The 72,089-nt window shown below is 44.3% G+C and overlaps 1 protein-coding gene across 1 annotated transcript; it reads left to right on the top strand.

Annotated features, from left to right (window-relative positions):
* Positions 1 to 42,532: 42,532 nt before the first annotated feature.
* ZNF366 (zinc finger protein 366) lies at positions 42,533 to 64,403 on the top strand. Its single transcript, XM_079917332.1, has 4 exons — positions 42,533 to 43,890; positions 47,042 to 47,233; positions 57,011 to 57,185; positions 60,158 to 64,403. Exons 1-4 carry the CDS (start codon positions 42,547 to 42,549, stop codon positions 60,682 to 60,684), a joined length of 2,238 nt encoding a protein of 745 aa, XP_079773458.1. The 5' UTR covers positions 42,533 to 42,546; the 3' UTR covers positions 60,685 to 64,403.
* Positions 64,404 to 72,089: the final 7,686 nt, after the last annotated feature.

Raw genomic sequence — 72,089 nt, 5'->3', positions numbered from 1 at the left:
TCTTTTCTTTAAAAGAAAAAAGTATGTATTCAGTATTTCCATTTGAGTCGTTAAGTCATTGCCATGAGAATATTTGTTGGATACTGGGGGGGAAAATCAGCTCCCTAAAGAAGAAAGCCGTTGACTCGTTTAGGCTACTTGCTACCAATCTGTCTTCACTCAACTCCAAGGAGTGAGTTGGCATTTGTGGAAACTTCCAGTGTGTGATTCTTCTTTGGGGTCATCAGAGGCTCTTCTGTGATAACATTAGGGGAACTCCAGCTTGGAATGAGCCATAATTTGACACACAGAGGTTGTGTTAATTAATTTGTGCCAAACTGTACATATAACTAAATTATAAATTTGTCACATAAATGTTAAATTATGTTAGGATGTGTCCTATAGGTCTGTGTGCTGGGACGTGAATCAAATGAGAGCAAGCAGAACATCAAAAGCACAGGCCTTGTTGTTATACAAATCTGGGTTTGAATTCTAGCTTTTTGTTGCTTACTGTGTGACACTTACTTCGGCCAGGTAATTAACCTCTCTAAGCCTCAGTTTCCCCTAATGTAAAATTGCATCTACGTTATAATAGAGTTGTTGTGAGGATTAAATAAGATTATTTATGTAACACGATTAACACAAAGCATGGCAAGTAATAGGAGTCAACCAATGTCAGTTGTAATTTTTTTATGTTAATACTTAGGGGTACTGTCTCTTTGGAATGTAGAGAGTAGACTATATCCCCATAATTTGTGACATTATCCTTGATCAATACTGTACCAAGGGTCTGTCAGAACAAAAATCATGCCTCATAGCTTTGGAGTTGGGCACACATTGAGTGAAGCTCAATTCTTTTAAAACAAAGGAAAGCAGAGCTTAATATTTTGATGTTCATCTTCACTAATGGCAGAAACGCCAGATTTAGCCTCATTAAAATGCCAGCTGTGTTCAATAGAGGGGCGAGTAGGGAAGAGTTCGTCTTGGGATAAAAGTCTTGAACTTAGATGAATGTTTGAAGAGACTACATGATATTGTAGATGTTTCATTCTCCCTTTCACCCACTTCCCCAAGCTCTCGAGCTCTGTGCTCTTGGTGACCTTTTCCCTAGCAGTGGAGGGCTGGAGGCTTTCTTTTTGGAGACCATGGTGGCAGTGACTCAGCCAAAGAGAGGAGGACTTGAAGTGACATGTTCTCCCCACAGTGAAGGCTAACAGATCCCTCTCCTCAAATATTTTAGCAGTAAGCCACTTACTTTATCACTGATGAATAGAATACCAGTATCACCACTTGTGTGTGTGTGTGTGTGTGTGTGTGAGATCCAACTGCTATTTTTCTCTCACTCTAACCTTTAAAACCTACATCCTGGTTAGTCTGTTAAGTAATAATGATACTTTAACTTAGGTCTTAGTTAAACTTCCCTCTCCATCTTCCAAAAGCAAAACACACAACCAGAGCAACAACCAAAATCTACCACCAATAACCCAAAACTTTGAGGTTCTTTTGTTAGAATAAGAGGCTCTGATACAATAGAGACTTGTTTGGACAACTTAACCCTCAGAGAGCAAAGTGAAGCTGGGGTTTTCTACCCTAATGTGCAAAAAATGTGTCTTCTAAGGTGGCTTAGAGCAGGGGAACAAAGACCAGTTTGGGAGGGAGAACACTTCTGCTCTGTTTTGTCCAACCTCTGCTGCCCCCTATACGTGTGACCTGATAGGTTTCTTCACTTGCTTGGACCTCAGTTTTCTCTGTAAAATGATGAGGTTGGACCAAATCAGTGACTCTCAAAGTGGCCTGTGTGAGTGCGTATCAGAATTCACCTGGGCCTTGTTTACACTCTTCTCCCCTGCCCACTGCACTAGACGATCTATGAGATTCTTATGCTGACATCCTGTGATTCTCTAAAACAGATGGTCACTGTCTTGCTCTGTCTTCTTCAGGATTGCATTGACATTAAACTAAAACGTGTGTTTTAAGGGCCATACTTTTAAGCATAATTCCTATTCGGCATTTGATGTTCTCTCCAGAAATTAGTTTGGACGTATCAATTGTTATTCTAGAAGCTGTTAGCATTATGGAGTAAGGAATATGCAACCAATCGGATGAGATTGATGAATGTTCTATAACAATATATGTATCATAAAGGAGCAATTACTTAGAATTATAAATATTGTAATTCTGTATGAATAGCACTCTTCGATTTATGCATTTATATATTATTTGCATCTTACATTAAGATACAAATGCATTCTTTCTTTAATCAAGGAAAACACAGATACTATTTTTTTCTGTTCACTTTAAAAAAATATTTGTAGATTCAATCTCATAAGTTTTTTGGTTTTGTTTTTACCTGTTTACAATGTGTGTTGTGCTGAGCCTATTTTAGAAGTTAGATCCTTGTCCCTAAGTTAATACTGACATGGAAAGGCAAAAGATTGATAATGGTGTTTGAAAAACTGGCACCCACAAGTCCTGTTAAATCTGCTTTAATCATAAGAAAAATCTGTAGCTTAGAGAAAAATTTCTGATTTCCCTAATTTCATTTCTACCCAAATCTCTTGAATATTTTTCTCACATGTTTATATGGCTAATAAGTAGAGCAGCAGTGGACATAGGTCTCCACCTGACAGAAGCAGAGAGGCAGCAAATATTTTGATGTGCACTCACAGAAACAGCTAGCCTAATGATGGCTGTTCTTTTTAACCATTCAAATATCAAATACATTTAGATAAAACAATGACATATAGATAAAAGAATAAGAACATGTCTTCATCAGAAGTTATGTGTAATACATAAACTCACTAGACAGTAAGCACCATGAGGACAGGGCCTTTGTTCGTTCACTGCTATACGCCTAGGGCCTAGAATAGTGCATGGCATAAGATAGATGCACAATAAATATTTGTGGACTAGATGACAATAAATAAGTGGGCTGTAGAGTGAAATATGCTATCTTAATATAATGCTAAATACAGCAGTTAGTAAGTTGAAAATTAGTCAAAGTTTCTGGGGTTCTGGACAGTGCCAAACTGCCAGCTTGACATGTTTATTCCCACCTGAATTGACTGGAGTTATGGCTTGTTCCACCATGACATGCATGGGGCTGTTACATGTATATTAATGTGTCATCTTGGCAAGGAACCCACCCACTTGCTTCTGGGAGATAAACATATATCAGATACACAGCAAAGACTTTGGTTGCATTTCATTTTCCATTCGTTTTCTGGGCAGATGATGGGTTAGCACATTGTTTTTGGCGAGAGAGAGAGACAGAGAGAGAGTGGTCATTTGTTTCTCCTTGACTAAAAGAGTTGTGAGCCAGGATTTAGCCTTGTAGGAAATGCTCAGTGCTCTCAGGTTTTTTATAGGCAGGGCTGTAAATCCAAGTTAAAGGGATGCCACTGAGTTTACACAAACACGAAGGAGTGAATTCAGGGAGGGAAATGTGATATCCTTGTGGCACACAATACCTTTTCCTTTATATAATTAGGCACTGGAGACAGCCAAAATGAACAAATCCTGGATTGAGGCAGTTTCACACTTATTAGTGGTAAATTTAAAGTGGTAAATATAAGTATGAATATAACAACATTGGGGTCTTAGGTTTCCATTATCCATAGTAGGAACGGAGAAACCTCTCTTTGTTCACATTGATAAAGCCTGTCTCTTTAGTGCCAAATACCAGGGCCACACAAAGGAATTCTGACCCCTTCTCCAATTTTCCTATGATCTGCTACGGCCCCGCTTTGACCTCATTCTGTGACGGCCACTGGTATTAATGGGAGAATGAGATAACCACAGGATCACCACCACTCGCAACATTTATGGAGGAGTCATGACGAAGTTTGGGGACCGCCAAGAACTTTACATACATTATTTCACTTAACCCTCCCATTCTAAGAAATAGGTGCTTTATTCTCCCCATTTCAGAGATGAGGAAAGGCAACCACCTTGTTTAACAGATAGGCTAGAAAAAGTTAAGTGATTTACTCAAGGTCACTGAATTGATGTTCCTTGTTTTCAGGTTTCTCATTAAGGAGGAAGCAGCTAATAATTATTATTTTTTAATTAAGTATCCCTTAAGGCAGTGTTCCTCAAGTGTAGTCCAAGAACCAACAGCATGGCATCACCTGGGGGTCTGTTAGAAAAGCGGAATCTCAGGCTGCACCCCAGACCCCCTGAATCAGAATCAACATTTTAACATAATCTCCGTATGATTCAGGAGCACATTCAAGTTTGAGCAACACTGCCTTAGGGTTTGGATCTGTTGTATACACAGATTGATTTCAGAATGTAGGTCCCTGTTCTACAGAGTCCTTTTGTAAACTTTGAACTTGTCCAGGACAACATAACTCCCTCTTGGATAATGGTGTTACTGGACAAGCCTCTGAGCAGCATTAGGCATGATTTTTGTGGTCTCACCTAGCAAGTTAAGGCGGTACCAAGGTACCCTAATAATCTCAGAGAGTAAAGGTCTGGGGTATTGTTCTTCAAGTGTCTTTTGAGAACCAAACATCAGAATCACCTGGGGCCGATTACTAGGCCTTTCCCAGCTCTAACGTATCTGGGGAGGGGCCTAAGGCTCTGACTGTCCCACAGGCTACTGGCTCAAGGTAAGGAAGACCCAGCAGGGGCAGTGACAAGTTTTGGGAACATCATTCCAAAAAGGTGTCCAGCTTTTTCAGCGGTTTGAAAAAATATTTAAAAGCAACAGTATGAGAGAGTATCTCAGAGCCCTTCTGGGAAGAAGAGGTACGCTGCCAGCTTCTCCCTTTGAATGCTAGAGAATGGGGACAAGAAACCCTGCTACCTGCCTCTGGGAGAAGGTTGGGGGGCGGGTCCCCAGCATCACCGCCAAGGAGCAGATGCCAGTACACACCCCTCACTCTTCCCAGTTCGAAAGAATCCTTAGAGCTTCCTTTGCACTGGGGACTCACCGTTCTCACTTAGAACAGAAATCAAGAGGGGCTATTGTTGGAGGGGTGGGGGAAAGGAAGCAGGGCCGGAAGAGAGTGAGGGAGAGGACCGGAATAACCTCTGGTTTGCTTCAGCCTGGACACAAGGCCTTTGCCTGGATGGAGACGGTGGCTTCTCCCCCTTAATGGAGGCCCTCTGGCCTTCCTCACGGGAAGTGCAGGGAGAGAAAGAACTCTGTGTTTTCAACGTTGTTTTATGGAACACCCACCACAAAAGCCACTGCTTGTCTCTTACTGTTTTTCTAATTCAGGCAGTTTTCTTCCCCACAGCATAGTGGAGCTCCCTCCCCTCCCCTCCACCCCAGATAGCTTTTTCAGTTAAAAAAATGTACGAAAGGGGATCTTTCAGCATTATCCTGAAAAATGTATACATTGAAGACTTTTAAGGTGCGAAGGAGCACCGTACCTAATCCACCAAGGTGGGGTTCCTGAACTACTAGAACTTGAAATCTTAGGGTGAAGAATATGCAAAAAGCTCTACAAGGTTACTCCTAGGTATATCCAGAATCCTGCCTCCCACCGGATTTTTTAAGAGTTGTGGGGAATACCCTGGCGGTCCAGTGGTTAGGACTCTGCGCGCTCATGCAGCACAGCCAGAAAAAAAAAAAAGAGAGAGTTGGGCAAGCACCATCTTTCTTAACACTCAGGAGATACTCAGTATGCAATGCAACAAGCAAGTCTGCGTCTCCTCCAACATCATCCAGAGCTCTCCTGCATCCCAGTCACATCAGCACCAACCCCTGTCTCTGGATCCCCAGGGATGGAGAGTTCTTATCTCCTAGCTGTAGCCTGAGTCGTGAGTCTTAAAGAGGATGTTGGAGAAGGAGTGGAGAGCCTAGTGTTTGGAAAAGAAGGTGCAGCTCAATATTACATCATTTTGGTTTGTCTTTACAACCTTTAAGTGCTCAGACATACCATACTTTACCCTGGCTCCTTGGGCTCTTTCTGAGCCTCCTAGGAGAGGGATTTTGGCATCACATATTCGGTACCTGCAGTGAGGAAGGACAATCTGCTGTGAGCAGATCCTATCCCAGAAGGATTAGGACACAAAGTGCTAAATTTATTTGCTTTTCAACCACTATGGATTTGGGGGGAGGGGGAGTTGGTTTACTTAATAAAGTGCTATCTCTCCTGTACATGGCACATGTGCCTTACACACGTGTGTATAAGCACACACACACACAGACTATCCAAAATCATTGGCTCTTATGGAAGGAAACTGTGGATTAGCCCCAAACTGTTTATTTGACTCAAGAATGTAGTACCTGATTCTTAGTCCCCTATACTTTCAAACAGATTTACTATCGTAATTATATTTTTCTTAGATATAATAAAAAAGCTTGAATTTTGTTAGCTAGTGGCAGTAGGGGAGAAGGAGAGAGGACTTAAGTGTTACTGCAAAAAATTCGTAAAGGGTTCCATTCACTTATTGTGTGTTGTTTTGAAAATATAAGTAATGCAGAAGAGAAGGCTAAACTTGGAGTCAGAGATAGAGGCTTGAGTGTGCTCGCTGACACATGAATAGAAGGCAAGTCAGTGAACCCAAAAGCATATGGAAATTTAGTATATGACAAAAATAGCATTGCATATCAGAGAGGAAAGTTGGATTATGTAGTTAATGGTGTTGGCATACCTAGGTAGCTATTTGGGAAAAACAAACATATCTCTTCCTTATTTCTTAAGTTAAAATTCCGGATAGATCAAAGATTTAAAATGTTAAAAATAAAAGCATAAAAATAATAGGAAAATGGCAGATTTATTTTGTTTGAATCTCAGGGTAGGAAAAGTCTTTCTAGTTTTATCTAGAAGCCTTAACATTTATTATACATTAAAATTAAAAAGCTTCTGTAGGGCCCAAACTCAATAAGCAAGGTGAAAAAGGCAAACAAAAAGCTGGGGGAAACATTTTAAACATGTATCACAAAGAACTTAATATGACCAGAAAATGGACAAATGACGTGAAACACATTTCACATAAAATGAAATATATTTGGTTCTTAAACATGTAAAAAATACTCAACCTACTTCATAAAAATGGATGCAAATTAAAACTATGAGATACCATTTTTTACCTACTTGATGAAACAAAAGATAAAACATTTATTAACACATTTGTTTCTGGGGATCTGGAGAGTACTGTCATATATTGATGGTAGAATAGTGAATTAGTAAAACTTTACTATAGAGAGCAATTTGTGAGTGTCTATCAAAATGTAAAAGTGACTCCTCTTGGAAATTATATTACAAATATACCTGTAAGATGTAAAAAGACATACCTACAATGCAAGACAAGAAAAAAGAAAAAACAGATTAGGTATAGCATAATTGTCCAATAAGGGATTGGCTCAATTAAGTACAGTACATATATATAATGAAAATGCTTCTGATTTTATGTTCCATGCTCTGATAATTTCTTTAAGGATGATCATTTCACATCCATCTACATTCCTCTTGTCCTTTCCCTGCCCGCATGTCACTAAATGCCACATACAAAGTCACAACCAAAAGCTCTGTTCCTCCTCCTTCAGTTGACTCTCAAATCGTAGGGTCCCCATTCCCTTGGCAACGTGTAAAATATGGGTGTCAACCAGGGTGAGAAAGCAGCCCAGAAAGCCGAGTTTGAGAGGGGAGTGGCAAGGCAGTATAGAGGAGTGGTTACAACCCATGTTCTGGGGACAGCTGCTTGAGATCAAGTCCCCGCGCACCTGCTTGCCAGCGGTGTGCTCATGAGTAGTTTAATTTCTTCATCTGCATGACAGGTATAAAAGAGCACCATCCTCTTAGGGTTTGTTGTGAGGATTAAGAGTGATAATGCATGCAACTGCTTAGCACAGTGCCTGCCTTATAGTCATATTCAATAAATATTAGCCCTTTTAGTTATTTATCTGAAGTCTCCCTGCTCATGGGATCTGGAGCTTTCCTGGGGAAGTGGGGAAGAGCATCTAAGTCATCAAGCTGTGTACTCATTAGCACCATGAACTGAGAGTCCTGGGGTGATTCAAAGGCTTTTTTTTTCCCCAATCCAACAACACAAAGGGAGAGACTGGAGTAATTTCTGCTGCCCCCAAGCTAGTATCATTCAGGGAAACTACTTCCACAATTCTATCCCCTGGAGTCAATTATATCCTGAAAACGTGATAAAGGCAGGCTGGAAAATTGCAAGATTGTGACATTATGCGGGGGATTGTGCCAGTTAAGTTAAGCAGCAAGTTTCCATTTGCATGAAAAATGTTCCTTAAATCACATTTGGATCAAAATATCATTAAATATTAATATTAGGGCCATTGTATAACTTCCTCCCCATGGTAGTCATTTAATAAATATGAGTTGCAGCTTCAAACCAAACCAAACCAGACCAAAAGCCTTCCATCACCATGACGTGCATATGCCCGTGTTTCCCAGCTTCAGTCTCAGTGCAGCCCAGCAAGGGATGTATCTGTGCGCCCCTGTAACTTCAAGTGTCTCAGCCATGGATAGCAGCCCTCCAGCAAAAACAATAAAAAATATTTGACAGCTTTTAAGTGAACTGAATTTTCCTTCTGTGTGTAAGGTGATAGTGAACCCTCTTTGCATACACTTAAATATTATCAGATCACATTCTAGAACTAGATTCCAGAAGGCATAGTTTAGCTTAGTGGGTTGCCCTGCCTACTAATTCTTTCACGTGTGTCTGTTCTCCCTAACTACATTGGAACTGTATTTGTCAGAGGCTGTTTTTAACTATTTTTATACTCTCTCAGACAAGAGCCCTCCAAATTCTTGTTGGTCTCACATTAAAGCTCTTATTATCCCCACTTTAGAGATGAGTAAACCGAGACTCAGAGAAGATAGGCGATTCGGCAGAAGTCATAAGTTCTGTGAATCTCCAGGGCCTGTGGAGTTATTGCAAGGAGTCAAGGGGTCTGTATTTGGATGTCAAGTACCTACTGTTTGCACACTGACTAAATAATGTTTTGAAAGTACACGTTCCTCTGCTTTCAAATCTTGTTATATAGTGGTAATTAATAAAATATAAATTAATTTCAAATGTTGCTGAATTAAAAATAGCTTTTGGTTATTTTGTATTTTTTCAAACTTTCTGGGGATTTGCAAAATGTGTTTATTTATGAAATTTACAAAGGGCATCATGCTGAAAAACCTGGAAACCACTGTCTGTAGAGCAAAGCTGGTGTTCACTAATAAATTACAGGGCGGTATTTTGAATAATCTAGGTCTTCTGGTGGCAGTGAGATTTTCTACTCTTAAACTGCTACCTATACCTATATTTGATAGAAAGTGTCTGGAAGTAGTCATCATTATTGTTTAATTTCTTCCTTCGTCTAACAGCTGTCTCCCTAAAGATTCCCTTCTGACCTGTGTGACATTGGGCAATCTGCTTCACCTATTTGCGTACTAGTTTCCTTATTGGCAAAATGGGGAAAAGGGTAGAGCCTACCTCATAGGGTGCTGTGACGGTCACGTGAGTGAATGCACGTGATGCCTTAACACATTCTTGTCACATAGGAAAGAACAAATGTGCTCTTGTTGTGTTAGGCACCACTTGCTGCACCACTTTTTGTCACATAGTTGGAACTTGATAGACATTTGGGGGATAAATTTATGAATAAGTGAAAATGTGGAATAGGAAGAAAGGGCAATTCTAGATATGTAATTCCTCATCTACGTTTCCTTAGTCACAGGCAGGCAGTTAGGACAGCGGCTTTTATGAAGATACTGTGTTTGGGAGTATTTGCTTCAATGAGCTCGAGCTAGAGAGACGATGATGTTTCTATATATTCTGGTCCAGTAGCTGTTACAAATCTATCAACTTTATGTCATCAAAATATGCATCTATAGATCAGGCAGGAAGAGTTTGGGCTTGGAGCAGATGTCAAGGCTTTATTCCTCCTTAGAAACCATGAGAGGAAACAAGACCAATAAACCATCTAGATAGGAGGAGAGAAGCAATGCTTTCTTGCCACAAACCAAAATGCTGAGGATCACAGTTATGAGAGGGTCAAAGGAAGTCAGAATGACCTTTCACAGCAGGCTCAATGTTTATGTAGCTTAAAATTTCACTTCCAGATCATCCCATGATAGTTATTTAGCTTTATGCCATGAACAACCTTTGAGCCCGACAGAAACTTTTTTTTTTTCAGTGTTTGCAAAGTGAGTTGTTTAAGGTAGAAAAAAAGAACCTGTTGCTAGACTTTTAAAAATGGGCTGCCCTGAGTGTCACTACTGCCTGACATAATTGTTTCTAACAAAGGTCTCAGGCTGATGGGCCGATGAAGAGATAATCAGCTTCTCCAAACTGGCTGCTTTTCCCAAGACCAGGCAGTAATAATCGTAGCAGCTACTCATCGTTGGCTGTACCACGTGGGCAAGGCTCTGTGCTGGTGCTGTGGGCACTACATGAATAAAACCCAGTTCGAGCTTTCCAGAAGTTTCCAGTAAATTAATGGTTATACTGAATGGAGGTGAATATGCTTCCCTGTCACCTCCATCCATTGACACTGTTTCTACTCACTGGGACCACACAGAACAAATCCAGTCCTTGCAAGTATCGGCCCTTTGAAGTATTCATGTACAAGCTATCAAATCCCCAGACCTCCAACACGCCTCCTTCTTAACACTCCAGGTTCCGTCAGCCATCTCAGTAAGGTGTGGTTTTGCATCTCCTCACCAGCAGGTTGCACTCCTCTGTGTGCTCTCCAGTGTGTCCCTGTCCGTAAGTTTTGATCCAGAATGCCCCCCCCCCACCCCGCATCCCAATGGTTTGGCCAGTGCACAGTAGAGAGAGGGGCTCTCTGAGGCCCATTTTCAGAGCTGCAGCAATTGCTGAGATTTTCCCTCAAAAGGTCCAGATGAAAAGGCCTGCAGTAACAAACTAGGAACTTGGAATGAGCATTATTGATTTGTCTTGTTATTTTTCTAGATCTCTAGCCCTAATCTTGTTTCAGGTCTTCCTCCTTCCTCTTTACAACCACGAGAATCTCTTCTTACTAGTATTGTTAGGAAGCCAAAAATACTAGTATAGTTATATTTATTGAGGGCTTTTTTTTCTGTCAAGTGTTTTGTATACCTTATTTTATGAAGTCTCATAATTAACCCCGTGAGGTGGTTTTCTTTTTTTTGTTTGTTTCAAGATGAGGAACCTGAGGCTCGGAGATTAAGTAGCTGGTCACAGTTGGTAGGTGAGAGACCTACAATTTAAACCCTGGGCTGCCTAACTTCTCAGCTTATGCTCCTTCTACCTCACTCAGCCTCTCTGTGATATAGCACATTGGAACATTTCTAGTGCTTTATCTGACCATACTAGGCACTCAATAAATGTTAGTTTCCCTTTCTCTTATCAGCCTTTCTCGTCCTCCAACTAATGCAACCTAAAAATGAGGAAGAAGGTTGTGAGTTGCCAGAAGTATGTGCCAGGCCCCTGAGGTGGCCGTGCAACATCAGTGCCCACATGATGGGCCTTTAGCCCTCTAAGCTTCTTCCAAGGAGCTGTGGGCCAGCTCTAAAGGGCCCCTGTTAATCTACTAGCCAACTAGCTTACTATTGAGGGATGTCTAGCGGTTCTTGCTAACCAATCCGCACCCCTTATAGCTTCCTCCTCTTCAAATAATTCTATCCATTCCCGAAACTTCAAGGAAATTCAGAGTATCTTCAGAGCCACCAGCACCTCAAACCTAGTCCTGCCTCCTTTGGAACTTCGGATCTGTAAACCAGGGCAAGATGTAGAGAGCAAGTTTCATCTCAGGGTGAGCCTGTCTTTGGCTCCTCCTCTCACTGGGGTCCTTTATGCCCCTTTGAGAGCTCTCTAATGTAGCACCATCAACAACTATCATACTCAAGTTCAGTAGTTCTCAACTGGGGACAGTAGAGTCCGCCCCGGAGGCATTTGGAAACAGGGAGACTATCACAATGACCAGGGGGCACTATTGGCATCTAGTGGTTGGGGGTGGGCAGGGATGATAAAGTTCTGCCGTGAACCCACACAAAATAGCAATAGTGTCCTCTCCCCTTGAGAAAGTCAGGACCATGACTTTTCTCACCATTGTCCATCCATGCCCAGCACAGCACCTATCCTTCCACAGATGCTTAATACAAATCTCTTAATGAACGTTCTCCTTTGTCACCTTTCCTATTTTTCTGCATGTCTCGTCTCTCACTGGAGGCTCTGAAATAGAGCTGTCTTGCTTGCCTCTAATTTCTGGAAGTGACTGCAAAAGTGGAGGACTTATTAAGCTCTGTCTCATATATATTCCCTTCCTCTTTCCTTCTCTTATGCTTGAAATTTTCAACAGTTTAGAGAACAACAGCCCTAATGAATGCCTTCTAAATTGATCAACAAACATTTACCCTTTGAATGGGTCTCAAAGACATGGCTTTCTAGAGTAAATTTAGGTAGGAAATTTTTCCCTCCAACGTGGAGCTAAACACCCTAAAAAAGTATTAGGTTGATGGACTAATTCAATGAGTTGTTAATGATTAAGTCTAAGTGATTTGGCTAAAGCAGCAGCAGTGGCCCATCGGCTTCCCCTCTCAGACCCATGAAGCTACAGCCTGGATTGGGTAGAGGAACGGAGAGGCCTCTTAAGAAGCCAGTGAGGAAAAAGCTGAAAGTCTGAGGTCTGACCATCTTCATCATTCTTACTGAAATGTCGTAAAAGCAGGTACTAAGTAGATCAGGGACGCCACCTCCCTCCAGGACAGAGAGCCTGTTAAAGGAGAGTCAGAACCGGATCCCCATGAAAGGTCTGTGCTCCCAGCTCCATGATAGAGGCATGTTGCTGTAGGGTGGACCGTTCTCTGTGGTTGGAAATTTTCAGAGTTCACTGGTTTTACTTTCTGGCTGATTTCCTTGATAAGACACTTAGCTCCTTTCTCTTTTATAAATTTCAGAGAGGAGGTTCTCTTCCCATCATGGGAGTTTCCAGTCTGCTCCACTCAAGGGCTCTCTCATTTTCTTAAAGTGTATGAAGGAATACTTTAAAAAGTCTTAAAACAAAGATTTTCATTCTTCTCAAATTGAAAACAGCCATCTGAAGAGCAGCATAGCTCAGGGCTGATAAGGAAGGGCTGGGAAGGATCACAAAGCAGAGAAATTCAGTAATGGAGGAAAGAACTAGCATTTATTTAGCACTTGCTGTGCGCCATGCAGGTACATAGCAATAGTAACAACTATTAGGTATCTCGTTTTAATCTTTCCCCAGATCCATGAAGTAGTGTATTAGTCAGGATAGACTAGGTAACGTTTCAGTGACAAGCACACTCTAAATCCCCACGGCTTAAAAAAATAAAGAAAAAAGAAAGAAAACAAGGATTTATATCTCCCTCCCATTACATATCCATTTCGTAAATCAACAGTGGCTTTGACCCAGGTCACCTTAGCTTTAGGACCTAGGCTGACAGAACAGCTATACTGGAAATGTTTCAGGTTGCTATGGTAGAGGGAAAGAAAATTATGGTAACCATGGACTGATTCTCAAAGATTCCACAAGGAAATGACACGTCCCTTGTGCTCGCATTTTGTTGGCCAAAGCAAGTCACACAGCCATGCCTCCAAGTAAAGGGAATAGAGAAGTGCAATCTGACTATGTGCTCAGAAGAAGAGCTAGAAATATTTGATAAAGTGTTATTATCCTGTTATTACAGTTAAGGAAAGGGAGGCTTAGGAAAGTTAGTAGGTCGGGGAGCTGGGATTCTGACTCTGTGTCCTGAGCTCTTTGCTCTTCTATAACAAGTGCATTCTACAGGCATGTTACATGCATGGCGCTATACCTTATCTCCACATGCTGTGATGAGCTTAAGTATCCTTGGGGCTTGAGGTTATGTGCACCTCAGTGTGGACAGGTTAAAGCCAAATCCAAGTAATCGTGACTTAGCTTTTATTTCACATATTTCCATTCTCTTTAAAGGTCTTCAACACATTCAGTGTGAAATCAGTTTGTAACAGAAATTTCATCCTTGAACACATGCCAGATTTTTCTTTTTAATCATAGTCTCAGGTATGATAGGTTTCCTTGCGTATTTCTTTTATTTGTTGAATAATGAGAAAAAGGCCACTCTGCCCTCAGTTTGGTAAGGCTGCTGCCTGGTGGATGTTCAAGATCCAGAGGAAAGGATGCCCCAGCTTCCCTCCATTACCTTCAAGACAGTCCCCAGAAAAAGCATTCCTTGCTCAAAGGCACAATACAATAACAAGACTGATTCTACCAGCCCTTAGAAAATCAATCCTGATATTTCACCTCCATGGAGCTCAGAGGAAGTGCCATGTTATATCAGTTCTTCTCAGACTTTTCTAATCCAAGTACTGCTAATGGGAGAGAAAAATCTAGAAAAGAAATCCTAAGTCATCTGCTTAGGTAGAATTTCAGCCTTTAGCCTGTCCTAGTGTTTGCATTCTGCTCCATAACATATCCATATTTGTTTGCATTTAAAATGTTTTAAATTACTCACCACTAAAACTGATAAGCCAGGAAGATATTATACAACTTATTCTTTGGTTTTCTCCACCCTTTGGAACTTGACTTCAAGCCTTCGTAATCTATTAATGACAATATGCTTATCTCCTGAAAGTAGGTCCCAGAGAAACAGGGATAAGGGTAACTGTCAGGTTGGGGACATGGTGGGTTCCTCCTGGCAGCTAGAGTATCCCAGACCCAACAGAGAATAAAGATGAGGAAGAGGAGGAAGGGTAGGGGTTGGGGACAAAGAAGAAGAGGAACATGGAATTGTATCTGGAGACATGGAGGAGCTAGTACAGCCAAGAAAGAACTCCAAACAGGGCCTTAAAAAAACACACAGAACTCAAAACTAATTTACTGATCATGACAGTTGCTAAATAACTACAATTTGTATTAGTGATATTTTCCTTATCTATTAAAAAAGGCAAAGTACTTTGTCCAAAGCACAGCTAGTTGTGGCCTTAGGCAAGTTAACCTTGCTGGGTTCTCAGCCATAAAGCATGAACGCTGCTCAGCTTAATAGAGTGTAAAGTTTGCAAAACCCTTTGAAGGCAGAGAGTGCAATTTAAGTATTACGTATTATTAAATAAAATGCCTATTTAGGAAAGGAACTCTCTATTAGCGTTACCTTAACTAGTAGTCAACACCCAGGAGAGCTCCTTGTCAAAATTTTTATGACAGAAGGGATCCAGGTGTCCATCACTTAAAATGGAAAATCCAAGAACAAAGAAACAAGCCCAGACAGTAATGAATGGAATGCACCATTAAGGCATTGGCTTGGTTCAGAGATAGATTCCTGAGCTAAAGAAGGCCTCATTTACTGGAATGGAAAAATATAGGGCCAGGAAATTGCTCAGAGGTCTCCTGTCTTTTCCTGTGCACATGGAGATGCACTGTGTGTTGGCTACTGTTTTGGATCAGAATCTCAGTTTTAGAAATAGCCTGAGTTGTGTCCTTGGAAAGGGAGACGGTTGTGTGGTATATTTGTGTGTGGTGGGGATGGAGGAGGGAGAGGTGGGGAGGATGTTAGGGGGAGCCATTTAGATGCTCTCTGGAACCATATTTCTTCCTTGGCCTCACAGACAGTTACCAGAACTGAGCTAGGACATTGGGCAGCTGACCTGGGCTTAGAGAGCCTCCAAGTCTCCTGAACTAGCTCTGAGGTAGAGCCAAGCTGGCCCTGCTGACAACACAGGCCAGTTCTGCCTGGTCACGCTGGATGGCTGGTTGCAAGCCTGCCTGTTTTTCAGCAGACATTTATCCGGCAACAACCTCTTGATAGACAGTGTTTTAGGCACCTCTTGATAGACAGTGTTTTAGGCACTTTAGAGAGATCTGATAGATCTCTCTAAATGTAGAGATCTGAGAGGTATTTTGAAGGTAGAACTTGCTTTCAGATCGGCCATGAGTTAGGGGATATAACAGGAAACAGAAGACAAACATCCCTGTCCTCATGGAGCCTGCATTCTAGCAGAGGGAAGTGGACAATGAATAAAATAAATAAGTTATATAATATGTTAGAAGATATGGAGAAAAATAAAACAAGGGGGCTTCCCTGGTGGCGCAGTGGTTAAGAATCTGCCTGGCAATGCAGGGGACACGGGTTCGAGCCCTGGACCGGGAAGATCCCACATGCCGCGGAGCAACTAAGCCTGTGTGCCACAACTACTGAGCCTGTGCTCTAGAGCCCGTGCTCCACAAGAGAAGGCACTGCAATGAGAAGCCCATGCACCGCAACTAAGAGTAGCCCCTACTCTCCGCAACTAGAGAAAGCCTGCGTGCAGCAACGAAGACCCAACACAGCCAAAAAATAAATAAATTTTTAAAAAAGTAAATGAATAAAACAAGGAGGAGAAAGAATAGGGAGTGCGGGGGTGGGGAGCAGGGCGGGGTTAGGGTGGCCTCGTTGAAAAGGTGATATTGAACAAAAACTTAAAGGAGGCAAAGAGAGAATCATGTAGGTATCCAGAGGAAGGGCTGTCCAGGCAGAAAGGGCAGCAGGTGCAAAGGCCCTGAGGTGGGAGAAAGCCTGGTGTGTGTGAGAAAAACCAGAGGTCATTGGGATTGGAGTGGAGTAAGCCAGGGAGAGTGTGGTAGGGTATGAGGTCAGCGGGGTAACGACATCATGGAGATACTTGCAGACCACAGGGTGGACTCTGGCTGTACTCTAAAATAGAAGACTGTTGGAGAGTTTTAGGCAGGAGAGTAAGAAGATCTGACTTACACTTTAATATAGTCAGTTTGACAATTGTGTTGCGTAGGCTACAAGGAGCCAAATGTGGAAGTAAGGAGAAGAGTTAAGAGGCTATTAGAAAACAATTTTCCATTATTTCAGAGTAAAGGTCAAAGTTCCTAGAAGAAACCTGTGGCTTGGACCACGGTAGAGGCAGTGGAGGTGGTGAGAAGTGGCTGGATTATGGATAGACACTGACAATAGAGCCCATAGAATTTGCTAATCCATAACTGGGATACTCAGGTAGTCCGTCCAGGAATAAGTTAACGAGCTGTGAAGGAATGGTGATGAGGGCTGTTCCTCTCCACTCGAGAGTAGTAAAGAAAGAAGAGCCAGGATTCTTTTTTTTTTTTTTAATTTATTTATTTTTGGCTGTGTTGGGTCTTTGTTGCTATGCATGGGCTTTCTCTAGTTGCGGCGAGCAGGGGCTACCTTTCATTGTGGTGCACGGGCTTCTCATTGCAGTGACTTCTCTTGTTGTGGAGCACAGGCTCTAGGTGCACAGGCTTCGGTAGTTGCAGCACGCGGACTTCAGTAGTTGTGGCTCACGGGCTCTTGAGCACAGGCTCAGTAGTTATGGTGCATGGGCTTAGTTGCTTCACGGCATGTGGGATCTTCCTGGACCAGGGCTCGAACCCGTGTCCCCTACATTGGCAGGCGGCTTCTCAACCACTGAGCCACCCGGGAAGCCCAAGACAGGATTCTTGTTGGTACAACCACCTCGCCTTTCTTCCTTTGTCCTTCCCGTTAATTGAGGGCCTATTACGTGCCAGGAACTGTGCTGGGATACAATAGTGAATGTGAACTAATGAGCTCACTGCAATTATGGAGCAAACAATTTACAAAGGGAGTTAGACATTAAGTGAATAATCACACAGATAAGTGAAAATGACCACTCTGATCTGTGCTGAGTGTTGAAATTAGTATACCTGCTCTGGTCAGGAAGTGCTGAGGAAGGGATGCTTTGAGCTGGATCTGAATAAATATGTATTGATTAGACAGAGGTAGATGGAGGGAGGGGAAGAGTTTTCAGGCAATAGAAATGACATGTGTGGAGATTCTGAAAGGAGGAGCAGCACGGTATGGATAAGGAACTGAGAGAAGGCCAATATGAGTAAACTGCAGAGAGCTTGGGGAACGTGGTCAAGATGCAGCCGAAGAAATGGATCAGACCATACTGGGCTTGAAGGCCATGTTCAGATTTTGAATTTTATCCTGAAATAAATGGGGAGCTACTGGAGACCTTCAAGGAGGGGAATGACATGGTCATGTGTGCTCCCTGAGAAGCCACTGCCCTGCTTCGTGGAGAATGGATTACAAGAGTGGAGTAAGAATGGTGTGGAAGACTAATTATGAGACTAACGCCGCAGCTAAGGTGAGATCGTTGTTGCTTGGACCATGCAGTTGGTTGGGGAGGTCACGGCGAGGATAAATGTAGAGATCTGAGAGGTATTTTGAAAGTAGAACTTGCTTTTAGATTGGCCATGAGGGTTGATGGAGGGAGAGTTCAAGAATAATTCCTAGTGCTTTGTTTAAATTACTTGCACAAGTAGATGTATGACTCTCCTACTTGTAGAACTCACCTACTTATATTAGGCAAAGCCACGGGAAGTTAGAAGTCTTATTTTTCTACAAATATTTAAAAATAAGATTTACGGTAGGGTGGTTTAGTTAGTTTCCAGCCTTAGTGGTAAGAGACGGGTAGGATAGATGACCTCCCCCAGCCCTCTCCAGCCCCAAGGCCTGGTTGTGTAATGAGTTGATGGAATCCTGCCTGGATCAAAAACACAATCTCTAAACCAGCATTGTCCAACAGAAACATAATAGAATGTAAGACACAAATGTAATTTTATATTTTCTAGCAGCCATACTAAAAAAGTAAAAAGAAACAGGTGAACTTAATTTGAACAAATCTATTTTATTTAACCCAGTAACTCAAAAATGTTATTTTAACATTAATCAATAAAATAACAATTAATGAGATATTTTACCTTTCCTTTGCCAAATTTTTGAAATCCAGCATATATTTTACATGCATAGCATGTCTCAAATCAGATCAGTCATATTTCATGTGCTCATGAGCCACGTATAGCTGATTAGCACTGAGTAGGACAGCACAGCTCTAAACTGTCAAAGCAGCCACACAGACCTTAAATCCATGCACAAATCCCTGGAAATAGAGGTCCTTCTAAAACAACTTTAAAAACAAAATAAGTAGTATCTTAAATAGAGCCTCTTAAATTTTAAAATTGAATACTTTGTCGTTAATTCGCTGTGTGAATTTGAGGAAGTCAGTTTACTCCTCTGTGCCTCAGCTTACAACAAGGAAGTGTGGTGGAGCTGGATAATGTGTAACAACCTTTTCAGTCTCAACACTCATTGACATCAGGTTAAGGAAGTCCAAGTAGTTCTTCCTTCTCTTTATCTTCATTATCAGAGCTCCCCAAAGGAGCTTTCTTTTCAACCTTTCAAACTCTTCTATGATATCTGAAAGGTGGAAAACTGGCTAGTTTACTAGTAAACTGACACAATTCCAAGAATGTTTTTCATTCCAAGGGAAAAAATTGGATTTTCTAGTGAAATTTGAATACTGATTGGATATTTAATGATTAAGGAAACGACTGATTTATTTTAGATATTACATATAGTAGTGTAGCTATGTTTTAAGAAAAAAGTGCTTATGTTTAAGAGATACATTCTAAAAATAGGTATAGATGGAATAATAAGATGTCATGGATCTGCTTCAAAATCATCCTAGTTGGGAGGTAAGGGAGTGAATGGGTATAGGTGGAATAAGCTTGGTCATAATGGAAACTTGGAATGAGACATGGGGATTCATTATATTATTCTCTTTACTTTTATAGTTTGAATTTTTCCACAATAAAACTTTTTTTAAAAGATAGATTTCCAGACTTTCTTAGGTTCTACTACTGGTAGGATTTTCAAACGTTCCCCTTAAATACTGTATATCCTTTCCAGTACAGATGTAAAAGCCTGCTTCAGCTTTGAGAACACACCATTCTTATTTAATACTGCAGCAGAACGAAGCCCCGGGCACAAAATTCCCATCATAGTTCAAATATGTCTGGTGGTTTTAGGAGTAATGTGACCTTGCCCTCTTGTCCTTCCCTTTAGTATGGGTTTTGGATCAATATTTATAAGCAAAAGGCTGTGCCCCCTGTGTGTCAGGGAGAGCCCCAGACTCTGCCCAAGCCATAGAGGGGCCCAGGCAGCATAGTGATATAAATACATAGGCAAAGCACATTGCAAATCCAGAACAGTGCAGATGCTTGAACCATAGGCATAAAGATGTACTTCCTGTTGGCACCATGGAGGCCATATGCTGCAGAGGCAGGTAGGGGCAGAGGAGCAACTCAGAGGGAGTGTGACCTCAAAGGTCACAAGGCCCACCAGCTGGGACGCACAAGGGAATGTGTGAGTATAGGTCACTTGTTGCCCTGGGTTGCCAGAGCATTGTCTAAATTTCTGGTGTCGCCATGCCCTCTCTAAGTTCAGTGAAAGATTTCTGGGCTCCTCCTCTCCCCCTTGCCCTCTTGAACTTAATGATGGTGGATGAGTCTGCAGTCTACCTCCAAGTTTCTGCCAAGGCACTGTCTGGAGCTGAATAGTAAACTGAGAACACAGGACTATCTTACAGGGCCAATACCTTGAGGTTCCCTTGCCTTACAAGCTGGATCCCTGGCTTCCATGCCTTTGGGTGTTTGACCTCTCACCAAGAATTACAGAGCAGGCACTCATCATTTTCTCTCCCAAAGATAATTGCTAATGTCTACAGAAAACATTGTCTACAAAGAAAGAGAACAGCACTCAGTCTGAGAATGTTTTCCTTTTGCATTTTCATCAGCCAAAGTAGTATTGATTTTAGGGCACCAACATATGGCATGAATGTTAATTTTAAGGAAAATCTGGTACACTCAACGTGCTAAACCGTGCTACATTCTATACACACGATACTTGGCTTCCGTGGTGGCAATACAGCACCAGATTTTCTTAAATGTCAGGCATTTTAAGAAGTGGTTCCTCCGAATTTAAAATTACACACACACAAAATAAACGGAAATGCTACGGAGATGTTTTTAAATAAAATAAATTTGACCCCTGGGGGAAAACAAAGCAACAACTGACCAGAGACCATGATAGACCATTGGTTGGTCATCAAACATCAGCAGAGTGCTGTTTTAACTTCTATGCAGTATGTTGTAATCCACACTGATTTAGGCAGATGATAATCTGTAAAGAATGTCCAAATATTTGGGGTGGAAGGAGGCTTGATGTTTCCTCTTGAGGATTCTTCCTGTCTGTTGACAAAACTCACCTATGCTACTTAAATCACGTGAGCAGGTGAGAATTACTAGTGGAAACAATTCCCTCTGAGTCTCTGCATACTCCAGCTCTCAGCAGTCCTCATGGTCAGAACAGTACAGTACTAAAATAGGTTGAGCTTGGAGCTCTAAACTTGTTCTCACTAAGTTTCCCTTGCCCACTTTGGTTTATCAAGTTCACCCCAAGTTCAGACCTCTCTCAAGTCCATTGGCTCATTTTCATCTACATACTCTTGGGGATACTTTTCTAGGTCATCATCCACATCATAGATAAAGTGCTTGTTTCAAGTTTGCTCTGTCTCTGCTTATGAGTCTCAGTCCAGATTTCCAATTATTTGCATATCCCTATAATAAGGAGAGATCGAATGGTGTAGTTCCCAATGCATTGATAAAACAGTGCAGAAGGAGGAGGAAATTGGGAGTGCCACAAAGCCTTACATGGACCAGTATAAAGTCAAGGTCATCCAGTGGGAAGGTGATATATGAACTGAGATTCCAAACACTTAGGCTCTAGAACTTTAAAAGTCTCATATCCTCCCTGTGCATTTGTCAGATGGAAACATTAATAAAATCTGAACAAGATAATGCCTGAAACCCTCTCCCAAAGCTTAAAACATTCTCTAATTAATTCTATTCACCTCATGGGATTTTTTGTGGGGACTAAATGTAATAACGGGTATGAAAGTATTTGAGAAAGTTGAGAATTATCTCAGTATAAGTTACAACAAAATCACAAAATAGTTCTCTCAATAAACCTGGATTTGTTTTTTATTCCTATTACAATATTGAGCCAAGTTTAGGAGATTATTTAATTTCAAGGGGAAAATAAAAGGCTCCACAGAAGGTAAAAAGATGCATTTAAAGAAATGGATAATTTAAGAATAAGTTAGGTTGACCTTCCCAGAAATCAATTTAGTGATACGTGTTAAGACCTGAAAATTCATATCTTTTTTTTATTGGAATATAGTTGCTTTACAATGTTGTGTTAGTTTCTGCTGTACAACGAAGTGAATCAGCTATATGTATACATATATCCCCCAATCTTGGGCCTCCCTGCCCCCCATCCCATTCATCTAGGTCACCACAGAGCACTGAGCTGAACTCCCTGTGCTATACAGCAGGTTCCCGCTAGCTAGCTATTTTACACGTGGTAGTGTATATATGTCAATGCTACTCTCCCAATTCGTCCCACCCTCCCCTTCCCCCCGTGTCCACGTGTCCGAAATTCATATCTTTTGACTCCGTAATTCTATTTCTAGAGAATTTAATCTAAGGAAGTGACAGACACTCAACCAAGATTTACATACAAAGTTGTCTACTACAGAGTTAATTGTATATTGCATAGAGGTATATAGTAAATAATCGGTGTTGTAAAAGAAAATGTATTCATGCATAGTAAAAGACTTGAAAGAAACAAACCAAAATATTAACACAGTTACTCTTGGTGGTGGTATTATTGATTATTTTCATTTTCTTTTTTTTTTTTAAATTTATTTAGTTCTGGCTGCGTTGGGTCTTGCTGCGCGCGGGCTTTCTCTAGTTGCGGCGAGTGGACTTCTCATTGTGGTGGCTTCTCTTGTTTCGGGGCACCATGGGCTCTAGGCGCACAGGCTTAGTTGTGGCTCTCGGGCTGTAGAGCGCAGGCTCAGTAGCTGTGGCACACGGGCTTAGCTGCTCTGCGGCATGTGGGATCTTCCTGGAACAGGGAACGAACCCGTGTCCCCTGCATTGGCAGGCAGATTCTTAACCACTGCACCACCAGGGTTAAGAATTTAAACATTGCAGTATTAAATTTAAAAATGGTAATGAATTTATATTATTTAAAGGTCATTAAAAATAAAGTGTGTAGAGTTGCTCATCTTAATCTATTTCTGGTGCCAACTCATTTTGTCTTTTAATCCATCTTGATCAATAGCCAGTTTATCTCAACTGCTTTCATGACTTTCTTCCAGTTTTTCTGCTAACCACGACACCGTATGGGCTTTGTATTACGCCTGTCATTTGCCAGCAGCCTAGATAGTGCCAAGAGAGCTGAGTCACCTGTCAATTTTAAGGTGTCCACATATGGTGCTCACTCCTTCTTTGAATATCCCACACACTCTTCACATGAAGTTCAGAAAACATGAATTGGCCCAGGACTCGTTTCTTCTAGAATAAGATATACCAAGGGTCACTCTTACATTGTGGTTTGCTTGATTCTCCCTAAGAAGTTCTAAGGCAGGAATGTTCTCTCATGTTGAATTTCCTGTCAATCCTTACAGAATAGCTGAAACTCAAAGATTTTCAAAATATAGGCAATTCCCTAACCTCTAGATTGGATTTGTTCATATTTTTATCATTAAATGGACCCAAATGAGCTACCTCTTACCAGGTGAGACCCTCAGTAGAAAGGTGCTTACTTCTGTCTTAAGTTAGCCTCACCAGTTCTTCAACCAGGACAAATGAAGATGAACACTTTGAAAGGGGCCATTTCTCAAGCGCCCCATTAAATGATGTTATCAAATGCACTCTTTTTATAAGAAAGAGAAAGTTAATGATCTAATAGAATCAGCCTGTTATTGGAGGGGGCAAGGGGAGTCAGCCTGTTGGTGGTAATGGAGGGGGAGTGAGAGAGAGAGAGAGAGAGAGAGAGAGAGAGAATGAGAGAGAGCGATTGAGATCATCAAAACCAATCATTCCCAACCACTCAAAGTCAAAAAGCTCTAAAGGACAGAAAATAGGCTTTGGGAAAGCACTTAAAAGAACTCTTTCTTTTGCTAACCCTTCCAAGGAAACATCTTTACCCAGAATCTTCTAGATTCGGTCTTGTAGCATTCAGATTCTCTTGACAGGCCCATCAGTACCTTAACTGGCTTTTCCTCACCACCTCATCGATTTGTCACACAATTCTTATTCCATTTAGATCCAGCTATTTCTGCACACTTTTACATTGATTTAGAAAATGTCCTTCACACTAGTTTCAGTCTCTACTCATGAAATGTCATTTACATTAGGATGACTTAGCTTCATGAATGGATTTCTCTCCAGTGTGATTTTGCCTTAGATGGAGCCTCAGGCCTTATATACTTCATTCCAGACACTGTTGCAAAACAAGAGTTTATGAGGCTGCTTCCTCCCTAAACATATCTGCTTCTTTCTCCCTTTGTCAAAATTCTCAGAGTTGAAATCCTGTCTATGTTTGTATATGTGGTTTTCATAAGTTTTAAATCTGACATTCAGTCCAATCATCGTCTCCAATATCACTCTCTTCAGTCATCCAAATTGGCTCAGGCAGGTGTAGGTTTATACAGAGAGATTACACACACCCGTGTGAGTGCACACACACACACACACACACACACACAATTTAAATATGCCGGTGTTATCCTGTATGTTTTGTCTAAACGTTTCCTTTATTGATGCTTCCATAAGAATTGGATATCTGGTGTTACTTCAAACTAGGCAAAAAGTTTTTTTTAATTTGTCTTTAGAATTGGTCTTGTGCATTGCCTTTTGATGGCTTTTTCCCAGTTTTCCCACTTTAAGTAGTCGCTTTTGTGATTGATTCGTAGAAGATCTTAGATACCGAGTGATACTAGTTCTGTGTCCTGTGTTGCAAATATTTTTCCAGTTTGCCATTTCCTTTTGAATGTTATGTGCTTTTTGACATACAGACATTTTTTTCCTTATATAATCAAGCTATTCCACTTCTCTAGTTTCTAACTTTCAGCCAAGAGTTTTGAAACGTCACAGCTTTGAGGCAAAGACCCATGAAAGCCGTCTCACACCACGTTCCTTACCACATCGTTGAAACAACTGGGCAGAGGTTAGAGCTGGGAGAAAGGGTTGGATTTATATGTATCCTGAAGAGAAAGAGCCCTTTTTGAAACTAGAGGAATAGAAGTAGGAGGAGGGTCCCTTGGGAGGAAGGCGGTGTGGGGAGGGATGGTGATGACACTATGAGTGCCTTCGTAAGAGTCATTTATGTGAATAGAAATTGGATGACAATTCCATTACGTTTTCCAAGTTCCTGAGCTTTGGGCTGACTTCAGGGGATTCTAGGGGGCCAATTCCTCTCCAGACTTGGGCAATCTGAATGATTCAGTGGCCCAGGGTCCCCTGGGGGCAGGGGAACCCTTGCAGTAGCCAGCAGTGTGATGAGGGGGTGGAAGCTGCTGCCTCACGGCAACTCTGACCAGTTCTCTGGCACATGCCACCGTGGCACCTTGGCAGAGTTCCACACTTTGCAAGGATCTTTCACGGACTCTACCTCGCTTGACTATCTTAGCAACTATGTCAAGCGAGTAGGATACACCAAGGTTTCCTATCCTCGTTTTTACAGAGTGGAAGCAAACAGAATTTCAAATTGAACTGACTTTCCAAACTCATTCAGTGATTGAGTTATGAAGTAAGGTGAGGCGTGCAGTCCACTACAAAGGGGCATTGTAGCCAATCGGAAGGTGTACAGGCAAAGAAACTGGGCACGTCTGGGGTGAAATGCTCAGCCACTTACTCACTCTCTGACCTCAGGCAAGTAACTTCCCTTCTGAGCTTCTATTTCTCACCTATAAAATGGAATAATGGTGCCTGTCTTGCAGGATTGATGTGGGGATTAAATGATACAGTACTCCATCTTCTTCAGTTCTTTTATCTTGTTGGTGTTGTGTGTTTTTGAGGGCCTCCTTGAAGCCTGTATGGAAAGAGTGGTATATAGACATTCTGAGGACATGGAGAGCATGAAGAGCCTCTGCACAGGGCCTGGCACAGAGCGGATGCTGCAAAACCGAGCTCCTCTCCCACCGTGCCAGCTTACAAGCTCCTGAGAGCTAAGATGCACATGGAGGCTTTCCTCTGAAGAGTCCTGGTTGGCTTATAATCTCACTCATCCAGAAGCTCTTTCCTGTAACATTTAGAGTGCTGCTGGCATTAAAGAATGTGACTTATTAAAAAATCACAATTATTTGCTCAGTAGGTCATCGTGTAAGTAGGCTCAATGGCGCATACGTAAATGTAAAAGATCTTGAAAGAGGATTATTGAAATAAAAGAGTCCAGCAACAGACCTCAAAACAGAGCTTAGCATCTTGGCTAAAAGCAGGAGTTAGCAAACTACTGCCCCGGGGCCAAATCCAGCCCACCACCTGCTTATTTATTTATTCTTTTTTAACATCTTTACTGGAGTATAATTGCTTTACAATGGTGTGTTAGTTTCTGCTTTATAACAAAGTGAATCAGCTATACATATACATATATCCCCATATCTCCTCCCTCTTGCGTCTCCCTCCCACCCTACCTATCCCACCTCTCTAGGTGGTCACAAAGCACCGAGCTGATCTCCCTGTGCTATGCGACTGCTTCCCACTAGCTATCTATTTTACATTTGGTAGTGTATATATGTGCATGCCACTTTGTCCCAGCTTACCCTTCCCACTCCCCACGTCCTCAAGTCCATTCTCTACGTCTGCGTCGTTATTCCTGTCCTGCCCCTAGGTTCTTCAGAACCTTTTTTTTTAGGGTCCATATATATGTGTTAGCATATGGTATTTGTTTTTCTCTTTCTGACTTACTTCACTCTGTATCACAGACTCTAGGTCCATCCACCTCACTACAAATAGCTCAATTTCGTTTATGTTTATGGCTGAGTAATATTCCATTGTATATATGTGCCACATCTTCTTTATCTATTCATCTGTCGATGGACACTTAGGTTGCTTCCATGTCCTGGCTATTGTAAACAGAGCTGCAATGAACATTGTGGTACATGACTCTTTTTTTTAAAAATTTATTTATTTATTTTTGGCTGCATTGGGTTTTTGTTGCTGTGTGTGGGCTTTCTCTAGTTGCGGCGAGCGGGGGTTACTCTTCGTTGCAGTGCGTGGTCTTCTCATTACGGTGGCTTCTCTTATTGCAGAGCACGGGCTCTAGGCACACGGGCTTCAGTAGTTGTGGCTCACAGGCTTTAGTAGTTGTGACTCATGGGCTCTAGAGCGCACGCTCAGTAGTTGTGGCACATGGACTTAGTTGCTCCACGGCATGTGGGATCTTCCCGAACCAGGGCTCGAACCCATGTCCCTTGCGTTGGCAGGTGGATTCTTAACCACTGTGCCACCAGGGAAGTCCAACTCTTTTTGAATTACGGTTTTCTCAGGGTATATGCCCAGTAGTGGGATTGCTGGGTTGTATGGTAGTTCTATTTGTAGTTTTTTAAGGAACCTCCATACTGTTCTCCATAGTGGCTGTATCAATTTACATTCCCACCAACAGTGTATGAGGGTTCCCTTTTCTCCACACCCTCTCCAGCATTTATTGTTTGTAGATTTTTTGATGATGGCCATTCTGACTGGTGTGAGGTGATACCTCATTGTAGTTTTGATTTGCATTTCTCTAATGATTAGTGATGTTGAGCATCCTTTCATGCGTTTGTTGGCAATCTGTATATCTTCTTTGGAGAAATGTCTATTTAGGTCTTCTGCCCTATTTGGATTGGGTTGTTTGTTTTTTTTGATGTTGAGTTGCATGAGCTGCTTGTAAATTTTGGAGATTAATCCTTTGTCAGTTGCTTCATTTGCAAATATTTTCTCCCATTCTGAGGGTTGTCTTTTCATCTTGTTTATGTTTTCCTTTGCTATGCAAAAGCTTTTAAGTTTCACTAGGTCCCATTTGTTTATTTTTGTTTTATTTACATTTCTCTAGGAGGTGGGTCAAAAAGGATATTGCTGTGATTTATGTCATAGAGTGTTCTGCCTATGTTTTCCTCTAAGAGTTTTATAGTGTCTGGCCTTACATTTAGGTCTTTAATCTATTTTGAGTTTATTTTTGTATATGGTGTTAGGGAGTGTTCTAATTTCATTCTTTTACATGTAGCTGTCCAGTTTTCCCAGCACCACTTATTGAAGAGGCAGTCTTTTCTCCATTGTATATTCTTGCCTCCTTTATCAAAAATAAGGTGACCATATGTGCATGGGTTTATCTCTGGGCTTTCTATCCTGTTCCACTGATCTATATTTCTGTTTTTGTGCCAGTACCATACTGTTTTGATTACTGTAGCTTTGTAGTATAGTCTGAAGTCAGGGAGCCTGATTTCTCCAGCTCCGTTTTTCTCTCTCAAGATTGCCTTGGCTATCCAGGGTCTTTTTTGTTTTCATACAAATTGTGGAATTTTTTGTTCTAGTTCTGTGAAAAATGCCATTGGTAGTTTGATACGGATTGCACTGAATCTGTAGATTACTTTTGGTAGTATAGTCATTTTCACAATATTGATTCTTCCAATCCAAGAACATGGTATATCTCTCCATTTGTTTGTATCATCTTTAATTTCTTTTACCAGTGTCTTATAGTTTTCTGCATACAGGTCTTTTGTCTCCTTAAGTAGGTTTATTCCTAGGTATTTTATTCTTTTTGTTGCAGTGGTAAATGGGAGTGTTTTCTTAATTTCTCTTTCATATTTTTCATCATTAGTGTATAGGAATGCAAGAGATTTCTGTGCATTAATTTTGTATCCTGATACTTTACCAAATTCATTGATTAGCTCTAGTGATTTTCTGGTAGCATCTTTAGGAGTCTCTATGTATAGTATCTTGTCATCTGTAAACAGTGACAGCTTTAATTCTTCTTTTCCAATTTGGATTCCTTTTATTTCTTTTTCTTCTCTCATTGCTGTGGCTAAAACTTCCAAAACTATGTTGAATACTAGTGGTGAGAGTGGACATCCTTGTCTCGTTCCTGATCTTAGAGGAGATGGTTTCAGTTTTTCACCATTGAGAACGATGTAGGCTGCCACCACCTGCTTTTGTTTTAAAGGATTTTTTTCAAATATACAGTACAGTAGCCTTTAGAATTTAATTTCATAATTTTAAATTTATTTATTTTTTGAACTTTTCTTCCAGTTTTATTGAGATATAGTTCTCTCTCTCTCTCTCTCTCTCCCATTTATACACCTATCTCCAGTAAAGTTTTTTGGGTTTTTTTTTTGCAGTACGCAGGCCTCTCACTGTTGTGGCCTCTCCCGTTGTGGAGCACAGGCTCCAGATGCGCAGGCTCAGCGGCCATGGCTCACGGGCGCAGCCGTTCCACAACATGTGGGATCTTCCCAGACCGGGGCACGAACCCATGTCCCCTGCATCAGCAGGCAGACTCTCAACCACTGCACCACCAGGGAAGCCCTCCAGTAAAGTTTTACTGGAACACAGCCACTCCCATTTATTCACCTGGTGACTATAGCTGCTTTCGTTACAACAGCAGGGTTGAGTAGTTGCAATGGAGTCTGTAGGCTTCACAAAGCCAAAAAAGTTTACTCTTTGACCCTTTACAGTAAAAGTGTGCCAACCCCTGGCTATGAGCTACTACTTCCAGGCTATGTGACCTTAGACAAATTATTTATACTCATTATGCCTCAAATTCCTTATCTATAAAATAGGGATAATTATAGTAGTGATTGAACAAGATAATCTATGTAAAAGCCTTGCATACAGTGAGTCCTCAGTTAACAATACCTATCATTATTAATACTTAAACCATTGATTTACAGCAAAGCTCCTTGGGTAAAACACTCACTCAGACTCAGGAACAAAAAGCTGTGTGTTTACCCTAGTTTCAAAGGTTCCCCATGCAGATATCAACAGCAGCTAAAATAGTCACCCTTTCTTGCCACAAGCATGTTTTCTTAAGATCAGACATTTCAATGCCATTAGCTCAGTTTCCAGGATATTAAAAGCATACTCTACCTTTTCTCCACACTTAATGTGGACACTTGGATCAGTGTCATTGAATATTTTCCAATTGCCTATATACCCTATCTGGGAGAGGGGAAATTGAATGAGGCATTTTGTTGGAATTAAACATCGAGTACCAGCTGCTTCCTTCTGAAATTATGAGCTAGATATTCCAAAAGGTGTGAACCACCAATCAAAGTACAAGGGAAGATTTTACATCTAGTTGTTCATTGTTAGAAAATTAAAAAAAAATTTTTTTTTAGTAAATCAACCTTGACAAATAGCATTGAAAGCCATTAAGGAAGCTGAAAAAATAGCAGTTCCACTTGTCTCCTAAATATAGTGGGAAATGCTTTCTCAGTGTAAAGAAGAAGTCTTATCCTACAGTCCAGTCAGCATATGGAGGTGATTTCCAGGAGAGAAGTGAAAAAAAAAAAAAATCCCACAGCTCAACCTTTCAGAAGTATCATAATCATGTAGGGAGAAGATCTTCTCGTACCTCTTCCTTATTGTCAACCTTTGCAGGTTAAAAGAGCCAAGAAGAGCCATCCCTGTGGTGGGGCGTTAAGGGTGGGTGCAAACCTCCAGCTCAGCTTCTTGCAAGGTGGCTAGGCAGGGCCCTGGGGTGGGTTGGAGGCCTGGGAGGAGGAAAAGGGCTCAGGAGGGTTCTCCAGTCTAGGACTTGTATGTGTGCAAACAGTGCACTGTGGGGCCCTCCCTCTCACCAGGTACAGCATGACCTCTCCAGGATGCTTTCCTTTGTGGATTACCTGGACCCCAAAGTGGCCACTGCCATGGGCTATGCTTCATCAACTCAGCCTTGGCATAGAGAAGAACCTTCTCCTCACCCTCACACCCCATCACTAGGAGCCTGGGTGGGAGGCGGAAAGGCAGGGATGACTGCAAGTCACAGGGAGTCTTCCATCAGAATCCCTCCTTTACCGCCACCCTCGTGCCCGCTCGTGCTTCCCTAATTGTGTAGGCTCTGTATCGAGCACCTCCCTAATGTAGTTCTTAACCTTGAATGGCCATGAGGATCAACTACAGAGCTCTTAAAAAACACCAGTGCCTTACCTAGAGCCCCACCCCCAGATATCCTGATGTAATACAGGTCTGGGGAGGGGTCTAGGCATTGCATTTATTTTAGGTGTGTGTGTGGGGGGGGTGTTACATGTTTAAGACTTCCCAAATGATCCTAATGTGTCGACCTACTATGTGCTAGGCACTCTTCTAGGTGGGTAAAACAGTGAAGAACATAGGCAAGATACCTGGTCTCACAAAATTTATGGCCCAGTGGGGCAAGACAGACAATAAATAAATGAATGGCCAAGATATATTCTAATCGTTCTGCCAGGAAAGTAAAGCTGGGGCTGTGAAAGAGAGGTGGAAGGTGGGGAGATCTGTAACGTTAGATTACATAACTTTAGATTGACTTAGGTTGTTTTCATACCTTGGCTATTGTGAATTATGCGGTGACAAACATGGGAGTACAGATACCTCTTTGAGATAATAGTTTTGTTTTCTTTGGATATGTACCCAGCAGTGGAACTGCTGAATTGTATGGTAGTTCTACTTTTAATTTCTTAGGGAATCTCCAGGGCTCCAGGAGATGATGCAGTAGGATTTATCTTCTTGGGAGAGATAATTGGGCATAAGAGTAGGGAAAAAAGTTTCCAGAAAGAAGCTGAATCTAAGTTCAGTCTGGAAGAAGAGGTGGGTCAATAGAAAGAATATTCCTGGATGACCAACCAATCTAAGTAAGTGCAAAGAGGTAGGAATTAGTTTGCCCCATGTAGAGAATAGTGAAGGCCTGGTCTCACTGGGGTTGAGAGAATTTTAGAGAAAAAGGGAATTGAGCTGGACCTGCTTATAAAGGACTTGGAAGGTCAGGGAGAGATATTTACATTTGATTTGCTCTGTGTATCAGATGGGGAATGTGTTTAGTTACAAACCGCAGAAATCTGAATACATTTTCTTAAGCAAGTAAAGGATTCATTTTCTCAGAAAGCAAGAAGACTAGCACCAAGTGGGTTCAAGAGTTCCACAATGACACTTTCCCTCTTCCCCTCTGCCACGATTTGTGGAAGGCATTGTCATTAACTTTATTGCTTCACGGTTCCAATATGACTGCTCCACCTCCAGCCTTATAACCACATTTTAGGCAGAAAAAAGAGACAGGAAAGGATAAAGTGGGTGGTTTCTGTATTAGGAATGCAAAGGCTTTCTCAGGAATTCCTAGCAGCCTTCTGCTTACATCTGTATTGGCCAGAACTGTGGCACTAGGTACCCTAACTGAAAGAATGTCTGGGAAGTTTAGTGTTTTTGCTGGGCACATTGTCACCACAAGCAAAATCAGGGTTCCATTTCTCAAGGAAGGGGGAATGGATATTGGAGCAGCAATTAGCAATCTCTACACACGATTGTTGTAGGATCCTGAACAGAGAGTTGTCTTAGGAAAAATGATGAATTTTCAGGGAATTCCCTGGCGGTCCAGTGGTTAGGACCCTGAGCTCCTACTGCAAGGGGCCTTGGTTCAACCCCTGGTCAGGGAACTAAGATCCTGCAAGCGTGCAGTGCAGCCAAAAAAATATTGAAAATTGATGAATTTTCAGACGATGGAATTGGCATTGGTATTCAAGGGATTTGGAAGGAAGGAGAAGGAAGATCTGGAAGAGTGGATGGAAACTGTTGAAAGTAACCCTACAGTGATGTGGTGGGCACTTGAACTAGAAGACTAGGTATGGGAATGGGAAGAAGGTGAGAAGCTAATAGTCATGTCCAAGGAACAACGAACAGGATTTTGTAAAGACCACCCAAGAATGAATGGTCAGGATGGAAGGTGTTGGCAAACTGACTTCTTGGTCCTTTTTTCTATGTAGAAAGTTAACATTTGGGGTGGATGAGACAGAACTTATTAGAAAGGAGAAATTGATAAAGAAAAATCCCAGAATCAGAGACATGCTGAAGCAATAACAAATCCTAGAGTATCTTACATTATATATTATTACATATAAAAACAGAATGAAATCATTTTAAGACTAGAAAATTATTGCGATTTGAAAATGTATCACTTAAAAATGTTAGTAAGTACCAGTCATTGTACAAGTCAGCAAAGACACAGAAAAGTCTGGGAATTAGTCCCGACCGCAAGGGGACCACAGTGTGTTGCGGAGGCAGATGGCTGCAATACTCCGGGTGGAGGCTACATCAGGGGCGTGGGTACAGACTCGGGGGCTGAGAGGAAGGAGGGGCTAATCCCATCTGAGGGCTGGAGCATGCTTTGCGCTTTGACATTTCACGATTCTGTAGTGGCATAAATACGATCCTACTTTTATCCTTAACTACCTTGAGGCCCGGGGGGAGGACCTGACATTGCCCCCAATCCAACAATCTCATCCTTAGCATCTTAGTGTTCCCTCTCAGCATTGGGGAAGGAGCCAAGGAAAAACTCAGGGGTGGGTAGAATGGAGAAACCGGATTAGTCATATTTGCAGTGTGATTCTGTAATTATTGTGAATCTTCAAGTCAGACTCATCTTTATCTTAACGTCCAATGTTGAATGTAGTTTATCTGTGACTTATACACACCTGACTTTCTTCATGCGGTCTTTGTGGCTGCTTATACTTATTTCCTTGTTGATATAAGCCTGGGTCATAAAGCTGCATGCCCAAAGTATAAACCAGGGTAAACTCTGCCAGGGGCAGAAAAATGGAGAGTCCAAATAAACGCTTCGAGAGAATTGTTCAGCATTCAAAAGGAAGGGGCTTTCAAGACTAATTTTGTCTGAATGTTTGCTGTTTGAAAGACAATATGCATTTTTATATTTTAAATGCAAGTATGTGAATAGCTAAGGCAGTCACAGTGTACAAAAATATAAGTTGAAAGGGTATACATGTAAAGGTCTCCTCTCTGCCCAGGGAGCTGTACAACTGAGCGGCACCTTCCTACAGACTCTGATGGGACTGGTCCCTCCTAAAGTGGGTAACCTGGCTGCTAGATAGACTCCCAAGCCTTCCACCCCGAGCCATACAGTCTTTCTCCCCAGAGGCAACTAATATTACAAGATTCCTGTGTTTCTTGCCAAAGATAGGTTATGGGTACAAGTACATGAGGAGATAAGTCTATATATTTTGTAAGTATATATATTTTCCAAGAATGATTTTAGTGAGCAGAATCAATAGAAAAGTCAACAGAAAGCAGATCAGTGAGAAGATTTTGAACTAAAAAGTATAAGGGAAAAAAAGAAGAGTAATTGTTCATCAGAAGGCAGAAAAAGAACAGGAATCCTACGCATGTAAAAATAAAAAGAAAGGGTGAGGTCACAGATCCACTTGCCCATTAGGATGGGTGTTTCCACAAAGCTCATGAGCATTTGCCAGGAGAGCACGGGGCACTTGGAGTTGTCGAGTAAGTGAGAGAAATGGTGGTGGCCTGCCCTCCCGGGATATTGTTTGCTAGAACGTGGGCATGTTGTACTCTACGGTGACACGTTCCCTGGGAGACTCAGTGGCATGTGATCACTCTGCCCTCGGGCATTTCCAGAGCCCTCCCACAATCATTCATATTACTTCAGTGTAATAAGACATTCCATCTTCCAGGTCAAAGGAATACAGCACATACTGGCCAAAGATTCTGAGCCAGGATAAAGCAGAGGGGGCCATGTTTTCTGAAAAGCACAACCCTAGTCATTGCTATACCTTCACTAAACCCCTCTCCTCACTGGAGATGTTCTTGGCAGTTTATTGATGTGAAGTTGGCTCAGGATGAATTGGGACAGGCCAGGTAAAGCAGTTATTCCTTCTTTCATGTAACACAAAATTCTGCTTGGGATCATGGAGCAAGAGCAAGCTAGAACATGGCATTTGTCAAATAAATTCCCAAGTAATGATTAGATCCCAACAATATATAAGGCAACAGGAAAGTTTCTGACTTTCTACCAGATTCTGTTAGAAATATAAGCTACCCACCCACACAGAAAGGTGACTAGCAGCACAGGACCCACTCATGAGTGGAACATCAAACAAATGTGATAGACTTCAGAGAAGTGAGGAATTTTCTTCCAGTTCTGGTGGAATGGAAAGTTTCACCTCTAAGTCTCCATAAAGCCACCAGTCGGTGAGGTTCTTTCCACCTCCTGCCCTGTAGAAACTTGGGACAGTCTGGCTAATATATTCAGTGAAAGGTATCAGAGAAAGAAGGCAGCTGGCTGCTCAGGTAGACTTCATGGAGTAGCGGCTCCTGGTGGGGCTGACATGACTCAGGATTTGGTCAGTGGGTTTGGAGAGTCATGAGTTCCATTTTGTAAGAGCACTCAGTTCATCAGTCTCAGGGTAAATGATTCATTCATAAGAGTGATCTATGGACCTAACTGTCAATATCACCCTATTAATTGACAAGGGGTAGGAGTATATTTTCTAGTCACCAGAATGATCTTATCCACTAATAGCAGACTACTTTACGTTCAAAGAGTGTTGGAGGAATTAAAGACTATTTGCTGAACATCCAAGAAGGGCCAAAGATTAGAAGACCTTGAAGTATAACTTAATGCACAATCCCTGCCTCACAATGTTCTTATTGAATAGAATACATGCAAAAAAAAAAAAAAAAAAAAGCTAGTATCTGGCATATATAAAGTCTCCCCTTTGGATAGAGCAGGAATTTAGATCATCAAATTTTTAAAACCCAGTACCCCTCTTTATATACCATATGCATATTATTGGATGCATTCCAAAGATATGAATTGATTAGAGAGTAGAATCTGGTCACCTTAACTGTTGTTGGATATTTCCCAAATATCCTCAATTACTCCTTTTATAATGTACAGAGTAACATTTGTTGTATGTTTCTTTTATATTTTTTAACTTATTTGAGTTTATATACAGTAAAATTCATTTTTTGTGTTCTATTTGAGTTGTGTAACCACTACCACAATCATGATACAAAACAGTTTTTTACTCCCCTCCCCACAAAAATATTGCCTTGAGTGACATTTTTAAATAGGTTCCTTCCACAGATGGCTAACCTCATCTATTATGTGTTGATTCTTACTACTTTTGCTTGCCAGACATCATATTTTCTGGTATTATCTACCAATTCTAAGGCCCACCAGACCGTATATGCAGGCATCCTCAGAGACAGACAAAATGAAGCTTTGGAACATGCATGTATCTGTTTGCTTGTCTAGGAGTGGGTGTATCAAGTTTACTTGATCTGTGAACATAAAACAACAACGAAATTGAGATATATTCTAAGGACATTACTCCAAAGAAATTAGGAGAAAAATTCTAACATTCCAGTTGAAGCTCCATCCCCAAGAGATGTATTAGCTCTGAGAGATGGGAGAGAGAACTGCTAAGTCATATCTCCAGTTCATTTCCTTCCTTTAAATGGGTCATGAGGGCAGTGATAACCCCAACATTGCTAGCAACTGTTCCAGGGCTCAAGTAATTATATTCATCCCTGCTTTTCAGACACTAGACCTAGGCATTAAGCACTTTCCTAAATGAAACCCATATCCATTTAACCTATGCGAGTTAGTAGCTGAATTTCTTGTCGCTGTCTTAATAAGGCTCTTTACAACATATATCTATATGTAAATGGTACATATGCATGCTCATTGTGGACAATTTAAACAATGGAAAACTAAACTTGACTTTATGTTATGTCTTGGCGGTATTTAGGAACTTAAAAAAAATAATATATGAGTTCAGTTGACTATTTCACATGTGAACAGGTCTCATCACCAAGTAATATTTTCTGACCAACCTAGAAAAGTCAGCTCATGCCATAGCTGACAGATTACATTTTATAACAAAGCGCAAGGAATTCAGGTTTATACATTAAACAGGGGCCACAGGGGCATCCAGAAAGGCTCTGAGATCAGGCTACCAGGCTTCTGGTTCCCTCTTCTTGACTCTGCCTCTAACCCAGGGAGTGACAAGGCAGACCATTTATCTCTTTAGAACATATTGCTCTACCTGCCAGATGCATATGGAGATCCTTCTATTCCTGCCAATATCAGGGATGCAAGACTGAATCATTACTTGCCAAAACACCTGCAGATGAAGAACTCAACAGTACAACTACATATATATTAAAACAATTATGCTGAATCATTAGAATGTTTAATTCTACGGCTCAAAGTCTCTTTCTGTAGTCACAAATTCAGAAAGAACCAGGTGATCCAATAAAATCCCACTTTGGAGGAGCCTTATAACAGGATCCCTTTGTACGAACAGAGAGAGGTTGGCAATTAGTCCATACATTTCCCATCCTGCCCTTCTGGTATCCTCCCACAACTCTCCACCCTTCGCTGCTCTCAGCACTGCTTCTTATTCTTAAGCTTCTCCTCCACTTGCACCTCCTCACTGCCTCCGTCTTTGTTGAGGGCAGAGCTCCAGGGCCGACCACGTAAGTAAAGTGCTATTCTCTCAAAGCAAAAGGGAAGTCATTGTCTCCAGTAGTAAAATGTAATGTTTTCCAATGAAACACTGGAAACGTTCAAGGAATAAAGAATGTGAGAGAATATATTCTTTCATGAATTTCAGAATGAAGAGAAATCAGTGTTGTAGAGTGGGGATAAATAGATCTGCCCCTGGGATGCTGACTCACAGTGACTCTTCTAATAGCATTTACTGGACTGACCTCCGATTCCAATGAGAACCACAAAATACCAGTAATTTTATCTGGGGGATATTTATATTTTGGTGCAGTAGGTGAATTCCCAATTAAAGGGCATTATTAGAAGAATTTTTTCCCCAAACTAAAAGTAGTTTCATCTTGGTTAAGCCTTGCATTTCTAATTGGTATTTATGGTTCAAAGAGATTTTGTTTTTGTTTTTAAAATCCATTCATTCCCCATTTCCTCATAACTAACTCTTATGCATAATACCTGTTACAGAAGACATCCTGAGTCCCTTTTTCCTTTAACACGGATCAACCGAATATTTTCCTCCTCAAACCATTTGCTTCCTGACTTACAGCCTATTGGGTTTGGCGATTGAGTGTATATGGAAGAAAGCCAGGAACCTTAGAACATTGTCTGACTCTAGCAATGAAGATCCATGATTATTCAGAGGCCTCTCCCTCTCCACCCCACATTAGTACAAGGGGTAGATGCTACCAACTTCCCAAACATTTCCTTGGGGTGGAAGAGTGCAGGGTGACCACCCACTCTTGGTTTACGTTTCAGTTTCAGTCCAGGGGTCTTTCTATCTTCTGCCTATTGGACTTCTCAGGCATCTGTTTTCTGACTGAGTTGCAGAATCTTATATCCTAGCATTAGTATAGTCAGGATTTAGGGCTTACCCTAAACCTGAGGGTCAATTCAGAGAGTGGTAACCTTGGGAACGGAGCCAAGCAAGAGCACACACAAGGTGTGTAAATCAGGTTCTTCCCACAATAACTACCCGAGAATGTATGAGTGTGCTCATGATCTGATTAGGGATGTCCCTCAAAAGTCACCTGCAGTCTAGATAATGTAAGATAAAATTAAACATTTAAAGTTCCAATGGAGACTTTAAAAACAAGAACCATTCATTCCTTCTCTCATCCCACAGCAGTTTACTGAGCATCTACTTTGCATCAGGCATCATGCTGGGGACTGGAAACCCAGCAGTGAATCAAACAGACCCAGTCTCTGCCCTCACAGTCCCGCAGGCATTGCAAGAGCTGGTTTGCCAGTGTTGACCCAGCACTGTCCCAGTGTCTGAGACTTTGGGTTTGACAAACAGGTCCTCTTGTCTCTTGGAAGGTGACCTCTGATATTAAAATAGGAACAATTCCTCAGCTTCCCACAGACTGGCTAAAATAGCTCATGAGACCACCCAGTCCCCTTTGTCCCCACCCAATCCCCAACCCCTTTTGTAACCAAAGTCATCTGTTACAAATGCAGGCTCAAAGATATGTCCGTAAGAGGAAAGAGCCATAGAGAAGGGACGGGAGAGTATTCTTATACTAGAAGGTTGATCTCCACACTGAATAAATAAACTCATCCTGGCTTTACCCATTGGCCTTTTTTAGTGTGGTTCACATTCACTGCTGAGATAAGACCAGCTCGGGCTAAATGGGTAAAGCCTTGGTTTTGAGGAGGCCCAGATGCCAGCCACTGTTGACCAAGAGCTTCCGCTTGGAAAACAGAGAAGAGGTCAGTCAGCTTCAATCCACTGGTCATCACCCCAACCCTCCTCTCGTGTCTATTCTTTCTTACCACTCAAGAGCACTACCATATTGTCCAGTGTTAATAAACTTTCACATACACATCTATTTTAAGTCTCCAACAACCCCATGGGGACAGCCCAACCCCTATTTCATGGATGAGAAAATCAAACCTCCAAATTAATTCGCTCATGTTCCCACAGCTGCTAACACAAAGCCAGCATTCATGCCCAGATCCTCAGGCTCTGCACTCTCCTATAGCTGTCTACCTTGACAATTTCAGTTCTTTATTTTTGCACATTATTTCAGCACATCCTGGTGACGAATGGTCTTCTAACCTGCTGGTTTTCTGGGAGCAGCCACAGATTACTGGCCAGGGGAGGGGCTGTGGTTCCCCCACCCCCTATGCTGCCCCCAAGATTCTCTTGCCTCCTACATAGGAATCCCGCATCTGTCCTGGATGCCTGCGGAGCTATTTTTAGAGACAGAGGGGAGCGTGCGGTGGCACACATTCAGGTTTTCTAGGAATCTGTTAATATTTTTGCAGAGGCCGTTCAGAGTTTTAAGTTGACTGATAAATGACCTCCAGAGGAAGACATCCTTTCCCTGCTCGTCCCTTCAACGCTCCCCATCCCTGATATGGATGTGTTTTGGGGTGTAATTCTTTTACCCACCCCCCAGGGCTCTCCTTGGCACCCTGGACTCAAAAGACATCGGTATTAATAACTAGCAGCAGCTACAGCTGGCTTATGTCTCAAGAAGGTCGGGAGGAAGCAGATCTAGTTCTCCTTGACCTCTGTAGGGATTGGCAGTGCTCCTTCAGATCTTTCTGCAGAAAGGGGCTGCTGTTTACAGGTCTGGGAAAATGTCCATGGATGGATCTCAATGCTTTCTGAAACCTCCTGAGTTACTGATTTTATTCTAGAGCAGGCAGACTACTATTTTAGAGGTGGGGTATGTATATGCACATGTCAGAAACTGGGTAAAAATGTTTACCGTATTAAAATAGGGAGGAAATTAAAACGTACATATGTAAAATCTCTGGATTTGGGAGACTAATTCTGCCGTTTATGTTAAAAATCACATCAGCTCTGTTCAACAATGTTTCTTTGCTTTACTAAGTCAATGGTGACAAAATAAAAATGTAAACACTGAAAATAAATATGCTTTTGAACTTAACATTAGAAGTGTCACTCCTAATATATTAAAATGAGTGAATTAGTAGACTATGTCACAACTAAAAACAAAAGTATTAAACAAAGACCATAATAATGTGTACAAACCAAAATAACTTCAGTTTCAAAATTAGTGATAACACTCCTTTCCAAGTAAGTAACATTCTGGTATGATACAGCGCATTAGCCATGCACTTTCAAATAGCTTTTTAACGATAAAATACACAAAAAAACTCAATAAGTTAAGGCCCATGTTCTGATATGTGTCTATTTTACCAATTCTCCAATCAAGCTCTCTAATATGACATAGGAACCATTGCCACTTTTAACCGGATAAGAATAAAACAGAACCTGTTTGCATTTGGATGGGCTCTGCTGTGGGTTGCCCTAGTCACTGCAACCTGGAACAGTTCTCTCCAGTCTGAGCAGTCTTTTTGCAAATAGGATCTCCTATACAACCAACTGTGGCCAAAATGAAATTCCAGAGAAAGGAGCTGCCACTTTTCCCCCTCTATTTCAATGGGACATATTAGCTTTGTCTGAAAGCCAATTATTTTCATAGATGCAACAAGTTCATGGGCCAGGGCCACCCCCTCGTTAGCTGTGTGTGAATCCAGGGCTCCGGACCTGATGAATTAGGCAAGAGATGATCTAGGAAATGATCCAAGAGCCTCTGCCCTCTCCATCCTTGTCCTGGTCCTTTCACAGCAGCTGCACTACTCCCCTCATTTTGATGGCGTCCCCACACCCCTCCTGGACTCACAAAGCTAGACATTGCATTCTCGTACTGCTCTCATCACTTCCTACAAGTACGTGGTCCTTGAGGCAGCAGTGGTAGAAGACCTAGCATATCAGTAAGAATTTTAGGAAGAAGCAAAAAAAGGATGGGGCACAGGCTGGACAGTCAAACTCCCCCTCTTAATTACTAAGCCCCAAACCCACAGAAAGAAGACAAGTCAGGGCTATCTTCCCACTCACAGAAACACAAAGCAAAGACTAATTGACATTATGCTTTAGTTCTCTAACACTTTCACGTAACAGTTTTAAAGAATGTCCAAATATTCATATAATAAGGGCACATATTTTTTCCCTCTGTTGGATTTCTGTGTATGAATTGGTAATCCAACATAAAAAGACCCTTTTCTGTTCTAATTGTGCTGTGGTTCTCAAACCTCTCATAAAGACACACATGTGATTTGGGAATATCCAGGTACTTGTAAAAACTGCATTTGCCTCACGAGGGACTACAGAAAATCACTGGTCCTTTCACCCCTGGAACCCTCACCCTGCACTGCTCAGCATGTAGTCATTCCCGGGGCCAGAGAGCTGAGTTAGTCCAGAACCTATCCCAGCCCTGTCTTCAGTGGCTTGAGGCCAGACCTGACACCTGACCAGGCTGACTGGTTCTGTGGGAGCCTCTGCTGAGCAAAGGGGACCAATCCCATTCAAGCTCAGAGGATCTAGGTAGAAAGGGCTTCACTGGAAATGTGAAGTCAGCCACTTGGCTCTTTCCACTTGTATCCAAGTGAGGAGGATAGAAAACTGCCAAGGAGACGTGTGAAAGGAAGCATGGCCCCTGGTTTAGATTCTGGCCCTACGGGCTCTCCTAGACATACCTGATGCTGTCACCAGGACACAGTAACTGGTTCAGCAGGGAAATGACAGGCACCACAGGAGTCACCAACACCAAAGGCCAAGCTTTATTCTGAATGACACCAACGTGAAGGAAGAGACACAAGTGCAGTTTTAGAGACTCACGATCTTGGAATTTTTTCCCTGAAGTTGCTTCAGGTGGAGGATTCGAATTCATGAATTGCCAGGATGACTCTGTAACATTGGATTATATGCTTTTCTTAATCACATTGATTTCATCTGCTCCATATATCCCAGCAGCACACTTTGCTGGGGGTGGATACTCAGAAAGCCTGACATCTGAGTTAAGCAGTAAAGTCCCTTCTCCTGTGTGGCCTTCAGTATCCCCATCCTCCAGAAGCCAAGGCCCCTAGACAGGGAGAGGCAGTGGAAATCAATTCACTTAGAGAAGAACTGCCCCTAAAAGACATTTAAAGCGCCATCTGGCAGATGCAATTCCATCTCAGGCTGCAAAGTCGCAGAAGAATGTGTTCCAGTTCTGACTCCTGCCCTGAGTGGCTGTGGGACTCAAGCATGTTGTTTCATCTCTCTGGGCCTTGGTACCCTCATCTCATATGGGGACAATGGCCAGATGAGTTCTCAGGTTTCCTCCCAATCCAGCCCACTCTCATACCTCCCCTCCTCCGCCCCCAGCTACGGTTTTGTGGCTGTGATTTACACAGGAGCCCTAGGGTCCCACTCCAGGAGGTCAGTGCTTTCCATATTAGTAACCGGGTTTGCAAGGGGGAAAATATGATATTTTAAACAGCCTTCGGATAAATGGGGAGCGGTATTAAACAAACATTACTCTTCATAAATTAGTACCGACATCTAGCCACAACTCTTTATGGAAAAAGGGATTTTTTTTTTTTTTTAACGATAAGTTTCTTTCTCTTTAAAGGAAAATTGCCAAGGATGCAGAAGGAAATGAAGATGGTCAAAGACGAGGGTGTGCATTTCAGTTTGGGTGCAAAGAGGGCCCCCTCCTTCCCCCACGGCCTGCAGCCAGTGGTTTCCCGAGGAAGAGCTCCTCCAAGACACCCATTCCCGGAAGCTCTCCGGGGGCCATTTTCCCAGTTCCGGTATGAGCCTCCTCCGGGAGACCTAGACGGATTCCCGGGGGTCTTTGAAGGAGGAGGGTCTCGCAAACGGAAGAGCATGCCCACCAAGATGCCCTATAACCACCCCTCGGAAGAAGCGGCTCTTGCCCTGCACCCGGAGGAGAGCAAGAACCCCGGGCCCCCGGAACTCCGCCTGCTTTTCCCGCCGCCGCCGCCACCGCCGCCACCGCCACGGCCCAAGTACGACTCGCGGATGATCGACCTGTGCAACGTGGGCTTTCAGTTCTACCGCAGCCTGGAGCACCTGGGGGGCAAGGCCGTCAAGCAGGAGCCCGTGAAGCCCAGCGCCACGTGGGCCGCGCCCCCTCCGTTCCTGCCCACGCCCTACCCCTATTACCCCAAAGTGCCCCCGGGCCTCGTGTTCCCCTTCTTCGTGCCCTCGGCCTCGCCCTTCCCCTTCAGCCGGCACACCTTCCTGCCCAAGCGGCCCCCGGAGCCGCTGCTGCCCCGCAAAGCCGAGCCGCGGGAGAGCGAGGAGACCAAGCAGAAGGTGGAGAGGGTGGACGTGAACGTGCAGATCGACGACAGCTACTACGTGGACGTGGGCGGCGCGCAGAAGCGCTGGCAGTGCCCCACCTGCGAGAAGTCCTACACCTCCAAGTACAACCTCGTGACCCACATCCTGGGCCACAGCGGCATCAAGCCGCACGCGTGCAGCCGCTGCGGGAAGCTCTTCAAGCAGCTCAGCCACCTGCACACGCACATGCTGACCCACCAGGGCACGCGGCCCCACAAATGCCAGGTGTGCCACAAGGCCTTCACCCAGACCAGCCACCTGAAGCGCCACATGATGCAGCACAGCGAGGTGAAGCCGCACAACTGCCGCGTGTGCGGCCGGGGCTTCGCCTACCCCAGCGAGCTCAAGGCCCACGAGGCCAAGCACGCCAGTGGGCGGGAGAACATCTGCGTGGAGTGCGGCCTCGACTTCCCCACCCTGGCCCAGCTGAAGAGGCACCTCACCACGCACCGCGGCCCCATCCAGTACAGCTGCTCCGAATGCGACAAGACCTTTCAGTACCCGAGTCAGCTGCAGAACCACATGATGAAGCACAAGGACATCCGGCCCTACATCTGCTCCGAGTGCGGCATGGAGTTCGTGCAGCCCCACCACCTCAAGCAGCACTCCCTCACGCACAAGGTACTGCGGGGCCCCAGAGGAGGGGAGCGAGTCCCGGGCCGAGGGCCCAGGAGACCCACGCTGCTTCCCACCCCTGACACGTGTAACCCTAGGCAGGAGGCGTCCCTTACCTGAGCCCAGACGTTCTTCTTCCTCACCTTGAAATGGGGGAGAATGAGGAGACTAGCCATCAAGCCCTTTCCCATCTCGACTTCTGGAGTCTCGGGCGGTCCTAGAAAGAAAGAGTGCAGTTTGGAGAGGAGGGTGCGGAAGGATGAAGGAAGCAGCTGGTGCTTGGGCTGTTGCTTATTCGCTTCCCAGAATCCCTAAAATTTTATTTCTGGAAACTTCATCCGGGGCGCTAGCATGAGGGTGCATCAGTCCCTATCTACCCAAGACCAGCTTTGTGCCTGGGATACATGAATCGGAGCCTTCTAGAAAACTCTAGAACATTCTCTTGGTCTTTTTCTGCTAAAGTTGTGGCTACCTTTTGCTTTATTTTCTCCCTCAACTGCTTCATTTGCAGGTGGCTTTGAGGGGAGCAGAGCCTGGCCTGGGTCCAGCCGGGTCTGTGCTTCCTCCATTGAGCTTCTGCCTAGTTGGTGGCAGTGCTCTGTGGCTTGTATTATAGGAGGCATGAGAGAGCATTCTTCTCCGTTGGGTTTGGTTTTACCTTCCCCAGCCTCAGGTCTTCAAGGAGAAATATAGGCCTGCATGTCTAAGTTCAGCCTAGTTTGCAGACAAAGCCCTGGAGTCATTCTGGATGAACTAAAACAAGGCCCCGGTGCGTTCCTGAAATCTTACCCAGCCAAGCTAACTTGGGTCTGCTTTGAGCTTCCAAGAGGGGAAGTTTGCCCCACTGAACTCTACTCTCACACCCTTGACCTCAAATGGTTTTCTTGGCAGAAGAAACTTCTAGCAAGCCAGAGTTTCTAAAACATTCTTTCATTCTGAAAGGTCAGGGGAGGACTTTGCTCAGCCAAGATAATATTTCTGCTGTGGCATTGTGGGTTTCATTTGATAGGTTAGGACCAAATATGGACAAAATGCATGACTGCCTTGTGGGCTCTGCACAAACAGCTGCCCTGCAAAAGGCACCTTAGATGCATCCAGAGAGGAGGTGCCTGCCTAGTGCAGGAGCCATCAACAAGGAGCCTGAGCTGAGAGTCAGCCACCAGGAGGGCCACGTGCTCATTTCAGGGACTCCTACATGTGTGGAAGAGGAATCAGAAATGCATTTTAGAACACATAAAAATTCTGTAAGATGGTAGAAAATGAACTCAAAATGGAGGAAACAGCCTAGTATCTGAAATAGGTCTTGTTTGAATTAGGAAGCAAAATGCATTTTAATTAAAAGAGTCAGCAAACAGTGAGAGGTAGTATTTACTGAGCACTTGCTAAGTGCCAGGTACTGTACTTCTCATTTAATCCTCTTCAACAACTGTAAGAGCTACCTATGGGTATCGTTACTCCAGATTTGCAGATGAAGACACCAAGCCATGGGAAGTCACCCAGCATCTCTGTCTCTAGCACCTGAGCTCTTGAACACAACTATCAAGACTACTCCCTCTTTCCCTTCACCCAGCAGCTCCGCAGGTCCCCTCTCTGAGATTTCATTGATCTTATTAAAGACACAGCAGCTTCCTTTGTCCCCTAAGCTGTGTCCAGTCTCTCATTTACTTGAGGTCTAGGCCAGCCCACATGTGAATTTTACTTTGTTCACAGAATTCTCTTTAGAGAATTCCAAAAACAGTGATAAGTAGGTGCTAACTAGATCATAACCAAGTATAGGGACAATCTTGAGAAGAAAGATGCTGAAGTAAATTTTAAACCCATCAAGAAAATAGTTTTTATTAATTTAATACTTTTAAACTCAGTTTGAATACGCAACACATTTTAAAAATTCATCTTCTTAGGAGGACATTAAAATTTAGATCTCTTCATTAGCATAAATCCATACTCATCTGCAATCATCTAGACTAGACAGTATTCCAGTTAGAAAGAGCCCCCGGGTTCTCATGTCCCAGCACTTCAACTTGAGATGAGGAAGCCTTCGCCAGGAAAGGCTGCGGGACTCATCTAAGGTTATGCAGCCAGTAAGCAGCTGGACAGAGACCCAAACTCACCCTTTAGTGCCATGGGCTCACCTAAACTGAGGAGTGGTACTCTCTTACCATGTCCCAAATTAAAGAAATGAAAATATAGGCAGAGGGAACCTTGGAGCCCCTCCTGCCTTAGGTCACTATGACTATCAGGCCATATGGGTTTTATAAGATACAGTTGTTAGCTAAATGACTTGTTCTACACCTGTAATAACCTAGTTTTAATACCATGGTTCTGGGTCCTTCCAAAAGTCATTCTGGGTCAAGATTTCTTGCAACGGCCGTTTCAGACAAGCACTGGTTAGTCAGGATTAGGCAATACTCTCCTCACGCCGAGAGTCCCCAGAAGTGCTTTCAGTTGAGGGCATTGATGCTTAAGTACTAAAACACTTCACAAACAGCAAGGGAACTAGAAAATCTTCTTCTTTCCCCTTTTCTAATTCAGAAAGCTTTCCTCTGCCGAATTGCTCTATCAGAAGCCGGCTTGGAGGCTCCGTAGCCAAATCACAGAGGCCACTGTGGCCCGTGGGAGCCCAGGGGACCATCTCAAGAGGCGATTATCGAGTTGTAATTTTTTGAAGTGTGGATGTGAGTTGTTCTTCTTGGATTTTCAAATCCATTAATGAGGACTCAAGAGGACATTGGTTTTCATATGGGAAATGATATTATCAGTTTAGGGGGTTTTGTTTTTTCATGATCATGAAAGCCGGATTAGACTCATTTCACATACCATTCATTCCACGGTGCTCTTACCAAAGTCTTATTAATCCCTGAGAACTGTTACCGTAGAATTAACCCCAGCAGCAAGCAGGAACAACAAAACCAGTAGCTTTCTTTTCCTGTAGCAGTCTGGCTAGTTTATGGTTTTTAGAAGAAAAAAAGGATTACGTAATCAACACTTTTCAAGAAAATAGTGGTTTAACAAGGCTACAGGCACACCATTTGGAACTCAACATCTTTCACCAAATCCTTCGTGGATTTATGTGGCAGAGAGAAAAGCAAAGACTACTGTCCTGATGAAAGTCTGCTACCTGCTAACCACGGTTCTTTTGCGTCTTGACCCCTCCCAGGGCGTGAAGGAGCACAAATGCGGGATCTGCGGGCGGGAGTTCACTCTGCTGGCCAACATGAAGAGACACGTGCTAATCCACACCAACATCCGCGCCTACCAGTGTCACCTGTGCTACAAGAGTTTCGTGCAGAAACAGACCCTCAAGGCGCACATGATCGTCCACTCGGATGTGAAGCCCTTCAAATGCAAGGTGGGCGGCTGCCCGGGAGGAGCATGGAGAGGGAGGGCTCAGAGGGCTGTGCAGGTGCGCAGGAAGAATCTCCAGGGAACCTTCTACTCAGTCTCATCAGAGGGACCTCTGCGGCTCAGAGAGGTCTGCGGCCAAGCCCAGGCCTGTCTGCTGCTCTGTGCCTCTCTCCACCGCAGCTGTGCTCAGCTGAGCCCTAGGAGCTGCCCTGTGTGTCTCGCTGTGGAATCGATGCACAGGGCGTGGAGACAGCCAGTGCAGGGAGCGCTGAGGGTGGAAGGCCCATTTGAGGAATGAGGTCGTTAAAGGATGAAGGCGGTGTGAGAGCTGGTGCTCTAGAAAGCAGCAGTCAGGTGTCGCCCTCTTCCCCTTACAAGCCAGTGAGTAGAACACAGAGAGGAGTCAGAGAAGCTTCCAGCCCTGTCCCCTTCCCTTCCCACTCCCCCCTGCCACCCCGCTCCTGCCCTCCGCACACTTGGACTGAGCACTGTAATTTGAAGGCAGGTCTCCCGGAGGGGATGGAAGAGATTCCAAGGCTAGCCCCTCAGGTGGCCTCAGAGATGCTTGCGTGGGCAGAGGAACAACTGTGTGCAAGGTCAGCTGAGGTGCTTCTCGTTTATTCCTGAATATGATGGAGCATCTTCGTTACAATCTCTGTGTCACGTTAACTTGGTGGGGCTTTTATTTCATGCGCTAAGGTAAAGTGTGAGCTGGAGACGTGTAAAGCCCAAGGTGCTGACAGGTACGCCGCAGAAATGCTCAGGCTTCCCAGGCTGGCTCCCCTCCCCCCATTGTTTCTCTCCTCCACTTCTAAGATGAGAAGGAATCTTGCTCAGGATTGGGCAGTTTAATTCAAGGAAGGTACTGGCAAGTGACACCTCAGTCACAGGAGAGGGCTGAGGGGGAAGCAGAGGGAAATCGCCACGTTCAGATATCGTTAGAGCCGTTCTGTTTGACATGGATTTGCCTTCTCTCTGTCCTGCGTGTCTGATGGGGTCCCAATGATATTCTTTGTCAATGCCTGTTCCTGGAGTAGGGTTCCCTGCTTCCAGGGGCTGTTCCTGCCTTAATCCCTCAGCAGCATGTGCCCCCACTTGAAGGAACCCCCTGTGAAGCTGACTTCTTTCCTGTGCTGGCCACTCCTGGACGGGGTGAGAGGGGTCAGGAGCCAGAGCTTCCCTAGACCTGTGTGGGCATTCTCCGGAGGTGGGGGAGGGAGGGGTCTCCCTCCAGCCCTTTTCCTGCCACCCACTTGTGTTTCCCCTCCTTTCCTTCAAGTTCCCAGTGGTTTGAAAGTCAATTTATGTCCATCTTGAGTGATCTGAGCTGAAGGGGGAGGAAGCTGCCTGCAGGATGGTGTACGTACTTCGCAGGGCCTGGTGGAAAATGACCACGGGGCCCCCTTGTTCAGATGCTATGCAGAATTTCAAGATGATGAAAGCAGAGCGTAAACACCAAACCCAGGACACTTCTGAGTTCAGGGCCTCGTGTGACCACATAGGCCACATACCCGTCAAGCCAGGCCTGACTGCGGGACCCTGTGGACTCTAAAGACCAGCTCTTCTGTCTCCCTTTAGACACGGCTTTGGTCTCCCTTTCGCCTCGCTGAGTCCCTTGAACGCTTCACTTTTTACAGAGCTGTTCCCGCCTGCCAGGGATTTACTGTCTCCTACAGTAGAGGTGCTATCAGCGGCTCATCGCCCCTCTTCATTCCTTGTGTTGAGTTTACTCTTGGGCTTCGAGCATGGACTGTATTTTTATGAGCTGGTGGTGGGGCACATAAAGTCGTTAACATACTCAGGAGCCATTGCATAGTTCGTAGTCCCCCCAAAATCCACGTCCATCCAGACCAGCCAGCTCCCTCCTCCACCTCACCAATTCAGGGCCAGCAGTAGTGGTTAAACCAGGCAGAAAACATCCCTGAAACAGAGGGATACGTCAGGGCAGAGCCAATGCAGGAAAAGGACTTGCCAGCTGTGTGTGATTTGGGGGCACAGAAGCAGTTCTGTTTCTCTACCTCAAGGGCCTCAGAGGGGCCTGGAGGATCTTGGACCAAGTGGTCCTTGAGGATTTAGAGTGTTCTCTCTGGTACCAGTGCATAGAGACGGGACATGATGGGACATGATGGGCCCAATGATGCCAGGCTTCCCTTCACCCCAATGATAGTGCACCACACATGGTTCAAAGGGTGTCTGCTGGTCAACTATACAGTTCAGAAACTCAATCTGACATCTCCTTGAGGGTGGATAAGCCTCCAGATATCTGGTCACACCACGAAACCCCATAAGAGAGGAGCTTGTAGCAGGAAATGCCAGCTGTGATAGAATACAGTTTAACTCTCCAGTGGGAGTTGGGCCTGGCACAGGAAGTGGACTGGTCATCTGCACAGGTCACTTCTTCCTGATGAGCAGGTTCTCTCAGGAGACCACGGGAGGTCGGAGGCTGCCTAGAAGGCCGTATGTATCATTTGAACAAAAAGAACTGGATGTTAAAGTGTATGTTTGTCAAACTTAGGTGGCCCTTCTCCATTCTTAGACATTCCTGAAATAAGAACAGGTGTCAGTCACCTCGATCAAGAGCCTCTGTCCCCTGGCGAGTGCCAGAACATCCTGCCAGGTTCTTCCTCTCTTCGTCCCCGTCTCCCTGCACAGTGCCACCTGCTTGGTGTCCTCTTCATACCATCGCCCTTCTTCATTTCAAAGGAATTTCAGAGCATGTCTGAATTTGCAGATTATGTAATGGGGCCCTGTGTATTTATAAACTAGCTCCAGATCCCACTGTGGGATAGGCCATCTCCAGATGGTGTCCTGGGGACCTTGCTTCTTACTCACGTTGTGCTGTATTCTTGGAAATCTGGCCCTGGGTAGGGGTTGCTGGAGTCTGAGAGTTGGGAGAGGAACAGAGGGCCATTTGCCCATCACCATGCAGTTCACAGCCCTCAGAGAAGAGTGGATGGCTGGCTACACGGTGATGCTGGAGAACGGGCCCAGACAACTACACCCGAGCTCTGTTGCGGTAACGGGGAAGGGTTATTCCATGTATGGTACTGACACGGCTGGAAAAAAGAGGCAGACCTTGCTCCAGCCATATTCCAAGAGTTGGCTCCATCTCCTGTACCCCAAAACTTGCCAAAAAAAAAGGGAGACTCTTTAAGTAACAGATTCTAATTTCCTGGGATTCTCACCACTAAAAATTCTTCCTAACATAAATCCCTCCCGCTGTGGCCACATGAACTGGTTCTCTCTGGCCCTGGCTCAGTGGAAACAGCTGTCCACAGCAAACAGAAACATTCGTTTACTGCGGGATTAGGCATTAACAATAGGATGGAAAATTCGAGGAGGAAAGGTTTCTGGTTTTTTTTTCTTCTTATAAAAAAATTACTGCCCTTCTGGGTTCTTTTGCTATTGGCTCGACTTCTGGACTCCTTGCTTCTTGGAGCCAGCTGGAGTTTCTCCAGAGACCTGCGCCTGTAGACTTAAGCCACGTTTCAGAAATACGCTTCCCAGATTCTGCGCAAGCACGCAGGGGTTGACTTGGATGCTCTCCTCGTAGCAGCCACACTCCATAATAGCAAAGAACCAGCTGCTGTCTTTGGGAAACCTGTCCAGGAAAAGCAGTCATCCAGAATTTCCGGGACAAATTCTCCTTTGAGATGGGTGAAGCCGGGAGCTGCCGATGTTATGAATCACCAGGTCATCTGCAGCCTGGCCCAAAGCAGAGGGCTGAAGGCTGAGGCAAGAACACATGGAAAAGGATGAGGTCTCCCTGAAAAGGGTCCCCGCCGCCTCCGCCAAACTGGCTCCATCTCCCCCTCCAGCTCTTGGATGCTCCATCGGGGAGAAACCCAGTGGGGACTTGCGGGGGCCCAGTGCTTGGGATCAGGGTTCTCAGGCTGGCATCGAGGGGGTTAAGGCAGTGACCAGATAGCAGCCTTTTGGCAGCAAAGCCCTCCTCAGCAGAAGGAAGGATATAGCTGTATGAACTGCCTGCTTAACAATGCCCCGCATGTCCCCAGGGGCCCGCCTGCAAATAGATTTCATCTTGCTTTCTCTTGTACTTTTCAAAGCTTCCTGTTTTCTCACGGTCCTTTTGGACAGTTTACAGTCTCTCTCTCCCTCCCTCCCTCTCTCTCCCTTTGAGGAAAGGAACACCCTTCTTATTAAAAGAGAGAGAGAGAGAGAAGGATGTAAGGGAAGGGCAGTTTAGCGGAGGCCATTCTCCGAGGCTGCAGGCTGCAGCTCTTTGACCTTTCCTCTCAGAATAGGGAAACACAGGCTTCCTGGTGCATCGCAGTCTCAGTAGTGTGCCTCTTTTTGGCTTTGTGGGCCTCTGGCCCCAGCCCAGTGGTTGCCCACTGCCATCACTCTGCCTCTGTGCACAGCGACTTCTCTGTGACTCTGGCTGTCAGCGCTGTCTCTGGGACTCATAGGAAGTTGCCTGGACCCGGGAGGGAAGGGGCGTCAGGAGGCCAGAATTAGGAGCTTCTATGAAGATAAGGGGACAGGGCCTCTGCCAGCTGTTTAAAGGGCTGACGGAGGATCAGAGAGCCAGATAATAGGCTCCCCAAAGCCTGCAATCTAGGATGAATCTTCTCTTTCCATCCGCATTCCCAGAGCTGCCTCAGCCACACCTGCTTACATTTCTCTTACGCCTCAAGTAACCTGGCAGGTATTTACTCAATACCTTAATATTGAGATCCTTCCTCAATATTCCTTCCACATAATTTGGTTTAAAAAGACAGTACCCTTATCCACAAAGAACTTACCATTTCTAGAATGTAAAATGTACATGATAATGATAGTCTAAGAGCTAATATTTATTGAGCTCTTACTATTTGCCAATCTCTTTACCTGAATCAAAAACCTTCATAGGAGGGGCTTCCCTGGTGGCTCAGTCATTAAGAATCCGTCTGCCAATGCAGGGGACACGGGTTCGAGCCCTGGTCCAGGAAGATCCCACATGCCGCGGTGTAACTAAGCCCATGTGCCACAACTACTGAGCATGCGCTCTAGAGCCCACGAGCCACAACTACTGAAGCCCGCATGCCTAGAGCCCGTGCTCCACAACAAGAGAAGCCACTGCAGTGAGAAGCCCGCGCACCGCAATGAAGAGTAGCCCCCTCTCACTGAAACTAGAGGAAGCCCGTGTGCAGCAACGAAGACCCAATGCAGCCAAAAATAAATAAATTTATTTTTTTTGAAAAAAGCCTTCATGGGAAACTAAGATTATCATCGACATTTTACAGAAGAGAAAGTGGAGCAAGTTCTGTATCCCTCTGGGGTTTCACCACTGCCTCTCTGTTCTGCCATCTCAAAGCCCAGTGATCCATGCAACCCATTTTTAAAGGACAGTTCAAAACATTTGTTCCCATTTCCTATTACATCTTGAGGTCCGTCTCTCTATATATATTTATTTATTTATTTTGGGCTGCATTGGGTCTTTGTTGCTGTGTGTGGGCTTTCTCTAGTTGCGGCGAGCAGGGGCTACTCTTCGTTGTGGTGTGTGGGTTTCTCATCGCGGTGGCTTCTCTTGTTGCGGAGCACAGGCTCTAGGCGCAGGGGCTTCAGTAGTTGTGGCGCACAGGCTCAGTAGTTGTGGCTTCCAGGCTCAGTAGTTGTGGCTTGCAGGCTCTAGAGTACAGGCTCAGTAGTTGTGGCACATGGGCTTAGTTGCTCCGCGGCATGTGGGATCTTCCCGGACCAGGGGTCCATCCCGTGTCCCCTGCATTGGCAGGCATATTCTTAACCACTGTGCCACCAGGGAAGTAAGCAACAGACTTCCACCTCTCTCTTTAAAAGTAGGTATAAAAGTGGGTATTGGTGGAAAAACTGATACTTAATGTCAGAAGCACACTAATACTGCTCATTAGAGCAACTGAGAGTTCAAAAGGGCTGGACTGGTTGAGATGACCACCTGCAAGATGACATCTGACTCCTTATCACTGCAGCAGCTTCCTGTACCAATACTGTGCCTTTCATCTCCACAGACTTGGCAGCAGGTGATTCAGCAAGTCTTGACTTGGGCAAGCTCTTAGCCTCATGTCTCATGATGAAAGTGGGCCTTGTAGATGACTGCTTTTCCCAGGAGAAGAAACTAGAGTTTTGATGCTCCCTCCCAACTTTTCTTCCTTCCTGTCTACTCCTCTCCTCTCCTACAAGGATTCTGCTTAGAGCTCACTCACACTCAAACCCCACCTGAGGGTGCCATCTTTAATTGCCCCAATCCTCCTTCTGTGGCCCCTCTTCACTCGTGGTGACTGAGAGACCTCTCCAAATTTCACAGACACAAAATATATCCATTCATTTGTGTATAGTTATGTGAGGACAATCCTCTGAGAAGGATGAAGAGGCCAGGTGTTCTGGATAAGGACCGAAGGGCTTTGTGGAAGGGTCAGAGGCTGAGAGGAAGAAGCTAAGGGTCCCAACCGCTGAGATGTGAGTGGTGTCCAAGTACTTCAGGTCCTGAGTTAATTGTTTCTGTCCTCCTGCCACTGAGGATTTTGGTTTGCAAACTAATGTGTATAGCTTTAAAGGGGGTGCAAGAGAGAGTTGGCGATGGCTGCTTTGTGGAATTTTTGCGTAAGGACGTGATATTTTTCCTGACTTGGTTGTTTATTTCCTAACCGTATACTTAGATATTCATTAAGTGTTACTACGTGTGTAGCCCTGTGCTTGATACTGGGGTTGGCCTCAGAGAAGAGGAAGATAGTTCTTATGTTTCTGAATACTACCTGGGACACCTTTTAGTGCCCTAAACATCTTTCAGAGTTGACACATTATTGCTTAGCCCTGGGAAAGCTCTCCATTGGCTATCAGTAGGCTATCATAAACCATGAAGGGTAACTCTGGTATATAAAAATTAAATTTTATCCACAGCAACAAAATTAGTCTTCTTTACCAATCACACATCAGATAATATAGCTGACCAGCTACGTTCCACAGTGCATCTTCTTCCCTGAGGCTGTAGGCCTTGATTTCAGGAGACAATATCATTTATTAAAATGATAAAACATCCTAATGTCCCCATATACCACTAAAATGTCCCAGGAAGTTCAGTACTGAATGAATTGATCCAGAAAAGCATTAGAGTAGAAAACACACACTCAGCTATGATGATCATAAAAGGTTGCTTTTCTGAGGCTGCAGAAGAATCTGGAAAATACCCAGCAGTAGCCCTCTTCATGTGTGCACACGTGTGTTGGGTGGAGGTAGGGTGACGGGGGAAGGGAGCTGCGACCTCAGGCAGGTGAATTACAGGATCTGCTCCAACCCCAGAGTTACAGCAGTTGCAGCAGCAACAAGCAGTGGATCATTACCACAATAGTAATAGTTACTGTGCCTGTAGTTTAAGGTTGATTGAAGTGTCTGAACATATTTAATGAGGAGACTTTATTCTTGTGTCAAAACAAAATCAAAAGGCACTCCACATATTCTTCAAGGTTAGGCTAAAATTTCATCTCCTTTATAAAACCCATTCAGACCAATCCAGCTTCTAATACCTCAGCAACCACAGATGATAACTAAAAGTGGAGTATCACCCTCCATGGAAGTCATTGAAGGAAAGAGGAACCCATTTCTTCCTTCAGTTCTCTCCGTCTGGCCTATAGGACCATGAGACCCATCCAGGCTTGGACTACTGCAGTGGCCTTCCAATCTCTATCTCCCCTCCACCTACATGTCTTGTGCTTAACTACCCATGGCTTTTGCTGTTTTCAGATCTTCTGCTACGATGTGCCTCACCCCTTCACTCACTCAACAGAGGCTTACTAAGGAACTATCATGGGTCAAGCCTGGTGCTAGGCAGGGATTATAACCAAAAGGCAGGCAGAGCCTTCAGAGATGCTGCGGTCTGAAGGACAGTTCAGCTCAGCAAGTCCAGCAGCAGCATTGCCCCAAACAATCAGAACTGTCCCATGAACCAAATGAGATATATCTGTTCTAGAATGACCCATGACTGGAAATACCTAATGTAGAAGCTCTAGGTTCAATTTTTTTTTTTTTTTCTTAGCCAGGATGGAGAACTGGATAAACTAAGCTAATAAAGAGAACTCTACCAGAACTCTCACACATGGGCAAAACAGCCACAGGCTGATATATCTTTATAAATTGTCCCGGTTGAGAATAAAGAGAAAGCCGGTATCCATACTTTCCCCTAAATTAGACCCACTCTCTCAGCTTTTCCCCTCTTGGGTCACCTTTTCCAAATGAATGTGGTGAGGGGTGCTCTGAATACTGAGTGTGGGGTACCAGTATGCTGAGTTCATTCTCGCTAGTAAGGAAGTAAAAAGGGAAAATACGTAACACCCCCAAATAGGAATCATTTAAAAACACAGAACCAGCCGTTTATTATTCATGCATGGATTATCTGTGACAAATCTGTAATCCCAGGATGGCTTCCTCTTCCTGCCCCGCATTCCTTTAGGCTAATCTCCCAAGGTCACAGTTGTTAGGTGTACCCATTCTTCCAAGGCCAGCTCAGCTCTCACCTCCATAGCCACCTGAAGAAAACACTGTCTTCATTAATAAAAGTTCACCCCAGAACCTCCACAATGGCCCTGAAAACATCTCTCGGTGAGAAAGGAAGACGGGTGTCAGCTTCGGAGGATGCCGTACCCCTCATCCTCTCTCTGGGCACCTCTTGCCTCATATCACTACCCTCACGACATGAGCCTCTGAGGGTGGGAAGGGAAAAGGGAAGGAGAATGTTCCTCCCTTAATGCTCTGGTCCCAGCACAGACACAGAATCCTTCTTTGCATTCCTCACATCACAGTCAAGGAAGGGCTGGAGCTTCCACACCCTGCTGTGCTGAAGCTTGGGGACAAGAAAAGCAAGGAAAGCACCCCAGAGCAACTGCTTCTGTCTTACACCATCTGCATCTGCACACATTGCCTTTGAAAAGGCAGTTCTGTTCTTCCCAAAGGAGCTGGAGAACTGCTGTGGTCCATCATGTATTTGCAATTTGATGGAAATAGAAATTTTTAAAAAGTGAATAAAATATGTTTGCTTTTTGTATACCTAGGATGATATTTTCAGTACTTCAGATCTCTACCCAGAGAAAAGACACACTCCTTCCTTTTAACTCTGAAATCCATCCCCAAAGTTAGCAAATTTAAAAATTAGAAAAGCATTGCCTGATATAATCTAACAGAAGAGTTATACTGGGGGGACACAGTATGATGTGGTGATTGACGGTGTGGCCTCTGGTGTCCGAGGACCTGAGTTTGTTATCCCAGCTCCAGCTGTGAGCCTTGGCCAGTCTTTACTCTTAATCCCTCAGTTTGTCCATCTGTAAAATAGGGATGAGAACAGCACCCATCTCATAGGACTGATGTGGGTTAAATGAGATATTCCATGGCAGACTTGGGACAGTGCCTTCCATATTGTAAACACTCCATAAATATTAAACAAGTCATCGTATCCTCATCATTCAAGCGAAGCACACTTTGAGCAATTGCTTTCAGAGCAGCTTTTCTCCTTTCCAAAAGGTTGCGTTCAAAAGAAGCTTTAATAGCTTTGCAATTTTTACCTTGAGTTTAAAAATCCCAATACAACAGGAGTAAAATCTCGTGAATCCAACCCTACCTGTGCTACCTCTGAGCCTGGGCTCGATCCAGCCCCTCCTTGACTTCCATGGGGACAGTTTCTTTGGAAGCAACTTAAAAATGCTAAGATCCGGACAAAGTAGCGACACATCCGTCCTCACACAGGCCTGGGTGTGGTCGCCTGGGCAGGGTCCCCGCCTTTGAGTAACCTGTGTCCTCTTCATCACTGTCTTCGCAGCTGTGTGGGAAGGAATTCAACCGGATGCACAACCTAATGGGCCACATGCACCTGCACTCTGACAGCAAACCCTTCAAGTGCCTCTACTGCCCCAGCAAGTTCACCCTGAAGGGGAACCTGACACGCCACATGAAAGTGAAGCATGGGGTCATGGAGCGGGGCCTCCACTCTCAAGGTAATCACCCTTCCAGGCCAGTGAGGAACAAATGGGAGCTGAACTTGTCTTTAGGGAGCTTTACTTTGGGGGGTTATTCTTACCGTCATAAAAGGGAGCATAATTCTCAAGACCACAGCAGAGTAGCGGGAGCAGGTTGTCAGTGTTGCTGTAACACACGTAAAGCTGGTATCTGAAGGTAGTAAGTAAAAGTGAATTTTAGGAGGTAGATTAGAATATCATAGTGATGCCACTCGGTACCACTATTAGTTCTTTGTTCCAGACCCTGCAGCAGGTGCTTGGTCTCTGTGAATCTTTATAGTAACTCCAGGGTGGAGGAACTTCTGTTATGAGGCTTTGAAACATTAACTTGCTCAACTGAAAAGTAGCAGACCGAGAATTTGAACACAGACCTTTCTGACTCTAAAGCCTTATTGTATCCTCTCTATCGCACTGCCGTTAAGGGGCAGGTCTGCTAGTTCCGCTGTCAGCAGAAGTGTGTCTGTAGCAGGCTAGGTCTCGTCTATCTGTTCACAACCAGAAACTCGCAAGGACAGTTTTCCTGCTTGGTAGGGCTGATTGGCCCATAGGCAGAGTAGTGAGTCTCCCTAGCTGAGCCCTAACTGAACTGATGAAAGTTTCTGCCTCCTTCATCTTCTTGGTCCCTTCCTTAGCAGTGAGGAGTTTATGTTCCACACGTACTGGGTTCAGTAGGTTGTCCTTCAATAAATGGGCAGTAAATGCTTTCTGTCCAGTGCAGTGTGCTGTATGCCATGGCAGATACGAGGGGAATGAGACCACCTTCATTCGCCCTCTGGGAGGCCTGTGTGTGGGGAGAGAAGACACACATATACGTAACTTACAATATCATGCTAACTGGCCGATATGTTCTGATTCACATATGATCCAAGCACAGGGTGACGCACTTAGATTTTATTGCTCGTCCCCAATATTCCACAAAGTAGACTGTGTAATTCTCATTTTATGTAAATGGAGACCAAGGCCAAGAGGTGTTACATAAACTGCTCAAGGTCAAACAGCAAGTCTGAAGGCAGAACTGAGATTCTAACTCAAGAATTTCTGGCTCAAGCCAGTGCTTACTGCACTGAGTAAAAACATGGGGGGGGGGTGTTCACGTTTGCTGCTTCTCCTACCCCTTTACAAAAGAGGTGGTCAACTAGGCACCCGTATTCATGAATAGGATGCACGTGTGCACACCCAGCGTGAAACAAAATGATGGTAGCTTTCAGATTTCTCAAACACCCACTGAGTTTACGGTGACTCCTGGTTGAGAGGAAACTGTGATCATCATAAAACAAGGCCTGGAGTTTGTACAAAAGCCCTGAAAAAAATTCTGGTTAAAAAACAAAAGCACTTTATTTCCCTGAGAATGTTCTTTTTCTGAATCATTCTTTGCATCTCTGCTTGCCTGAGCTACTTCCCAAGCTAGGCCTGGATTCTTCCAGAATAGGTGAAGTATGCTCAGTCACCAGGGCTAGAGACATAGGAGGTGATGAGGAGACAGTCCTCCGTCTGAAAGCCTGACTTGGTCACCAGGACGTACCCCATACAGATACTCATATCCTAACAGGCAACTAAAGACTGTCATTCTTCTGGACAAATCAAGAGCATCACCATATATCAGAGAGTTGCTTTGAAAGTTTTTAACAGACTTTCAACAATTTTAATGTTTTCAACTACAAAAGGTGTTAGCATTTCTTCACTCTAGGTTTTGAAATGGCTCAAAAATCAAGACCCAGATTAAAAAGATCCTCCCTGTGCCCCTGACAAGATTAAAGCTACAGACAGCTTCATCGCCTGACCACACCATAAAGCAGGCAGCATTGGACCTCGGCTTCCTTTGTGCATCCCCGCCCCAGAAGCCTGCTTCCCCCTGTGCAGCAGGGTCTGGCCGCACCCCAGCCCCCTCCCTCCCATCCCTCTCTTCAGTCCTCCCCGCCTGGTCCTCAGGGCCTGGCTGCTGGCTTGCCACGGGCAGACACCTCCAAGATCAAATCAGGTGGAGCGCTACCACATGCCTGTTGGCTGCTGAAAAGTCCATCCCTACAAGGGCCTTCAAACTGAAACTAAAAATGAGACCCTCTTACATCACTGTGCCCAACAGCAAGGACCCTTGTGGTGGGACACAAGGGCTTTTGAGCTCCTCAGAGGACCTTCCTGCACCCTCCCTACCTACTCTGTCTGTGCTCAGGGGGCCCAGTTATGGGGTGGCCCCCTTGGTCCCAAATGGAATATCTGGGTTTTTTTTCAAGTTGAAAATATCTCTATTATTGTTTTATTTTTTTTCTTATGGTAAAATGTGTGCTCACTGTTAAAATAAAAGGAAATATATTTGAAGTGAAAAGGAAAATGTAAAAATCACCTCATAGTTAATCATTTTTGAGATTTTGGCATATGTCCTTCCAGATAGTTTTTGATATATAAAATAGAATCTACACTATTAATATATATGATAAATAATATATATGATAAATATATATTTCTTTTACTTAAAGGATATAGAGAATACCTTTTATGATCAGTAATAGGTCTCTGCATCTTCTACACATAGAAGTACCTTCTACACACGTCATACCTTCATTGTATGGAGGTACTATTATTTATTTAAACAAACCTCTATCGTTAAATTGATAATTGTTTTCACAGTCTCACTATTAGAAGCGTGGTGATGAGCATCCTTACATATACATCTTGTGCACCTGCCAGACTGTTCTCATAGTTTAAATTCTCAGTAGTGTAACTGCTGAGTCAAAGGTGTGCTTATTTTTAAAGCTTTTCTTGCTTGTTGCCAAATTCCCCTGGAAGGAGTCATACCGATGTAGACTCCATCTGTGACAGGGCCCATCTCTCTACAGCCTTCCTGGGGATTTCTCTGCTTTTCAAATGCAAAAGCAAGCTACACTAACCGGCCCTGGGTTCCGCCCAGCGACCTGAACGTTTCCCGGGGCCTGAACGTGCCTTTGCTCCGGCAGGTTTTGGAAGGGGGAGAGTTGCCGGGGCGCAGACGGCGGGGGGCCTGAGGAGCCTGCAGCAGGAGGAACCCTTCGACCTGTCCCAGAGGCGTCGGGCCAAGGGGCCAGCCTTCCAGCCGGATGTGGAGAGCGCCAGGGGCAGCTCCTGCCACGAGGAGGACGACGACGACAACTGCTGCGAGGCGGGGCGGGACAGCCCGGGCCTCGGCCCTCGCAGCCCCCCGCTCTGCGCGCCGCAGGACCTGTCCGCCAAGGCCGACCCGGGCCCCAGGGCGGAGGCGCAGGCGGGGGAGGACGCGCCGCAAGGGGACCTCCAGCCGAAGAGCCGGGCCAGCCCCGGGCCCGAGGGCGTCCGGGAGAGAGAGTTTGCCCGCAGAGACGAGTGTCCCGGCCTCCTCCGGGCCCTGCAGAGCGCTCGGCGGGGCCCCTCCTTTTCTGATTACTTGTACTTCAAGCACAGAGATGAGAGTTTAAAAGAATTACTGGAGAGGAAAATGGAAAACCAAGCAGTGCTTTTAGGGATCTAAGTGGACGGTTTAAAAATTACACTTGGAGAATGAGCACTAGGCTGTGCAAGTACAGCTTTCCGCATGAGCTCTCGTTTGCTGGAGGCGGAGAAGGGCACGAATCTTTTTACAAATGGCTCAGACTAAGTGAGCAGGGATGTCCTCACTCACGTAAATGCTTCTCAGGTCTTTCATTGGGCCCTTGATTTTTAACACACATGCAAGGTCTTCTTCAGTGTTATTTCGTGGATCTCCAGTGTAATAAACTGTACATATTCTTCTAGACATCTAACTGTAAGCTGATGCCGAGGTGCTTTTAGAAATTATATCTTCCATTGACTAATACGGTAAATTTCTTTCTAGTTGCAAAAATATGGTGCTTGACATGTTACCTTATTAATGACTCTTTAGTTGAATGTGTAAAAGGTATAATATTTTTCCAGATAGATGAAAATATGAGTAGTTGTATATAGTTTAAAATTTGCTATATTAAATAATCAAAAAACGCCAGAAATGACACAGGAGGGTGAGTTATTGAAGAGGACGTTCTCAAGTAGTTGCTGCAGATATAAGATAACATTTCAAGAGAATAAGAATAATTTTGACTAAGGAAAAAAAACAGCAATACTTAGATTCCTGCCTGGGTCTGCCTCATTTGGCTTCTGCTAACCTTCATCAGATGTGGCATTTGGAGCATATTTTCAGATAGCCCGCCAGTGCTCAGCGTCTGCAGGCTAACCCCGTGTCCTGAGCAGAGCTCCCTCCTGGAGACCTTGCTCGAGGCTTCGTGCCCCGTAAAGCAGCTGCAGGAAGAGTTGTCACCCCATGAGCGGTGGATTCCTCCTCAGTGCTGGAGCTGGGTGGGGGGGAGGAACTCTCCCTGAAATTTAAGCTCTAACTTATTTAGAGTATTAGAATAACCATAGGCTAATCACTAGTAAAGGATTTTCTGGGCTGTATTCTCAATGCTACCTGAACATTAGAATCATCTCAGGGAGCCTTTTAAAACATACCAACGCTGGGGCCTGACGCCCTGAGGTCCTGATTTAATTGGTCTAGGGTGGAGCTCTAGCACTGGTTATTTTCCAAGTTGCCCCAGATGACTCTTCTGTGCAGCCAGGGTTGAGAAAGATTGACTAGGCTGAAATAGTGGCTCCCAAGACCCCCTCCCAGGCACTCCATAAATATTTCAGCTTCTGGCTTTAGACTCATTAAGATAGAAAGCAGGAAACCTTGAAATCATACTGCTGACTTAGGCCTTTTTACCTGTTCTGTAAGAGCCTCACGAGAGGAAACACACACACACACACACACACACACACACACACACACTGTATAAACACACACTTTTTGTACTAGAAATGATGCCTGTGTTGCTTATGGTCACTTAATGTTTAAAAATACATAGCCAGCCTATAGTGACTAATTATTTCTTCCTAGATGTGTGAATCGTGAGTCCAGTGAGTGGCAGTGACTGTCAAGGGTGGGTCGAGCCCCACAGGTAGGCTTCCCTTAGGCACCGGCGTCTGACGAATAAAGCAGTGCTGACAGGATGTCACATATGTGTGACTGACCATAAGCAGTGACCCTCTGGTACTGTGTCTGTGTTTATGTAAAAACTGTCCCTTGGTAGTTTCAACTCGTATTTGTAGAGCTAGGTACTGTTTATTATTTGCTTCTTCTCCTCCCAAAGTTACCAGTACATTTCTTTAGACGACCTGGCCCATCTCTGCCTGTGGAATGCTGGCTTTTTCTCTTGGCCAAGGTGCTTCCCCGTCAGCCTCATCTAGTTCTTGTCAGTCACACGTGCGCTTTGTCAATCCCTGATGCGTTCCTCCCGCTGCCTTGCTTAAGCCTCCTTCGCCCAGCCTCACCACCACTACAACGTGCCAAAGCTGCTTGTGTTGGCTACTGCCATCTATGCCCCAAGGTCAGAGCACCTGCAAAGGGGATGGTGAAGGGAAGAGAGTGGTTTTCTGCGGTTACCAGCACAACTCTGGGCCAAGAATCCATCCAGATCTTCATAGGGGCAATTTGCCTTCCATCCATTATTTTTAATACAGCTCATCAGTGCCTCAGATGACATCACTCAGAGGCTGGCAGAGTGTTCTGTGAGGCCTCCTCCTAGGGTCCTGTTACATATTCATTCTTTCAGCAGCAAGGTGTTGAGGACCTGCTACAAAGGCTGCAGATTTCCAGTTTGTTCTGGGTGTGCGGAGCTGGAATAGGAACTAGAAAAACTAGAATAGCAAGCTGTAGACTTTTCCACCCAAAACGAATCACGTGGGAGTGTTTGAGGAACAAGTTAATGTTGGGATGGAAAGAGTATGGTCTAGAATGCTGGTTTCCACATTGTGTGCTGAGAAGCAAGAGGTCCCTCTTAGGCCCTTCTAGAGCTGCCAGGGGAGGGAAAATTCTCAACCCATATCCCCACTTCACTCAGAGCGGCTCAAATTCCATCTGTTTTATGTGTTAGGCTTCCAAGTAAAATTTCATTTGGAGGAAGAGAAAAGGGTCTAGGAAAAGTCATAAAAAATTGTTATGGAATGTATTCTAAAGCCTGTTTTTCATTCTTGACTCTGGATATGAGAGACTTAATTAGATATAACCCACTGGTTCATATGCACTGACCTTCTGAGAACCAAGGCTAAAACCTTGGTTTTGTATGTGACCAACATCCTGGTTGGCCTGGGACAACCCGGGCTTATACCTGTTGTCCCCAGGTAGTTACTAAGAGTGTCACCTTAACTCTCAAAAGTGTTCCAGTTTAGGGGCTTCCCTGGTGGCGCAGTGGTTGAGAGTCCGCCTGCCGATGCAGGGGACACGGGTTCGTGCCCCGGTCCGGGAAGATCCCACATGCCGCGGAGCGGCTGGACCCGTGAGCCATGGCCGCTGAGCCTGCGCGTCTGGAGCCTGTACTCCGCAATGGGAGAGGCCACAACAGTGAGAGGCCCGCGTACCGCAAAAAAAAAAAAAAAAAAAAAAAAAAGGCACCCTATGCATTAAGTGCAGAGCTAAGGGAAGGGTTGGCCAACCTTGCCTAGAGCTAATTAACCAGGATGCAAGTCTGAAAGAGAAGCCATGAGGCCATCCTCAAGAGAATTAAGGGAGGAAACCATCCAAGGTCATCAGCAATCCCAGGACCAGGATAGCATGAAATCCATCACATTGTGACACTCTGAAAATAGGTCACTACCAAATGCTTTCCAGGCTTTTGACCACTGTCTTTGAACCAACCAACTGACCCAGCCAACTGGCATATTTTTCTTTTATCCTTCTTATTCCGGCCTATGATTACCCCCTGTTGCTGCCTTTCAACTCATTCTCTCTTTTTAAAAATTTGACTCCCCACTGGCCATGAGACTGAGGCTGACTTTCCATGACCCCAGAAGGGTAACTGGTATATTTGTATGTGAGTAGTTACATGAGACAACCCAATGTGCATACTGTATTTATTAAGCCCTGAGGGCATTTAATAAAATATTAACATCGTGTTTTGAATTACGATCTTTGTCTGCTTTGCTGGAACAAAATGTAACAGAGCTAACATTTAAAATCCTTCACATATTTGGACAACATTACACCAGATGTTGATTTTGTACAGAATTCTGGCTTGCTATTTAAAAATAAAACTCAAAGTGTGTAGCAACCCAAGTTGTGAATATTGCTTTCTGCTTCAGTGAAAAAGCAGTTTACCTGAAAATAGCATGTAACCTATATTTTGTTAATTTAAGCAAATAAAGACGTGTTGAAAAAACTGAGTTAATTATTTGTGAATACCTGAAATTTTGCAAGGAAGCTGCCACTGTCAATGTCTTACTCCTGCCCTCAGATGATCTGCCAGAGCAGTTCCTACAGGTGGGCGTCTTGGCCCCAGGGAGACACGGGTGATGTCTCCCTCCCTTAAGGCTTCAAAAGGATTAATAAACTTCAGCTCAGCAGCAGGCAGGTGACATCTTCCTCATCTTCTTCTCTCCTATTCAGAAAAATTAGTTCTGGAAGGGTGTCATGGAGAAGTGGGAGGCTAGAGGCAGGATTACTTTATTCTGCGTCGAGTTCTTTGTACAATGTATGTTCTCGTGGGCAAGAGCACAAATTCTGGTGCCAGGTTCCTGGATTCAAAGCCCAGCTCTCTCACTTCCAGTCTTTGGGACCTGAGATGAATTTGTGAGCATTTCTCTGTGCCTCGGTCTCCTCATCTGTAAAATGGGACCCAGAACAGCACCTTCTCACCAGATGGTTTTGTGAGTTAATATACGAAGACACTCCTGGGCCTGGCTCACAGTGTATGCCTTGTAAGACTTAGCCATTATTATTACCATCAGTGAATTGGCCAGAAAACTGAACACTCAGCTGTCTCCCTTCACCAGAGCACTCACAAAGCTGTGTCAGCATGGGAAGCTGTCCATTTCTCAGGAAACCTCCCTTTTAAACGTTATATGCTGTTACTTGCCAAGCACTGTGCCAGGTGACTTATACACTCAATCTCATTTAAGCCTCATGCAACCCTGAGAGGCAAAGGTTATTATCTCCATTTTACTGATGAGGAACTGGAGGGTCAGGAGAGTGAAATGACTTGCTCCAAATTACTTAGTTAGCAAGTTCCTCCTTTGCCCTCCAAGCATATAGCCTGTAGCAGGTTGGGTTCTCTGGAAGTAGATGCTGAGACAGATTTGGGTGTAAGATGTTTATAGGGATCAGTACCAGTGAAAAGAAGGGGGAGGAGAGAAGATTGAGCAAAGAGAATCCAGACTGTAATGCATGCCTGACCAAGCCTCACCCAACATGGTGGGCAGCCCCGGGGCAAGGTCTGCCCGTCGGAGCTGTGCCACACTGGGCAGAGACATCCAGGCCTTTGCGCACCCGCCTTGCTCAGTCTCCAGATGTGAGCTGTCCAGGAAGAGCGTGACCTCAGGAAGGTGTGACCCTGCAGCAGGGACAGACCCTGAGGGGCTCAGGGAGCTGCTGGCTGGAGGCGTCTGCTGACTGCATTGCCCACAGCTTAGCACAAGGCCGTCTCTGAAGAGAGACGGGGTCACTCATCTCTGCGTCTGCCGCAGCCCACCTCTTGCATCACTCCAATCCGCTTCTTCACATACACTCACAGAATATCTTCTCCAGGATTCCAGTGGGCCTCTCTCCCTGAGGGAGAACTAAGAAAAGGGAGAGTAGTGGGTAAACTTCAGCCCCATCGCTGCCATTAGTCTAGGAGACACGCTGATGTTCATTTTCTCCTTCCCCCATTACCTGTCTAGATCCCTCTCTGCCAGGCTCAGTGGCTTTCCAGGTGGCTTGACCCAGACCCTCATCTCCAAAGGGTCTGAGCCTTGGTCATCATGTTGCCCTGGACCGAATGGCTTTGTCCTTCCCACCCTCTGTGCCCCTTAAGCCTTAACCCCTAGTGAGATGGTATTTGGAGGTAGGACTCTTGGGAAATAATTAGGTTAAATAAATTCATGAGGATGGGACCCCCATGATGGGATCAGTGCTAAGATCAGAGTCTTCTCTCTCTACAACGTAAGGACACAGCAAGAAGGTGGCCATCTGCAAACTAGGAGGAGGGTCCTCACCAGACACAGGAGCTGCCGGCACCTCGTCTTGGACTTCCCAACCTCCAGAACTGTGAGAAATCAACGTTTGTTGTGTAAGCCACTCAGTCTGTGCCCAAACAGACTAAGACAGATGTCCTTCTCAGAATGGAGTTGCTGTACCTGTTCATTTACAGTCACAGGTGGGGAAGGAAATGCCAAATTAACCCTAGGTGGGTTCCGTACGCATTCTTCCCTGACCCCTTGTGTAACAACAGCCTTACTCTCTCCTGCTGATCAGGTGGTTTACCTCTGCCAAGATGGTGACTCCTTTCCTTATCTGCTGGTCCCTGGAAACAAGGAATAAAAAGTGCCCCGGCGACAGACATGGCTTATCATTCAGTGGTTCTCTTGCTATGCCCCAGGTGGAAGTGTACCCTCTTTGAGGAGAAGAATTGCTAACCCTGCAGAGCTCAGTGTCACAGGGACGAGAAATACTAAGTCTCCCAGCATGTCACATGAGTGAAGGGAAGTAGGGCCACTCCTGCTTCCACCCTTTATCCCTGGACCCAGGCATTCTTCCTGTTGAGGACATAGGACCATATAAAAGTCTTTGATTCAATGAATGCACTGGAGGATGACACCCCATCCTTGTGGGGTATTTCCTCCAAGAAGAGCTCTAGGGAGCTAACCACTTCTGGGTGGTGTGTATGTGATATGACCAATAGATCCTGTGGTCATAGGCCCACCTCTCACCTCATTTACTGTAATGTGAATTCTATGGTTTGATGTGATATTATATAGAACAAACACTCCATAACCCTACCCCTTGCAAAGCAGTGCTGGCTGAGGTCCTACCAGCAGAAAGGGCAAACCTACATCTGAAGTACTGTGCATCTATTCCTGAGGCAAAGAACTACTGGCTCTTCAAGTCAAAAGGGACTCGGTATAGTCAACTTCTCACCAAGTGACCAATTGGTCTTCTTGAGCAATGGTGCATTATTGCAAGCTCAGCATCAGTCTTCATTGCTGGTATGTTGGATGTTCAGCGATAGATCAGCCTTGGTCAATGCAATTCACGCTGTTGTGCTCATGTGTAGCCTGCACCTCTGCCACTGTGGCCCATTCATTCCTATGCTCTTTGTTACAGCACTGGAGTGGCTGTTGACAGAGGGCTGAAGTCAACTGGCAAGGTCACTTGTCTGCCTCACTATTTAATGTTCATCCGTGGTGGATGCTATCTGATGGGTGTTAGCATGTGATACAAAGATTTTCATACGTTGTGTTCACTCCCATATGTCTATCCACACACCTCTACTCTAGATAGACAATAATAGTGAATATCTACTTTAATTAGAGTGGTCAGGGAGTGACGTTTAATTTGAGAACTGAAGGATGGAAAGACCCAGCCATGGAGAAAACAAAGGCAAGAGCATTTCAGGCAGAGCAGACAGCATCTGCAAAGGTCTGTGATTGAAGGGGACGTGGCCAAGGAAAGAAGGACAGTGCGGAGAACACAGCAGGAGAGGGAGGGTGATGCAAGGTGAGGCTGACACGGCAAGCCACTGAGCATGGGGGTGAAATAATGAGATTTACATTTTCTAAAGCTCATTCTGACTATCGTGTGAAGGGTGGGTTGGAAGGAAGCCAGGATGATGCTGGGAGACCATTAAGAGGCAGGGGTTTTTGCCCATGTCAAAGAGCTTTATTCCTATGTTTTCTAATAGAAGTTTCATGGTTTCAGGTCTTACATTTAATTCTGTTTTTTTTAACATCTTTATTGGAGTATAATTGCTTTACAATGGTGTGTTAGTTTCTGCTTTATAACAAAGTGAATCAGCTATACATATACATATATCCCCATATCTCCTCCCTCTTGTGTCTCCCTCCCTCCCACCCTCCCTATCCCACCCCTCTAGGTGGTCACGAAGCACCGAGCTGATCTCCCTGTGCTATGCGGCTGCTTCCCACTAGCTATCTACCTTACATTTGTTAGTGTGTTTATGTCCATGCTACTCTCTCACTTCATCCCAGCTTACCCTTCCCCCTCCCCGTGTCCTCAAGTCCACTCTCTACGTCTGCGTAAGAGGCAGTTTTAATAGTCTGTAGAAGATAATACTGGCCTGGATTTAAAAGGTAGCAAAGAGGAAGTTAGAAATGGATGCTTCCAAATCTGTTTTGGAGGTCCCATCGACTTGTTCTGCTTAAAGCAAATTTTAATTTTAATAACAAGATAAATACATATTTTTCTAAGTACAAAGTAGAATGCCACTTGATATAAAGTCCATCTCCTCACATAATGACAGAAAGGATGAATTAGATTTTTATAGCTATCATAAAACCCACGCTCTTTACTCTCTTGGCAAGAGCATGTTTGCCAAGTAATATACGTAAAAGTAAGTCCATCTGGTTTCTCTCAATTTTGTTCTGGGTTATGATTGGCGAAAAAGAAAATAGTTGAGACTGAAAAAGACAGTGAACCTTATTACACGGATCCTGAGAAGAAATGGCAGCAGTGAAGAGAAAGGGACACAGAGTTAGAACTCAGTAAACCAAGGGAAGGAGGCTAGAACTCCAAGACTGTAAGGTGAGGCTCAAAGAGTCCTTTTCGTCTCCCCAGGCCCTGGAGACATCTCTGATCCAGCCAGTAAAATAATACATGTTCATGATAATGGACTTGCACAGTCAAAGAACAGTTCATCCTCTCTACCATATTTACTAACTAAATGTACTCCAAATCCATTTTCATTTTAAACTATTCAATTCTCAAAGGGTGACAGTCCAGTTATCTGGAAAATTTTATCCAGTGCACACATTATTTTGCAACACTGCAGAATGAACAAGATGTTGTCATGTTTTGCGTCCCAAAGTGAATTGGTCCACGGCACCACAGACAGTAAGTACCTTAAGAAGAAATAAAAAACAAAAATGTGTGGCAGGAGTCTGTCCCTGCCCTTAAGGAACACACAGTTCTTACAGGCCTATGGAGGGTGGCAGGAACACGGTTTTTCAAATCTCCTTATCCGAATCTCCAAAGCCTTAAAGCTAAACACTGTCCTCCTTGTAAAATCCCAGGTGCGAACGCAGCCTGGTCCCCTGAAGCACCATGGCATTTCATTTTTGCACAGCAGCCCTGAGCCAAGAGTAACTTCCAGCCCCATTAGGAACTTGCTCTGCAAGTGGAGAAAGAGGAGCTCATCTGAGAGCTGGGGAGTGACCCTTACAGGGTCTCTGGGGACCCAGTATCAGTGGCGCTCACTGTTTCCTCTTCCCTGGATGCAACAATGTATTAAGAGAGAAAAAAAGGAGGTTGGCTCTTTTCATGATTTTCCTTTTTAATTTTTGTTGAAAATGGAACTGTGTTCTCTTGATCCTTCAAACAAACGAGGGGAAGTGGAAGCCCAAAAGTTTCTCTTAGGTTCCCCGGAGAGGGTGTCTGTGTTTGTAGTGTGATGTGGGAAAAGTCCTTGTGTATCTGCTGCATTGTCACGTCGTACCAGAGTGATTTGCAGTAGGAAGTGTGGGATGAATACCATTTCAATGTAAGAGAAAGTGATGGAGCCACAGTCTTTGAATCAAAGATCTCAATTTGCCCTTCATCTCCAAGACGTACTTCCCCTGACCTCTGCCCCCCATCTTTATTAGATGATGAAAGAAACACAAGAACACTCTCTGAACTTGACCCAAACAATAAGTGCAGCCAGAAATCCTTGCTATTCAGCATGCACGTGGGCAGGGAGGGGGAAAGGGGGAGGGTGCTTGGAAGGACATGCCGGAGATCACAGAGGCAATGGGAAGGGGGGGCTCTTAGTTTCTGGCAGCGTACCTGAAGAATCATTTTAAATTGATGTTTGAAATATGCATTACAAGTCTCTTCACTGGGCAGATCTTAATAAACAAATGGCCTTTGGAAGGAAAATGGAGAGATACATTAAGAGAAATCTAAAGGGGTTACTTCGTTCGTTTTAGCAATTCATCACATTGAGCACGCCGGAAGATAATTTTATTTCTTCTTCTAGAAAGTAGTAATAATGAAACTGGTCTCCAACCTGTGTGAGATGAGGGAATAGATGAGGTAAAATCTATCAATCATTCTGGACTTGCAGACACGGTGGCTGTGTCATTTGCCACTGTTGAAGGGCAGTTTCCCTTCCAACCTGTAGCAAGCCTGGTGAAGAAAACACCTTCACTTTGAGTGGCAGTTTATCCAAGTCAGAATATTATTTAATACCCTCAGCTGTGGTTCTGCAAGACTGCATGTATAGAACATTGAGTCAGCTACCTCTTCTCACTCTTTAAAAACCAACTAAACATAAAAGAAGTATGAAATCCCCAGCAACAGCCACATCTTTACAGGAAGAGAAAGCACAAATCGAAACAAGGTTATCCAGAGCCTTAGAAACAGATAATGACAATGTCACTCTCCCAGGGGACATTCGATAAACATTCATCAAATGTGATGATGCGTCTCTGTGAAGCAAGCACCGCAGACAGGGTCTAATCCCTTCAGAAGTCACTCTGAGTGCCTATCTGAAGAACACAGGTGATTCTGTGGATTTCAAACGGCTTGTCTTTCCGAAAGCTCTGTGTGCCTCCAAGATGCTAATCCTCTTACCTTCCTGCAGGGACACTTCACTTTTGATCTCAGATTTATCTAATCAGATGCTTCTCCTTATTCAGACTGTTAGCTCTCTGAGCCAAGGACTTGGCCACCACTGCACCACCTCCAGCAGGGTTTTAGACAGACTTGAGATTGGATGTGGCCATTATCTCTGCTTCTCCTTGGAATACTGTAAGAAGGGTATACAATCGACACATGAACTTACCAGGAGTATCCTTCAAGGGGACCTGTACAAAATGCTGCTATTCAAACATATGCACCTTTCCATTATGGTTAAAACTCTGTGGCAAAGGAGGGGGCTCCCAGAACAGCGGTGTGAGGATCCCAGTGCAACCTCACTCCCAGAGAGACCTTTATTAAACTGGTAAAAACTAGCAAAGATAACCATTCAAAATCTCTGGAGATGGACCAAAGAACTTACAATTTCAGGAATGTGTATTCAACAAAATCTGCAGAAACTCAGTAGGAACAGTGGTAGGCATGTCTGCACCGCCCCTGCCCCCCACCTGCCCAGATCCATGTTGTGCAAGACTGTTGCCATGGGCTTGACAGCCAGGTAGTAATTCCCATCTCCCCAGCTCCGTGCAGAAGACCTATCCTGGGTGGGTGACCAGGCGGTGGTGTCAGTTCCCCCCACCCAAACCTTTGCTCACTAAGGAGGAGCTGAGCGGGGCAGTGGTGAGCCCAGTCCCTCCTTCCCCACAGCCCTACGTTGTGCAAGAGCTATTCCAGGGGATTTAGAAGCCGAGGGGCAGCTCCCATTTCCCCCAGTTCCTGGTGCAGGAAAACGATTCTAGGCCAGCCGAGCATCCAGTGAACCTCAGCAGATCCCATTTCGCCTGACTCTGTGTTATGGAACACCTCCTCTGGGGGAGGTGGTGATGTTTGTACGATATTGTGAAGATACTTGAAATATTCACAGGTTTTACAATATATTCTTTTTTATTGTGGTAAGAGATGTGTGGCATAAAACTGGTCATATTAACCATTCTTAAGTGTGCAATTTAGTGGTACTAAGCACTTTCATAATGTTGTACAACATCACCACTATTCATTTCCAAAAAATTTTCATCATCCCAAACAGAAACTTTGTACCCACTAAACAATAAGTATCCCCTCTCCTTCGCCCCTGGTAACCTATATTCTAGTTTCTGGCTCTATGAATTTGACTACTCCAGATAACTTCATATAAGTGTAATCACACAATATTTGTCCTTTGTGTCTGTCTTATTTTACTTAGCAATGTTTTCAAGGTTCATCCATGTTGTAGCGCATAT

Source organism: Stenella coeruleoalba (assembly GCF_951394435.1).
Source record: "Stenella coeruleoalba genome assembly, chromosome: 3".
Classification (NCBI taxonomy): domain Eukaryota; kingdom Metazoa; phylum Chordata; class Mammalia; order Artiodactyla; family Delphinidae; genus Stenella; species Stenella coeruleoalba.
Note: the sequence above shows the minus strand (reverse complement) of the source record. Positions and strands in the feature narration are given on the sequence as shown.

What these genes read in the sequence shown, in the direction of transcription:
- ZNF366 (XM_079917332.1), top strand. Translation starts at nt 42,547, where the DNA reads ATGCAGAAGGAAATGAAGATGGTCAAAGACGAGGGTGTGCATTTCAGT. An exon ending in AGCACTCCCTCACGCACAAG is followed by an intron (nt 43,891 to 47,041) that starts GTACTGCGGGGC and finishes GACCCCTCCCAG; the next exon opens with GGCGTGAAGGAGCACAAATG. An exon ending in GCGGGGCCTCCACTCTCAAG is followed by an intron (nt 57,186 to 60,157) that starts GTAATCACCCTT and finishes TTGCTCCGGCAG; the next exon opens with GTTTTGGAAGGGGGAGAGTT.